The 67,662-nt window shown below is 48.4% G+C and overlaps 1 protein-coding gene across 1 annotated transcript; it reads left to right on the plus strand.

Moving 5' to 3' along the window:
* Positions 1-20,115: 20,115 nt before the first annotated feature.
* LOC132394718 (zinc-binding protein A33-like) lies at positions 20,116-51,204 on the plus strand. Its single transcript, XM_059971102.1, has 6 exons — positions 20,116-20,552; positions 20,639-20,734; positions 21,532-21,765; positions 23,338-23,360; positions 23,457-23,572; positions 50,568-51,204. Exons 1-6 carry the CDS (start codon positions 20,142-20,144, stop codon positions 51,098-51,100), a joined length of 1,413 nt encoding a protein of 470 aa, XP_059827085.1. The 5' UTR covers positions 20,116-20,141; the 3' UTR covers positions 51,101-51,204.
* The last annotated feature ends 16,458 nt before the right edge of the window (positions 51,205-67,662 follow it).

The raw sequence follows: 67,662 nt of genomic DNA on the forward strand, positions 1-67,662 counted from the left end.
TTTAACTTCCCCAATATTGATTGGCACTTGATTAGTTCCAAGGGGTTAGATAGGGCAGAGTTTGTTAAGTGTGTCCAGGATGGATTCCTGTCACATTATGTTGACAGGCCGACAAGGGGGAATGCCATAATAGATCTAGTATTAGGTAACGAACCGGGTCAGGTCACAGATCTGTCAGTGGGTGAGCATCTGGGGGACAGTGATCACTGCTCCCTGGCCTTTAGCATTATCATGGAAAAGGATAGAATCAGAGAGGACAGGAAAATTTTTAATTGGGGAAGGGCAAAGAACTTTATGTCTTCGTTGTCCACGGGAATGGTACCACAGGATTGGAGAGAGGCGAATGTTGTCCTAGTGTTCAAAAAAGGTAGTAGGGATAGTCCGGGTAATTATAGACCAGTGAGCCTTACGTCTGTGGTGGGAAAGCTGTTGGAAAAGATTCTTACAGATAGGATCTATGGGCATTTAGACAATCATGGTCTATCAGGGACAGTCAGCATGGCTTTGTGAAGGGCAGATCATGTCTAATAAGCCTGATAGAGTTCTTTGAGGAGGTGACCAGGCATTTCGATGAGGGTAGTGCAGTGGATGTGATCTACATGGATTTTAGTAAGGCATTTGACAAGGTTCTACACAGTAGGCTTATTCAGAAAGTCAAAAGGCATGGGATCCAGGGAAGTTTGGCCAAGTGGATTCAGAATTGGCTTGCCTGCAGAAGGCAGAGGGTCGTGGTGGAGGGAGTACATTTGGATTGGAGGGTTGTGACTAGTAGTGTCCTGCAAGTATCTATTCTGGGACCTCTACTTCTCGTGATTTTTATTAATGATCTAGATGTGGGGGTAGTAGGGTAGATTGGCAAGTTTGCAGATGACACAAAGGTTAGTGGTGTTGTAGATAGTTAAGAGGATTGTCGAAGATTGTAGAGACATTGATAGGATGCAGAAGTGGGCTGAGAAGTGGCAGATGGAGTTCATGAAGTGTGAGGTGGTACACTTTGGAAGGACAAACTCCAAGGCAGAGTACAAAGTAAATGGCAGGATACTTGGTAGTATGGAGGAGCAGAGGGATCTGGGGGTACATGTCCACAAGTAGATAGGGTAGTTAAGAAAGCTTACGGGGTGTTAGTTTTCACAAGTCGAGGAATAGAGATTAAGAATGATGGGGTAATGATGCAGCTCTATAAAACTCTGGTTAGGCCACACTTGGTGTACTGTGTCCAGTTTTGGTCACCTCACTATAGGAAAGATGTGGAAGCATTGGAAAGGGTACAGAGGAGATTTACCAGGATGCTGCCTGGTTTAGAGAGTATGGATTATGATCAGAGATTAAGGGAGCTAAGGCTTTACTCTTCGGAGAGAAGGAGGATGAGAGGAGACATGATAGAGGTGTACAAGATATTAAGAGGAATAGACAGAGTGGACAGCCAGCAGCTCTTCCCCAGGGCACCACTGCTCAGTACAAGAGGACATGGCTTTAAGGTAAGGGGAGAAAAGTTCAAGGGGGATATTAGAGAAAGGTTTTTCACTCAGAGAATGGTTGGTATGTGGAAAGCACTGCCTGAGTCAGTGGAAGAGGCAGATACACTAGTGAAGTTTAACAGACTACTAGACAGGTATATGGAGGAATTTAAAGTGGGGGGTTATATGGGAGGCAGGGTTTGAGGGTCAGCACAACATTGTGTGCCGAAATGCCTGTACTGCACTATACTATTCTATGTTCTATGTTCTAAACTTGCAGATGAAACCAACATTGGTTGTGTGGTGGACAGTGAAGGTGTTTAATTATCATTCGAACATATCATATGACCTTAAGATATAGGAGCTAAATTAGGCTATTTGGCCCATTGAGTCTGCTCTGCTATTTCATCATTACTGATCCAATTTTCCTCTCAACCCCAATCTCCTGCTTCTCCATGTATCCCTTCCTGCCTTGACCAATCAATAATCCACCAACCACTGCCTTAAATATACATAAAGACTTGGCTTCCACGGCTGCTTGTGGCAAAGAATTCCACAGATTCACCACTTTCTGGCTAAAGAAATTCCTCCTCATCTCCATTCTCAAAGCACGGCCCTGTTGGAGTGGAAGGCAAGAGGTAAGGAAGAGCTATTGTTTGCATCAGGGTTGGCAGGACCCAGAGTGTAAGCGTTAGGACACATCACCAAGGGCCAGCACAACCACAACTGGCTGAGTGTCCTATGACTGGTCGTCTCATCCACACGAGAGCAAGAATAACCTTGTGGTCTTGGGGGGAGGGGATGTGGGTTCACAGTCCAGCGGTGTCCTGTCACTCTTGTCAGAACCATGTGTTTTTCTCAGAGCCATTTGCCCTATCATGTCTCCTCTGATATTCGACACAGGCTGATTTATTACCCCTCTCAACCCTATTCTCTTGCCTGTAACTTTTGATGCAATGATTAGTCAACACCCAATCAACCTCCACTTTAAATACCTCCAATGACCTGGCCTCCACAGCTACCCATGTGAAGTTCTCTGGGGTCATTTTGGTAGCAGCTTACATTCCACCTCAGGCCAATGTCAAGCCAGCTTTAGATGATCTGAGCAATGGGATCAACTTGTACCAAGCAGCACACCCCAACGCCTTCACCATCGTTTTGGGAAGTTTTAACCAGGCCAGTCTGAAAAAAAATCACTAAGCAACGACCATCAATAGATCCCTTGCAATACCAGAGGAAACAACACACTGGACCATTGCTACTCTACCATCAAGAATACCTACCCTGCTATTCCACGCCTTCACTTCGGGAAGTCTGATCACCTAGCAGCAATTCTACTCCCTGAGTACAGGCAGAGACTGAAGACTGCAGCACCAACAGTGAGGACCAAGAAGATATGGACAAGGGAAGCAGAGAAGTGCCAACAGGACTGTTCTGAATCGGTGGACAGGACAGAATTCAGGGATTCATCTTCAAACCCGGATGAGTATGCTGCATTCATTAAAGTCTGTGTGGATGAGTTTGTGCCCACAAAGATTAGCTGTACATTCCGCAAGCCCAAAGTCATGGATGAACCAGGAGGTACGTCGTCTGCTGAAGGCTCGATCTGTGGCATTCAAGTCTGGCGACCCGGGCCTATACCAGAAAACCAGGTATAACTTGCGGTGGGCTATTTCAAGGGCAAAGAGACAATTTCAAATGAGGTTGGAGGTGACATCGAATGCATAGCAACTCTGGCAGCATCTGCAAGACATTACTTCCTACAAAGCGAAACCAATAGTATGAATAGCAGCGATGCTTCACTACCAGATGAACTCAATGACTTCTGTGCGTGCTTTGAGAGGGAGAACACAACTACAGCTGTGAAGATCCCTGCTGCACCTGATGACCCTGTGATCCCTGTCTCAGAGGCCAATGTTAGGCTGTCTTTAAAGAGAGTGAACACTCGTAAGGTGGAAGCTCCCGATGGAGTACCTGGTAAGGCTCTGAAAACCTGTGCCAATCGATTAGCGGGAGTATTCAAGGACATTTTCAACCTCTCACTGCTATAGGCAGAAGTCCCCAATTGCTTCATAAAGACAACAGTTATAGCAGTGCCTAAGAAGAATAATATAGGCCGCCTTAATGACTATCGCCTGGTAGCACTCACATCGCCAGTGATGAATTGCTTTGAGAGGGTGGTCATGAGAAGACTAAACTCTTGCATCAGCAAGAACCTGGGCTCACTATAATTTACCTATTGCCTCAAAAAGTCAATGGCATACGCATTGTCAGTAGATCTTCGCATGGACTTAGACCTCTTGGACAATCCAAAACTTATGGCAGAATGCTTTTCATCAACTATGGCTCAGCATTTAATACCACCATTCCCACAATTCTGATTGTGAAGTTACAGAACCTGGGCCTCTGTACCTCCTTCTGCAATTAGATCCTTGACTTTCTAACCGGATGACCACAATCTGTGCAGATGGGTCACACTTGACCTCCTCTCAGGAAATGAGTCTGGGCAAGTGTTTGATGTGTCAGTGGGGGAGGGTGGGGGCACATTGGGACCGGTGACTCTCATTCTGTTAGACATAAAATAGATATGGAAATGCTTGTGGACTCGCCCTGAATTGGATCAAGGTGGATGTTGATGGCATCAGACAGGAAGGTGAAGGTTGATTGGTCGAGGCTGTTCACAGGTCCAGGCACACAAAGCTGCAGAAAGTTGTAAACTCAGCCAGCTCCATCATACTTTACTGAAATCCATACACACTACATCCACAGCTCTACCATCATCAATGTGTTTTGTTACATCTTCAAAGAACTCAATCAGACTCGCAAAGCAAGACCTGCCCTTGACAAAGCCATGGACATCCCTAATCAGATTAATTCTCTCCAAATGCTATCAAATCCTGCCTCATCTGCATTTACTGTGGAGAAAGACATGGAGGGTGGGGAATTCAGGGAAGAGAATAATAATGTCCTGAAACATGCTTACATTATAAAGGAGGCTGGCCAACTTTAACACATAAAGCTGAATAAACCTGAACACTGAACATGGAACAGTACAGCACAGGAAGAGGCCATTCAGCCCAACGTGTACTGTTCTTCTAATTTTGAGACTGGCCTGTCAGTGTCATCTCTCTGAGGGCACCACATGAAGGGTAAAGTTTCAAAGTGGAATCGGGATGTTGAAGGAATGTTTCCTGACACAATGAGTGGTTAGTTCCTGGAATGGCGGCTGGGTTAGAGAGTAGTGGAAACAGACACAATCGTGATGTTTAAGAGGTTCAAAGGTTCATTTTATTGTCAAAGTTTACAACTCTGAAATTCTTCAGTTCAAACAGGCATTTAAACAGAAAATGAACAGACAGGGAATGGACGGTATGGAGTAATAGAGATACCCAGGGGAACAAATACATATTTCCTGAGAGTAGAGACACAGGTAGACAGTGTAGTGAAGAAGGGGTCTGGTATGCTGGCCTTCATCGATCGGGGATTAAGTAGATGAGATCGTTTGTCATGTCACAGCTGTACAAGACATTGGGGAGACCACACTCAGAGTGCTGGGTGCAGTTCTGGTCACCGAGCTGTAGAAAGGATGACATCCAGCTGGAATGTGTGCAGACAAGATTCACAGGAATGTTACCGGTGCTCAAGGGCTTCAGGAGAATCTGGATCGACCTGGACTGTTTTCCTGAAGCAAAGGAGACAGAGGGTTGACATTATTGTGATTGATGAATTCCTGTAGGGCAGTGATGAGGTCGATGGTCACAGTCTTTCCCCAGGGGAGGGGAGTCTAAACTGGAGGATACAGATTTAAGCTCAGAGGGTAAAGATTAGCAGGGGACCTGAGTGGCAAATTTTCCACACAGATGGTGGTTGGTAAATGGAATGAGCTGCCAGAGAAAATGGTAGAGGCAGATAGAACTGAAACACTTTTAAGAATTTTTAGACAAGTTCTTGATTGAAAAAGTTTAGAGGAATGCTGGCCAATTGCTGTCAAATGGGACATGCTGAGGAAGCCACCTTGGTTGTCAGGGACATGTTACGTCGAAGGGCCGGTGTGTGTGCTGTCACCTCCATTAGTCTAATTAGGAAGAGTGGGACCTCACATCAGAGGAGGGCTGTACAGGGGGGAAGTCAGGAAGTTCTCCTGCATCCGTGTTTGAGTAATCCTGGTGTATCCGACACCTCACAATCTTCTGCTGCATCAAGATCCCCCATTTCAGTGTCAAAGATATCTGCCAGACATTGATAAATAAATAATTGATATTTAATCGCCTTTTCACCCTCCTGCTTTACACCTCTATTTATTCCCCAGATCCTTCTATCCTCCCTCTGGTCAGACTGTACACTGCTCTGAAGAACATCAGAAACAGAAGCAAGGAGGCCATTCAGCCCCTCACACCTGCTCTCCCATTAGACATGATCAATCCCACTTCCCTGTGCTCATGCTGTTTCTACTGATTCACTTTGTATCCAAAACTCTATCCACGTCTCTCCTCAACCTAGAGCAAGTCTCAGACTCTCTCTCTGTCTCCCTCCCAAACACAAATACACACAGGGGGCTTCACCATTTACATTTCTCCATTGCGTCAATGACCAACACAGTCTGCCCGAGGATTGTGCTGGGATCAGCCGGCTTGTGTTGCCACACTTCCGGCTCCACGTCTCTCTCACCTTCACCGTACCTCTCCGGGTAGTTCCAATCTGAGCATCAGTTTCTCTAATGGTCCACTCCCCTCTCCTATCACATTCCTCCTTCTTTATCCCCCTTCCGGATGAAATTACACTGCACTCCCATTTTTTCTTTAATCAGATGCTGAAAGAACTAAATCAAAACAGAAATTAATTGAAACCCACTACAGAGCAGGCAGTGTTTGAATCAATTCCGGGAGAGGTCACCGACGTGGAACGTGAAGCCTCCTCCTCTCTCCACAGACCGGGACCAACCTGCTGTGTTTTTCCAGCATTTCCTGTGTGTAAATTTTTGTGTGCCATACTCTGTCAGAGCCTTGGTGACCATTTGTTCAAGTTGTTGTCTTGGAGGAAAGATTCTATAAGTGGTCCCCCACGTCCTTCTCAGAGCACAGAGCTTTTTCTCGAGGCCAAGTTGCAAGCTTGACACTCAACCCAGCATGGATGGAAAGCATGTTCAGGAGCAGCCCAACTGGGTTCAAACTCGGGAGCCTTTGCTCCGGAGTCCAGCACTGATGTCACTGCGCCACCAGCCAGACCCAGAGTGTGTATGGGGTCCGTTTTGGATGATGCTGTTGAGGGGGGGGGGACCCTGACAGAGGATGACCACAGTGATCGGGTCTCTGGCACTGAGCCTGGTTCTGTGGTGTAGAAGGGAAAGAGGAAGATGAGGAATGCAGTAGTCAGAGGGGATTCCATTGGTGAGGGGAACAGACAGGAGGTTCTGTCAGCCTGATAGAGATACCCACATGGTGTGTTGCCTCCCAGGTGCCGGGGTACGGGATGTCTCGGATCGGGTGCAGAGTATTCTGAAGGGAGAGGGTGACCAGCCAGAAGTCTTGGTACACGTTCATACCAATGACACTGGTAGAAAAAGGGAGGAGGCCCAGAAGAGAGAATTCAGGGAGTTGGGTAGGGAGCTGAAAAGCAGGACCTCCGGGGTAGTAATCTCAGGATTGCTGCCTGTGACAAGTGGTAATGAGCACAACAATAGCATGAACAGGCATATTAATGTGTGGCTGAGAGACTGGTGTAGCAGACAGGGTTTCGGGTTCCTGGATCACTGGGGGAGGAACGACCTGTACAAAAAGCATGGGTTACACGTGAAAAGTCTGCCTGCCTGCCCGCCTCTCCTGTTTTGACAGTGTATCATGGTTGCCCTGCTTGTCACCCTGGACCTGCCCTGTCCATCACCCACACACTCCTCCCCACTCTCTCCAACTGCGCATCACCCACACACTCCTCCCCATCCTCTCCATCTGTCGATCACCCACACACTCCTCCCCATCCTCTCCATCTGCCCATCCCCCACACACTCCTCCCCATCCTCTCCATCTGCCCATCACCCACACACTCCTCCCTACCCTCTCCATCTGTCCATCCCCCACACACTCCTCCCCTACCCTCTCCATCTGCCCATCACCCACACACTCCTCCCCACCCTCTCCATCTGCCCATCACCCACACACTCCTCCCCACCCTCTCCATCTGCCCATCACCCACACACTCCTCCCTACCCTCTCCATCTGCCCATCACCCACACACTCCTCCCCACCCTCTCCATCTGTCCATCACTCACACACTCCTCCCCATCCTCTCCATCTGCCCATCACCCACACACTCCTCCCCATCCTCTCCATCTGCCCATCACCCACACACTCCTCCCTACCCTCTCCATCTGTCCATCACCCACACACTCCTCCCCTACCCTCTCCATCTGCCCATCACCCACACACTCCTCCCCACCCTCTCCATCTGCCCATCACCCACACACTCCTCCCTACCCTCTCCATCTGCCCATCACCCACACACTCCTCCCCACCCTCTCCATCTGTCCATCACTCACACACTCCTCCCCATCCTCTCCATCTGCCCATCACCCACGTTCCTCCCCACCCTCTCCATCTGTCCATTACCCACACACTCCTACCCCACACTCTCCATCTGCCCATCACCCACACACTCCTCCCCCACCCTCTCCATCTGCCCATCACACACACACCTCCCCACCCTCTCCATCTATCCATCACCTACACACTCCTCCCCACCCTCTCCATCTGTCCATCACCCACACTCCTCCCCACACTCTCCATCTGTCCATTACCCACACTCCTCCCCACCCTCTCCATCTGTCCATCACCCACACACTCCTCCCCACCCTCTCCATCTGCCCATCACAAACACTCTCCTCCCCACCCTCTCCATCTGTCCATCACCCACACACTCCTCCCCACCCTCTCCATCTGCCCATCACAAACACTCTCCTCCCCACCCTCTCCATCTGTCCATCACCCACACACTCCTCCCCACTCTCTCCAACTGCGCATCACCCACACAATCCTCCCCATCCTCTCCATCTGTCGATCACCCACACTCCTCCCCATCCTCTCCATCTGCCCATCCCCCACACACTCCTCCCCATCCTCTCCATCTGCCCATCCCCCACACACTCCTCCCCATCCTCTCCATCTGCCCATCACCCACACACTCCTCCCCATCCTCTCCATCTGCCCATCACCCACACACTCCTCCCTACCCTCTCCATCTGTCCATCACCCACACACTCCTCCCCTACCCTCTCCATCTGCCCATCACCCACACACTCCTCCCCACCCTCTCCATCTGCCCATCACGCACACACTCCTCCCTACCCTCTCCATCTGCCCATCACCCACACACTCCTCCCTACCCTCTCCATCTGCCCATCACCCACACACTCCTCCCCACCCTCTCCATCTGTCCATCACTCACACACTCCTCCCCATCCTCTCCATCTGCCCATCACCCACACACTCCTCCCCATCCTCTCCATCTGCCCATCACCCACACACTCCTCCCTACCCTCTCCATCTGTCCATCACCCACACACTCCTCCCCTACCCTCTCCATCTGCCCATCACCCACACACTCCTCCCCACCCTCTCCATCTGCCCATCACCCACACACTCCTCCCTACCCTCTCCATCTGCCCATCACCCACACACTCCTCCCCACCCTCTCCATCTGTCCATCACTCACACACTCCTCCCCATCCTCTCCATCTGCCCATCACCCACGTTCCTCCCCACCCTCTCCATCTGTCCATTACCCACACACTCCTACCCCACACTCTCAATCTGCCCATCACCCACACACTCCTCCCCCACCCTCTCCATCTGCCCATCACACACACACCTCCCCACCCTCTCCATCTATCCATCACCTACACACTCCTCCCCACCCTCTCCATCTGTCCATCACCCACACTCCTCCCCACACTCTCCATCTGTCCATTACCCACACTCCTCCCCACCCTCTCCATCTGTCCATCACCCACACACTCCTCCCCACCCTCTCCATCTGCCCATCACAAACACTCTCCTCCCCACCCTCTCCATCTGTCCATCACCCACACACTCCTCCCCACCCTCTCCATCTGCCCATCACAAACACTCTCCTCCCCACCCTCTCCATCTGTCCATCACCCACACACTCCTCCCCACTCTCTCCAACTGCGCATCACCCACACACTCCTCCCCATCCTCTCCATCTGTCGATCACCCACACACTCCTCCCCATCCTCTCCATCTGCCCATCCCCCACACACTCCTCCCCATCCTCTCCATCTGCCCATCACCCACACACTCCTCCCCATCCTCTCCATCTGCCCATCACCCACACACTCCTCCCTACCCTCTCCATCTGTCCATCACCCACACACTCCTCCCCACCCTCTCCATCTGCCCATCACCCACACACTCCTCCCTACCCTCTCCATCTGCCCATCACCCACACACTCCTCCCTACCCTCTCCATCTGCCCATCACCCACACACTCCTCCCCACCCTCTCCATCTGTCCATCACTCACACACTCCTCCCCATCCTCTCCATCTGCCCATCACCCACACACTCCTCCCCATCCTCTCCATCTGCCCATCACCCACACACTCCTCCCTACCCTCTCCATCTGTCCATCACCCACACACTCCTCCCCTACCCTCTCCATCTGCCCATCACCCACACACTCCTCCCCACCCTCTCCATCTGCCCATCACCCACACACTCCTCCCTACCCTCTCCATCTGCCCATCACCCACACACTCCTCCCCACCCTCTCCATCTGTCCATCACTCACACACTCCTCCCCATCCTCTCCATCTGCCCATCACCCACGTTCCTCCCCACCCTCTCCATCTGTCCATTACCCACACACTCCTACCCCACACTCTCCATCTGCCCATCACCCACACACTCCTCCCCCACCCTCTCCATCTGCCCATCACACACACACCTCCCCACCCTCTCCATCTATCCATCACCTACACACTCCTCCCCACCCTCTCCATCTGTCCATCACCCACACTCCTCCCCACACTCTCCATCTGTCCATTACCCACACTCCTCCCCACCCTCTCCATCTGTCCATCACCCACACACTCCTCCCCACCCTCTCCATCTGCCCATCACAAACACTCTCCTCCCCACCCTCTCCATCTGCCCATCACAAACACTCTCCTCCCCACCCTCTCCATCTGTCCATCATCCACACACTCCTCCCCACCCTCTCCATCTGCCCATCACACACACTCCTCCCCACCCTCTCCATCTGTCCATCACCCACACACTCCTCCCCACCCTCTCCATCTGCCCATCACAAACACTCTCCTCCCCACCCTCTCCATCTGTCCATCACCCACACACTCCTCCCCACCCTCTCCATCTGCCCATCACAAACACTCTCCTCCCCACCCTCTCCATCTGTCCATCACCCACACACTCCTCCCCACTCTCTCCAACTGCGCATCACCCACACAATCCTCCCCATCCTCTCCATCTGTCGATCACCCACACTCCTCCCCATCCTCTCCATCTGCCCATCCCCCACACACTCCTCCCCATCCTCTCCATCTGCCCATCCCCCACACACTCCTCCCCATCCTCTCCATCTGCCCATCACCCACACATTCCTCCCCATCCTCTCCATCTGCCCATCACCCACACACTCCTCCCTACCCTCTCCATCTGTCCATCACCCACACACTCCTCCCCTACCCTCTCCATCTGCCCATCACCCACACACTCCTCCCCACCCTCTCCATCTGCCCATCACGCACACACTCCTCCCTACCCTCTCCATCTGCCCATCACCCACACACTCCTCCCTACCCTCTCCATCTGCCCATCACCCACACACTCCTCCCCACCCTCTCCATCTGTCCATCACTCACACACTCCTCCCCATCCTCTCCATCTGCCCATCACCCACACACTCCTCCCCATCCTCTCCATCTGCCCATCACCCACACACTCCTCCCTACCCTCTCCATCTGTCCATCACCCACACACTCCTCCCCTACCCTCTCCATCTGCCCATCACCCACACACTCCTCCCCACCCTCTCCATCTGCCCATCACCCACACACTCCTCCCTACCCTCTCCATCTGCCCATCACCCACACACTCCTCCCCACCCTCTCCATCTGTCCATCACTCACACACTCCTCCCCATCCTCTCCATCTGCCCATCACCCACGTTCCTCCCCACCCTCTCCATCTGTCCATTACCCACACACTCCTACCCCACACTCTCAATCTGCCCATCACCCACACACTCCTCCCCCACCCTCTCCATCTGCCCATCACACACACACCTCCCCACCCTCTCCATCTATCCATCACCTACACACTCCTCCCCACCCTCTCCATCTGTCCATCACCCACACTCCTCCCCACACTCTCCATCTGTCCATTACCCACACTCCTCCCCACCCTCTCCATCTGTCCATCACCCACACACTCCTCCCCACCCTCTCCATCTGCCCATCACAAACACTCTCCTCCCCACCCTCTCCATCTGTCCATCACCCACACACTCCTCCCCACCCTCTCCATCTGCCCATCACAAACACTCTCCTCCCCACCCTCTCCATCTGTCCATCACCCACACACTCCTCCCCACTCTCTCCAACTGCGCATCACCCACACACTCCTCCCCATCCTCTCCATCTGTCGATCACCCACACACTCCTCCCCATCCTCTCCATCTGCCCATCCCCCACACACTCCTCCCCATCCTCTCCATCTGCCCATCACCCACACACTCCTCCCCATCCTCTCCATCTGCCCATCACCCACACACTCCTCCCTACCCTCTCCATCTGTCCATCACCCACACACTCCTCCCCACCCTCTCCATCTGCCCATCACCCACACACTCCTCCCTACCCTCTCCATCTGCCCATCACCCACACACTCCTCCCTACCCTCTCCATCTGCCCATCACCCACACACTCCTCCCCACCCTCTCCATCTGTCCATCACTCACACACTCCTCCCCATCCTCTCCATCTGCCCATCACCCACACACTCCTCCCCATCCTCTCCATCTGCCCATCACCCACACACTCCTCCCTACCCTCTCCATCTGTCCATCACCCACACACTCCTCCCCTACCCTCTCCATCTGCCCATCACCCACACACTCCTCCCCACCCTCTCCATCTGCCCATCACCCACACACTCCTCCCTACCCTCTCCATCTGCCCATCACCCACACACTCCTCCCCACCCTCTCCATCTGTCCATCACTCACACACTCCTCCCCATCCTCTCCATCTGCCCATCACCCACGTTCCTCCCCACCCTCTCCATCTGTCCATTACCCACACACTCCTACCCCACACTCTCCATCTGCCCATCACCCACACACTCCTCCCCCACCCTCTCCATCTGCCCATCACACACACACCTCCCCACCCTCTCCATCTATCCATCACCTACACACTCCTCCCCACCCTCTCCATCTGTCCATCACCCACACTCCTCCCCACACTCTCCATCTGTCCATTACCCACACTCCTCCCCACCCTCTCCATCTGTCCATCACCCACACACTCCTCCCCACCCTCTCCATCTGCCCATCACAAACACTCTCCTCCCCACCCTCTCCATCTGTCCATCATCCACACACTCCTCCCCACCCTCTCCATCTGCCCATCACACACACTCCTCCCCACCCTCTCCATCTGTCCATCACCCACACACTCCTCCCCACCCTCTCCATCTGCCCATCACACACACTCCTCCCCACCCTCTCCATCTGTCCATCACCCACACACTCCTCTCCATCCTCTCCATCTGCCCATCACACACACTCCTCCCCACCCTCTCCATCTGTCCATCACCCACACACTCCTCCCCAACCTCTCCATCTGTCCATCACCCACACACCCCTCCCCACCCTCTCCATCTGTCCATCGCCCACACTCCCCCCCATCTCTCCATCTGTCCATTACCCACATTCCTCCCCACCCTCTCCATCTGCCCATCACCCACACACTCCTCCCCACCCTCTCCATCTGCCCATCACCCACACACTCCTCCCTACCCTCTCCATCTGCCCATCACCCACACACTCCTCCCCACCCTCTCCATCTGTCCATCACCCACACACTCCTCCCCACCCTCTCCATCTGTCCATCAGTCACACACTCCTCCCCTACCCTCTCCATCTGCCCATCACCCACACACCTCCCCACCTCTCCATCTGCCCCCCACACACTCCTCTCCACCCTCTCCATCTGCCCATCACCCACACACTCCTCCCCACTCTCTCCATCTGCCCATCACCCACACACTCCTCCCTACCATCTCCATCAGCCCATCACCCACACACTCTTCCCCACCCTCTCCATCTGCCCATCACCCACACACTCCTCCCCACCCTCTCCATCTGCCCATCACCCACACACTCCTCCCCACCCTCTCCATCTGCCCATCACCCACACACTCTTCCCCACCCTCTCCATCTGCCCATCACCCACACACTCCTCCCCACCCTCTCCATCTGCCCATCACCCACACACTCCTCCCCACCCTCTCCATCTGCCCATCACCCACACACTCCTCCCCACCCTCTCCATCTGCCCATCACCCATACACTCCTCCTCCCACTCTCCATCTTCCCATCCCCCACACTCCTCCCCACCCTCTCCATCTGCCCATCCCACACACTCCTCCCCACCCTCTCCATCTGCCCATCACCCATACACTCCTCCTCCCACTCTCCATCTTCCCATCCCCCACACACTCCTCCCCACCCTCTCCATCTGCCCATCACTCACACACTCCTCCCCACCCTCTCCATCTGCCCATCACCCTCACACACCTCCCCACCCTCTCCATCTGCCCATCACCCTCACACTCCTCCCCATCCTCTCCATCTGCCCATCACCCACACACTCCTCCCCAACCCTCTCCATCTGCCCATCACTCACACACTCCTCCCCACCCTCTCCATCTGTCCATCACCCACACACTGCTCCCCATCCTCTCCATCTGCCCATCTCCCACACACTCCTCACCACCCTCTCCATCTGCCCATCACCCACACACTCCTCCCCACCCTCTCCATCTGCCCATCTCCCACACACTGCTCCCCACTCTCTCCATCTGACCATCACCCACACACTCCTCCCCATCCTCTCCACCTGCCCATCACCCACACACTCCTCCCCACTCTCTCCATCTGCCCATCACCCACACACTCCTCCCCACCCTCTCCATCTGCCCATCACCCACACACTCCTCCCCACCATCTCCATCTGCCCATCACCCACACACTCCTCCCACCCTCTCCATCTGCCCATCACCCACACACTCCTCCCCACCCTCTCCATCTGCCCATCACCCACACACTCCACCCCACCCTCTCCATCTGTCCATCACCCACTCACTCCTCCCCACCCTCTCCATCTGCCCATCACCCTCACACTCCTCCCCACTCTCTCCATCTGCCCATCACCCACACACTCCTCCCCACCCTCTCCATCTGCCCATCACCCACACACTCCACCCCACCCTCTCCATCTGTCCATCACCCACTCACTCCTCCCCACCCTCTCCATATGCCCATCACCCACACACTCCTCCCCACCCTCTCCATCTGCCCATCACCCACACACTCCTCCCCACCCTCTCCATCTGCCCATCACCCATACACTCCTCCTCCCACTCTCCATCTGCCCATCCCCCACACACTCCTCCCCACCCTCTCCATCTGCCCATCACCCACACACTCCTCCCCACCCTCTCCATCTGCCCATCACCCATACACTCCTCCTCCCACTCTCCATCTTCCCATCCTCCACACTCCTCCCCACCCTCTCCATCTGCCCATACCCCACACTCCTCCCCACCCTCTCCATCTGCCCATCCCCCACACACTCCTCCCCACCCTCTCCATCTGCCCATCCCCCACACACTCCTCCCCAACCCTCTCCGTGCCCATCACTCACACACTCCTCCCCACTCTCTCCATCTGCCCATCACCCACACACTCCTCCCCACCCTCTCCATCTGCCCATCACCCACTCACTCCTCCCCACCCTCTCCATCTGTCCATCACTCACACACTCCTCCCCATCCTCTCCATCTGCCCATCACCCACACACTCCTCCCCACCATCTCCATCAGCCCATCACCCACACACTCCTCCCCACCCTCTCCATCTGCCCATCACCCACACACTCCTCCCCACCCTCTCCATCTGTCCATCACCCACACACTCCTCCCTACCCTCTCCATCTGTCCATCACCCACACACTCCTCCCCACCATCTCCATCAGCCCATCACCCACACACTCCTCCCCACCCTCTCCATCTCCCCATCCCCCACACAGTCCTCTCCATCTGCCCATCACCCTCACACACCTCCCCACCCTCTCCATCTGCCCATCACCCTCACACTCCTCCCCATCCTCTCCATCTGCCCATCACCCACACACTCCTCCCCATCCTCTCCATCTGCCCATCACCCTCACACACTCCTCCCCATCCTCTCCATCTGTCCATCACCCACACACTCCTCCCCACCCTCTCCATCTGTCCATCACCCACACACTCCTCCCCACCCTCTCCTTCTGTCCATCACCCACACACTCCTCCCCACCCTCTCCATCTGTCCATCCCCCACACACTCCTCCCCACCCTCTCCATCTGTCCATCACCCACACACTCCTCCCCACCCTCTCCATCTGTCCATCACCCACACACTCCTCCCCACCCTCTCCATCTGCCCATCACCCACACACTCCTCCCCACCCTCTCCATCTGTCCATCACCCACACACTCCTCCCCACCCTCTCCATCTGCCCATCACCCACACACTCCTCCCCACCCTCCATCTGTCCATCACCCACACACTCCTCCCCACTCTCTCCATCTGCCCATCACCCACACACACCTCCCCACCTCCCTCCCTTTACTCCGGGCTCCACTTTCTCTTTCTGCCAGATTCCAAAATCTTCAGCCGTTTGTCACTGACACCTCTCACCTCCCAGTTTCTGTTTCATTTCCATGCTCCACCCCTCCCTCATCTACCTGCCAGCTCTGTCTCCATCCTTCTCTCCACCATCCTGAACAGTTCATCTTCACTCTGACTTTCAGTCCAGATGAAGGGCCCTGAGCCAAATTGTCACCTTCCATTTCCCTCCATAGATTTTATCTGACACACTGGGAGTCTCCAGCACTATGTGTTACCACCACTACATGTCCCATTTTCCCAAATTTCACCTTTACTTCCCTCTCCCAGTCAGTACCACCCTCACGTGTCCCAGTTACCCTGTCAGTCCCAGTGGACTTTAGCACCCGGAGGAGCCGGGGGGCTCAGGACCCGCCGTCCGCGGCTGCTGCTGAATCCGCAGTGTTTCTGTTCCGTTGACGGATGCGGAGAATGGGTTAAAATTAATGGATCGATAATTCTCACATCGTGTTTATTTCACTCTCCGCACATTTATATTTACACTGACTTAGTCCTGACTGCGGTCCCGGGACCCGACCTGTTTACAGACCCAGAGCAGAACCGGAGCAGATTCTCAGCCACTGGTTTTCATTCCAAATCCAGAAATGAGGATAAAGTTTTCCTGTGAATTTATTCCCAGTGAAGGTGTGGAGATGGGACTTGGTCTTCGCGTTGTAAAATGAAGCTGTCCTGGACTCATAACTGAGATAAACTCCCACCCTCCCGGGGATGGGACCGGCAGGGAGACGGGACGCAGGGGAGGTGAGAAACCACATCTCGTCATCAAACCGCGGGATAGTCCAGAATCCGGTCTCTGGACTCAGTGTGGCCAATCCCTTCCTCTCCACAGACTCTCAAGCGACTCCCAGACTCCAGCGCCGATTCCTCGACACCTCCACCTCCCAGTAATGTCTCCCCGATGTGAAATTTCCAATCCCAGCACACATTCCCAGTCTGTGAACCTCTTCCCGATGTCAGGCAGATTCCTCCGGGTCCCGGTCAGTCTCACACTCTTCTGATCCTCAGACACCTCAAACCACAGACTCGCCGTTTCCACATCCAGGGTGACAGAGTCTGGGGGGAGAAGCAGAGAATTAGAGAGTCCCCGGGACCGGGGGAGACTGGGTTATGTAGTGGATAACACAATACTGATACATCTCAGGGTGTTCTGGAGTTCAGAGTTCAATTGTGACGCCATCTGTAAGGAATTTGTACGGTCTCCCCCTTTTGCATTTCCTCTGGGTGCTCTCGATTCATCCCTCAGATTGGGAGAAGCGGAAAAAATGGGCTGAAAAGTGTCAGCTGGAATTTAATGCAGACAAGTGTGAGCTGTTGCTCTTCGGTAGGACCCCAGTGTCGGTCTTTCACAGTGAATGGTCGGGCACTGAGGACTCTGTTCTCCAGCAGATCTGGGAACACAGGTCCAGAATACACCGAAAGTGGTGTTACAGGTAGACAACGTCCTGAAGAAAGCTTTTCTCTAGCCTTCATAAATCAAAGTATTGAGTACAGGAGATGGATGTCATGTTGAAGTTGTATGAGATGTTGGTGAGGCCTAATTTGGAATATTTTGTGCAGGTTCGGTCACCTACCTACAGGAAGGATGTAAACAAGTTTGAAAGAGCACGGAGAAGATTTCCAGGGATGTTGCTGGGACTGGAGGACCTGAGTCATGAGGAAAGATTGAATAGTTTAGGACTTTATTCCTGTAACATAGAAGACTGAGGGGAGATTTGATAGAGGTATACAAAATTATGAGGGGTATAGATAGGGTAAATGCAAGCAGGCTTTTTCCACAGAGGCTGGGTGGGATTACAACCAGAGGTCATGGGTTAATGGTGAAAGATGAAAAGTTTAAGGGGAACATGAGGCGAAACTGCTTCATTCTCAGGGTTGTGACAGTGTGGATCGAGCTGCCAGTGCAAGTGGTACATGCAAGCTCGATTTAAATAATTATAATAATAATTGTAGGAAAGATGTTAACAAAATAGAGAGAGAACAGAGGAGATTTACTAGAATGTTACCTGGGCTTCAGCACCTAAGTTACAGAGAAAGGTTGAACAAGTTAGGTCTTTATTCTTTGGAGCATAGAAGGTTGATAGAGGTATCTGTATTTAAAATTAGGAAGGGGATAGATAGAGTTGACGTGGATAGTGCTTTTCCATTGAGAGTAGGTGAGATGCAAAGAAGAGGACATGAGTTGAGTTAAGGGGCAAAAGTTTACGGGTAATACGAGGGGGAACTTCTTTACTCAGAGAGTGGTAGCTGTGTGGAATGAGTTTCCAGTCGAAGTGGTAGAGGCAGGTTTGATTTTGTCATTAAAAAAAAAATTTGGATAGGTATATGGACAGGAAAGGAATGGAGGGTTATGGGCTGAGAGGTAGGTGGGACTAGGTGAGAGTAAGCGTTTGGCACGGACTGGAAGGGCCGAGATGGCCTGTTTCCGTGCTGTAATTCTGATATGGTTACATGGTTAAACATTTAACGGAAGTTTGGACGGTACATGGACGGTCGGAGTTGGAGGACCATGGTCCCGGTGCAGGTCGATGGGAGCAGGTAGTTTAAATGCTTCAGTACAGACCAGGTGGGCTGAAGGGCCTGTGCTGTTAGATTCTATCACTCTGTGACACTCGTACAAAGACATAACGGTTTGTAGTTTAAATGGTCATTGTACATTGCCCCGTGATTAGGCTAGTTTTAAATAGCTGGAGTGCTGGGTGAAGCGGGTCATTGGTCTGGACAGCCTGTTTCACACTGTCTCTAAATAAATAAATACAGTTGAAGTCATAAGTTTGCAGACACTTAGGTTGAAGTCATTGAAACTCATTGTTTAACCACTCCACAGATTTCACATTAGCAAACTATAGTTTTGGCAAGACATTGAGGCCATTTACTTTGTACATGACCCGAGTAATTCAAGTGCAGGGTGGAAGTTAAAGTTGATGAAATTGATAAACTTGGCATGGGTGCATGAAGCAGCACCAATGCAGTCATTAATGTTTCTGAGGAAGATTTGGGAGCATTACTGGGGAAGGCCTGGAACATGGGCTGTTCTACGTCAACAACGAAGAGACAGGCATTACTGGGGCTCATGCAGATGCCCATGGATAGCCCTCGAGTCTGGAGAAGGTGGAGGAGTGGAAGGAAAATTGTTGAGTATGAGCACCAGTCCTTCCAGCTGGAGGGGAACTGGTTTGTTCTTTTATTGAGAAAGAAACAGAGAGCTGTAAGGCCTTCTTGATGGGGGATAGAAGTTATAACTGGACATCCATGGTGAAGATGAGGCGGTCAGTGCCAGGGAATTGAAAATTGCTGAGGAGGTTGAGGGCATGAGAAGTGTCGCGGATGTAGGGGGGAAGGGACTGACTCGAGTGGGATAGAGTGGAGTCGATGTATGAGGACACGAGTTCAGTGGGGCAGGAGCAGGGTCGGACAATAGGCCAACAGTCTGTCTCGCTTTTCAGGAATTGTCCCTTTCAGTTGTACTTCACACTGAACCAGGCTCCGCGCTCCGGGTTCATTTATATTCAGACCTCTCTAATGTGTTTCTGATCCCACCCTGACGTGGAAATTGCCGCGATTCCTGCCCAGAGAACACTTGGAGCAACGTTGTTCATTCCCGAGTCTGCAGCGCCCCTAGTGGATATTCCCGGTACTGCCGGGTTCAGCAGCTCCCGAAAGTGAAAGGATCCTGAACCCGGAAGTACCGGGAGATAACATGGCTTCGAAAGGACAGGTCGAGAGTTGGACCGAGGAGGCAATTTGTCCCATCTGCCTGGATTTCTTCACCGATCCGGTGTCACTGGAGTGTGGTCACTACTTCTGCCGCTGCTGTATCACACGGTGTTGGGAAAGGGAGGAGAGAAACTCCTGCCCGGAATGTAGAGAAGTGTTTGCGGACCGCAGCCTCAGGGCCAGTCGGGCCTTAGCAAATCTGTCTGAGAAAGCTCGAAAACTAAACCTGAATCCGAAAGGGAAGGAAAGTAAACGTTACTGCGAGGAACACGAGGAAGAACTGAAGCTGTTTTGTGAGACGGACAAGACACTGATCTGCCAGATCTGTAGAGATGCGCGGGAACACAAGTCTCACAGCTTCATGCCGATTAAAGAAGCCATTGAAGTTTTCAAGGTAAAAATAACCCGCTTTCGATCGTCTTTTTGTCTAATCCAAAAGTGTCATCCTTTTGTCTAATCCATTAACTCTTTAATTCCCAGGATCGGGTTAAATCTTCCCTGGACTCTCTCACAAAAAAGAAATCGGACTTTCAGGAAATGGAGCAACAACAGAAAGAGAAGATTTCTGGAGTTCGGGTGAGGCTCCTGGGCAGAATTTCGAATATCGTTGTGTAGTTTTGTTCCCCTTAATGCAGAATAGCAGAGTGACGCAGCTCCAGTAACCTGGGTTCGATCCTAACCTCTGGTGCTCTCTGTGTGGAGTTTGCACGCTCGCTCCGTAACCAGTACCTTCCTTTAGCCAACATTCCATGGTCGAACGGTAAATTGGCTACTGTAATTAACCCCGTGAAGGGGTATTGTATGTGAATCAGGTGGGTCAGTGAGGAAGACTGGGTTTCAGGGAAATATGATTGAATATCTGGGAACCACTCACTCACTGCCTGTTATGCCACTGGAGTTTGGGACAGCAATGAAGGTCGTCCATCTCCGGCAGTGTTCATGTCTTCATTCAACATGTCAGTAGCTACTTCTCAGTTTTCACTACTGTCAGTCAGGCAGGTCCTGAGTGGAGACTCGGGAATAACATGGCACTCAGATGTAGAAAGACTCTTCATTGTTTCTGTAACAGTTTTGTTTTACCAGTCAGTATTGTTAGCCCTGAGCTGAACCCATGAACCTGGAGGACCAGTGGACCACTCTTACTCTGGCCTCTAACCTTTGACCTTTTTGGCATGGGTGACCCCACCAAGAGTCAAAGCATAAAGCCCACATTCCAGCCAACAGTTCTTTGGGTCATTGAGGCACACAAGCCTCCAAACCCAACGGCAAGGTTATGGTCCTCTTGGATGATAGTGGGCTGGACAGACCCTTCCATATCATAAGGAAATACATCAGGGCCAGATAATAAACCAGCCTCTCCTTTCATTCGACAGGAACAGTCACAAAGCTTTCAGTCCCAGATCACATCCCAGTTTGATGAACTGCGACAGATTATCACCGAGAAAGAGCAGCGTGCACTCCGAGATCTCAGGGAAGAGGAGGAGAGGATTCTGAATCCAATGGAGAAAAATCTTCGAGAGATTCAAGAGAATTTAAATTCTATTCAGGAGGAAATCTCTGAGTTACAGACACGGATGGGTCAACAAGAAAATATCACATTCCTCATGGTGAGAAATTTCAGTTTGGTTCTTTAAAAGTGCACAGTCACAAAATGATACATTTTAAATCAGTGTGTTATTTACAAATACTGTAATTCTAAACTGATTTAAACCTAGCAGATATTGTGACTGTTCAGGACTGTTGTTATTGTCCCAAACGAGCCTCCCACAACATCTGTACATCACAGGACAGTCTGCAACCTTCTCGGGAATGATTTTCTCTGATCAGAGCACTGAGCTGGGGGTCATTTCGGTGATTCCTAATATAATATCCCCTGATACTCAGAGTAACAACCTATTACAGTCAGAGGCTGTGAGGGTGTCTGGTGTGGTGGGTGTGAGGGTCTGTCTGCCGATCAGTGGGAACTGAGGTTGACTACCAGAGTGTGATCCACACATCAGATTTACCATCAATATCTGGTTTGTTTCAGGTTCATTGTTTTGGAGAATTTTGTACCATCTGTTTTGTTTTTCAGATATATTTTTTTTGGATTATATCCCATTTTCCATCAAAGACAGGTCTTTCAGCCCTTCTTCTCCTATCAATTTCCCTACTTCACAAGCAACCTCCCACACATTCACCACACAGAGCCACAGTGCCTCGAACTCCATGGTCCCTCATGTGTTTATGCAGCTTCCCCATTAAATTCAATTATTATTAAAGGATTGGACACGCTAGCGGCAGGAAACATGTTCCCAATGTTGGGGGGAGTCCAGAACCATAGGCCACAGTTTAAGAATAAGGGGTAGGCTATTTAGAACGGAGTTGAGGAAAAACCTTTTCACCCAGAGAGTTGTGGATCTGTGGAATGCTCTGCCTCAGAAGGCAGTGGAGACCAATTCTCTGGATGCTTACCAGGAAGAGTTGGATAGAGCTATTAAAGATAGCAGAGTCCAGGGATATGGGGAGAAGGCCGGTACGGGGTACTGATTGTGGAAGAGTGGCCATGATCACAGAGAATGGTGGTGCTGGCTTGAAGGGCTGAATGGCCTACTGCTGCATTTATTGTCTATTGTCAATCTCTGCTGTTCCACTTCAGCCACTCCTGTGGCAGTGAGTTCCACGTTCTCTTCACTAGTTTCTTGTGGCATTTATTAATGGCCAACTGATGTTTCATCTTTGACTTTTGGTCTCTGCCCGAGCAGAAATATCTTTCCCAGGGCTGAAATGGCTGCTTGTGGCACAGGTTTAAGGTGCTTGGGAGTAGGTACAGAGGAGATGTCAGGGGTAAGTTTTTTACGCAGAGCGTGGTGAGTGCGTGGAATGGGCTGCCGGCAACGGTGGTGGAGGCGGATACGATAGGGTCTTTTAAGAGACTTTTAGATAGATACATGGAGCTTAGAAAAATAGAGAGCTATGGGTAACCCTAGTAATTTCTAAGGTAGGGACATGTTCAGTAGAATTTTGTGGGCTGAAGGGCCTGTATTTTGCTGTAGGTTTTCTATGTTTCCTTCACCATGTGTGTTAGTGGGAGTAAGTGGGGATTTTCAACAGTTTGTAATAACTTGTCTCAGATTCCTGCTGTTCAGATGCCGACAGTCAGTCTCAGTCAGTTGAGATCTGTGTTTTATTTATTTCAGGAGGAAGCTCATCGGAAGAGGAGGTAGGACATGGTCTTTACTGAAACTCTGGATGGATTTGTAAAATAGTTCACATATCACTGATGCTCAGTTTATAACCAGCTGTATGATATTTACAGGATTAGTGAGGAAGACCAGACATTGTCTGTGACAGATGGTGCCCTACTGGCTGAAAAATTCTATCACCCCTATTTGCGGATAGTGTCGGAAAAAATGTTTGACGGCATTAAACAAGGTAAAACATACAGTTTCATTTGTCCTTGTTTATGAGACACAATTTCAATGGTTCAAATTTTTTGTCAGAGAAATGTATACAGTACACATTCTGATCTGCTTTTTCTTCGCAAACATCTACAAAAACAGAGGAGTGCCCAAAGAATGAATGACAGTTAAATGTTAGAACCCCTAAATTCCCTCCTGCACGTAAGCACCAGCGAGCAACAATCCCACTCCCCCCACCGGCAAAAATAAAGCGCACCCGCTACCAGCACTCAAGTGTGAGCTAGCGATAGCAAAGACACAGACTTGCAGTTACCCCAAAGACTACATTGTTCACCCGATAGTTCGACACACTGCAGGCTCTCTCTCTCCTAATAAGGGAGAAAGAGGTGACTCCATTTTTCCAGCCATAAGAAGAGATAACAAACAAATTGCTAGATTACGATATTAAAAGTCTGTTATGTCGCCTTTTCTGAGCTCTGTGCCTGGAGATCACAAAGATCCCTGTTCCCAGAAACCCAGCAGATGTTTCAACTCCCCCAACGACACACGGGTCTCCTGTGATGACATCGACCCTAGATTCACCCGTCTCCAGTCGCTTGGGATCCTAGGCTTATGAAAACATGCCGAGATTGTGGGCTGAGACTTCAGTATGCCAAATAGCAGCCGATTGTGGAACCCTGAGAGCGGGCCCCATCTCGCAAAGAACCGTAGTCAGCGCGTAACTCCAGGTCAGGGTCTTCAAAAGAACCCTGAAAGGGAAAAATAGAGATACTAAAAATGGAAATAGACCTGTTTCCAAAGATGCAAGCAAAGGAGTTGCGGTTAGGAGTCATAATAACTTCACTCTGCCTCCTTGATATAATTAGACACAAAATATGGCTGTATTAATAGAGCTGAAGGGGAACTAGAGACAATAAGACATAGGAACAGAATTAGTCTATTTGGCCCATCTTAGAACCTCCTTTGAACCGTGTCCAATGCCATCACATCTTTTCTCAGATCAGGAGCCCAAAACTGTTCATAGTACTCAAGGTGAAGCCTCACCAGAGCCTTATAAAGCCTCAGCAACACATCCCTGCTCTTGTATTCTAGACCTCGTGAATCAAATGCTAACATTGCATTTTCCTTCCTCACCACTGACTCAACCTGCAAGTTAACCTTTAGGTTGTTCTGCACAAGGACTGCCAAGTCCCCTTGCATCTCAGATTTTTGAATTTTCTCTCCACCTGGAATACAGTTTGCAGATTTATTTCTACCACCAAAGTGCATGACCATGCTTTTTCCAATATTGTATCTCATTTGCTCCTTTCTTGCCCATTCTCGTCATCTGTCTAAATCAATCTGCAGCCTACCTATTTCCTCAACACTGCCTTTCCTTCCTCTAATCTTATATATTTTATTTAATTTTTTAAAGAAGGAATACAATGACTCATTTAATACAACAATTAATACATATTGAAAAATTAGTTCAAATGTATTAATAAGTCCAAGGGAAAAAAAGAACCCCTATCCCAACACCATCTCCCTGCATCTGAGAAAAGGAGGGAGAAAAAGAACATAAAAGACAGAGGAAAGAAAGGAGAGAAGAAGAAAGAAAGAAGAGAAAATAAAGAAAAAGAAGAGTCAGCATCCAGCTGTCAGTCAGTTCAAAATACAATTAAAGAAACTAGCTTATAATAAGGGATATATTAATTAAAAAAAAATTAAAATAAATAGATTAAATAATCTGGGCATTTAAGTAATCCAAATATGGTTGCCAAATCTCAATGAACATAGTGTATCCTTAGGAATCTTAGGGTATAAGGGTATACAAGGGTATACCCTTATATCTAAGGGTATAAGTAATCTTCTCAAGGGGTGTATACAACTTTGCATTTCTTAACGATCAATATGTACAAGGGAATTGGATTTCCATGTTACCGCTATGCATTTCCTGGCCACTGACAGAGCAATTTTAATAAATTTGGATTTTTTCCTGGGGAGGTTAACTTACAAAACTGCTAAGTTCCCCAGAAGAATGAATTCTGGGTCTAGAGAGAAATCCATCCCCAGAATCTTTCCCAGTGCCTCCCCCAGATCTGTCCAAAAAGACTTCAGTTTCGTACACAGCCAGGTGGAATGCACAAAGGTACCAACATCTATGCCACACCTGAAACACTGCCCAGATGCCCAAATTACAATGTCCAAATCCGACTCCCATCTCCCTCGATCTGTATATACTAAGCTTTGGGCATTGATCCTGGATTAAAGAATGCATATCAGAAATAAATTTAGTTGTATTTCCCTTTCGAATTAGAATCTCCATGTCTGAGCACCTTGGTAGGGCCAGTGATGGACCCAAACAGACCCTCAAAAAAGATCGTAATTGGAGATAGCAGCAGAATGTGTTATTAGTAAATTACATTTATGTTTAAATCCCTCAAGAGACATAAATTGCTTCTGCTGATTATAACAACCTCCAATGTGCCTGATACCATGTTGATAACAGGTGACTAGAAATTTACTACCCAGAGTCATGGGTGTTAATCTGTTCTGAGATAGAGGCGTCTTTGAGGATATTCCTTTTTTTAGACCCATAAATTGTTTAATTTTTCCCAGATATAAATTACATGTCTCAGTAGGGGATTGTTTGTTTTCTTTTTAATTAATTTGGAGTCCCATTTATATATACTGCCATTTCTTCTCCTACCATATGTAAGCCAATTGTAACCCAAGAAGGAATAGCTGTCTCACCAAAAAAAAAGCAATAAATCGTGCTTGTGCAGCTAAATAATATTTTTTAAAATCTGTTAAATTTTAACCCTCCCAATTTATAGTCCCAGGTCATTTTTTCCATGGAGACTTTAGATGTTTTACCCGACCATAAAAATAGACAAATATGTCCATTGAGAATCTTAAAGAAATTTTGGGTAATGGGATAGGTAAAGACTGAAAAAAATACTGAAGTCTTGGCATTAGCCTCATTTTTATACAGTTTACCCTGCCCATCAGTGTGACGGGAAGGTTTATCCACCTACGTAAGTCCTCCTTGACATTCTGCAGCAAGGGGAGATAATTAAGTTTATAAAAGTCATCCAAATTACGATTAAACTTAATCCCCAGATATTTCATGTTGAATTTAACCCATCTAAACTGAGTGCCATGTTGATATTGGGCATAGTCTCCTCTACCTAAAGGTAAAATTTCCCTTTTATTCCAATTTATTTTATATCCCGGGACTATACCATAATTATGTAGCATGGCCCTAAGTCTTACCGGGTCAGCCAAATATACTAAAATGTCATCAACAAATAAATTAATTTTATATTCTTCCTGGGCCACTTTAAACCCCTTTATGTCTGGATCCTGTCTAACAGCCTCAGCCAATGGCTGTATTGCCAGAACAACCAGAGCTGGAGATAGTGGGCAACCTTGTCTACTAGATCTATGTGGAGAGAAAACTGGTAAAATCTGACCAGTTTGTAATTATTTTGGCCTTAGACTGATGGTAAAGTGCTCTTATCCAATTTATGAATATTTGACCTTGACCAAATTTTTCCATTGTTTTAAATAAAAAATCCCATTCAAGACTATCAAAGGCCTTTTCAACATATAAAGCCACTGCTACAGTTGGGCCCACCTTTGTCTTAGCTAAATGTAATATAGTCAATTGTCTGCCAATATTATCAGATAATTGTCCATTTTTAATAAATCCTGTTTGATCGGATTTAATCAATTTTGGCAGATATCGAGCTAATCTATTAGCCAATGCCTTTGCTATAATTTTATAGTCCGCATTTAAGTGAGATAGGCCTTTAAGATGCTGGTTTTAGCGGATCCTTATCCTTCTTAAGAATTGACGTAAAAGGATTCTGGTAGAGTATGGGTCTCCTCAGCCTGATCAGGACCGTCATCAAAAAGGGCATTAATTGATCCTTAAATTCTCTATAAAATTCGGGGGAAAACCATCATCTCCCGGTGATTTATTAGCCTGTAATAAGCCTAGGGCTCTTCTAATTTCAAGCCTAGAAAAGATCAATTCTTCCTGATCTTGTTGACTCAATTTGGAAAGTTGTAAATTAGACAAGAAATCATCAATTTTCAGGGAGTCACCCATTGATTCTGATTTATAGAGTTCCAAATAGAACTGCTTAAAAGTATCATTTATTTCTTTTGGCTTATATGAAATTTTACCTTCCCCTGTTTGAATCGCATTTATTGTTCTGGATGTTTCTTCCACCCTCAATTCCCAAGATAGTACTTTATGGGTTCTCTAATTCATAATATTGTTGTTTTGATTTTAGTATCATTTTTTCTATTCTATAGGTTTGTTTTGTGTTATACTCATTTTAATTTATTATTTTTTTAATAATTTTCCTTAGTTGTTGAATTCTGACAATCTTTTTCTAATTGTGTTATTTCTTTCTCCAATTCATTTAATTCTGGTACATATGTATGTTTTATACCTGTAACATATCCAATTATCTGCCCTCTTAAGTATGCTTTTAATGTGTCCCATAATAAGAAATTATTGGCGGTAGAGGGTGAGTTCGTCTCACAGAACAATTCTATTTGGGCTCTCATAAAACTGCAAAACTCTGGTCTTTTCAACAGCAAAGGATTAAAATAATATAATTATATAATGTTTTTTGTTTATCAGGCATTTCAATTGCTAAAATTAAAGGTGGATGATCCGAGAGTAGTCTAGCGGCATATTCTGTTTGAATGATTCTACTTTCTAATTTAGCTGATCTTAGAAATAAGTCAGTTCTGGAGTAGGAATCATATTGTTTTGAATAGAAAGAGTAATCTCTTTCCCTTGGATGCTGCCATCTCCAACCATCTACTATATTCAAGTCCTTCGTGAAGGCCAGGGTGGTTTTTGCTACCTTGATCTTCACAACTTTTTTAACTGATCTATCTAAAATTGGATCCAGACAAAAACTGAATCCCCCCAATTAAAATATTTTCATATCCTTGAGCCACTTTCAAAAAAATATTTTGGATAAATTTCTCATCGTCATAATTGGGGACATATAAATTCAAAAGTGTCCAGGACTCTGAATGTATTTGACAATTGACCATAACAAATCTCCCAGCTGGATCTATGATAGTACCCTCCACCTTCACTGGTAAATTCCTCCCTATCAATACTGCCACTCCTCTGGCTTTGGAATTAAAGGAGGATGCTATTACTTGACCACCCCACCCTCTCTTTACTTTGGTATGTTCTGTCACTGTAAGATGAGTTTCTTGAAGAAAGGTAACATCAATATGATTTTTTTAAGGTATCCCAGGACCTTTTTCCTTTTTATTGGTCCATTTATCCCATTAACATTAAGACAAAAATTTAATTGCTCTATTAATAATTATCAGATTTTATTCGTTGAAAAATCCTGCCCACAAAAAAGGTATAAATTAATCCCACTTCTTTGAGTGACTCTGAGATATTTGGTGCCATTCTCAACAGAGTATAGAAAATAGAAAGGAAACCAAAGAGGAAAGAAAATAAAAAAAAAGAAAGAAAAAGGAAAGGAGAAAAACCCTCCCAACTGGCGCTCCAAGTCCACGGTGCCTTAACCCCTCTTACTGTGGGGTCCGATAAACATCACACTAGAGATGGATATTCTTTAACATATAGCATAGTTTAAAATTTTTTTTAAAAAAGAGAATGATAAAAATTATCCACTCCCCCAATAACTCCTTAATTAAACATCTGTAAAAATAAATTATATTCTACACCCATTATTAGTAAATATCTAACATAATCTATAATATTGAAAATATCATTAATATAGCAATATATCCAAATAAAGAAGAGAATTCAAAAAAACTTATTAAATATAACCCTAAATATTGTAACTTAATACATATCCAGCATACCAAAAATTCAACATATCATAAGATGATATCTATCTAATCAAAGCTATTCATACTAGTTATAACAAAATTAGATGAACTATATAGTTCCTAAGTAGTATAATTCAAAAACACCATCCATAATCAATATTTTAAATCATAATAGTCTTTATCCATAATCATATAGATTCAAAGTTCAAGATTATAATGTTGTTAAAATTAATCTATATTAACAAAGAAAATCAAATAATTTTCTTCATATATTTTGTCCAAGATACATCTTTCTAGGCTTGTTCCGGAAGAATATTCTGAATCATGATGTCTCAGATATTTTTTGAATAAAGTGTATCGCCTCCTGGGGTTTAGTAAAAAATTTCCTCCCTTCATCCGACAGAGCAATTCTCAGCTTTGGTGGATATAATAAAGAATATTGAAGACCTTTATTCTTTAATAACCTCCTTGTTAAGTCGAAGTCTTTCCTTTTTCTTAACAAGGCCACACTAATATCTGGAAAGTAAAATATCTTTCCCCCTCAAACTCTAATAGGCCATTTCTCTCTCTGGCCTCTATTGCAGCTTATAATACTTTTTGTTTATCTTGATACTTGTATAAGTGCATGGCCTTTGCTCTGGAAATGGTCAGGGGATTAAAGTCCTGTGGGCTCTTTCTATATTGAATTCTTTGTCAAAATGCTTTTTCCCCAGAACTTTAGGGATCCATTCTTGAAAGAAAGTTACTGCATCTCTTCCTTCCAGTCCCTCTTTTAAACCTAGTATTTTGATATTATTTCTTCTGCTATAGTTTATCTATTATTTTTACTTTCTCAGTCCTAGAGGAATCTTTTTCTTTTTCCAGGCTTTACAATCTATTCACAAAATCCTTCGTATTATTTTCTAAGTCCTGGGTTCGTAAATATAAAGATTCCAAAGTCTGCTTCATTTCCTTAGATCCTTGAATGATAAGGTCTAAAAGACTCTGGAATTTGTCCATCCTACCAGTTAAAGTTCAGACTGCACCGTCCAACTCATGAATCGGGGCCGCGAGGTCGCCGCGTCACACTGCCGCCGTCCTCAGGCTCAGAGGAACGATCTGACGAGCAGGCCTCATCACCCTTGTCCCCGCGACTCTCAGCTCCAGGCGCTCCTGGGAGTGGAAGGCTAGCAGCGATAGCGCCAGTAGGATTTCCACGAGTTTTCCTTTTAACTATTCCTTTTATTAAGGTTATATGAGAGCCTTATAAACAGGTTGTAAAGAGCTTTTTGTAGGAGTTATTCAGGGAAGCGCCCGATCAATGGCACGACATCACGTGAACCCCCACCAATCTTCGTATCATCTGCAAACTTGGCAACAAAACCACCTAAATCATTGATACTCAGCATAAAAAGAAGTGGTCCCAACACCGACCCCTGTGGAACACCACTAGTCACTGGCAGCCAAACAGAAAAGATCCTTCTATTCCCATTCGCTGCCTCCTACCAATCAGCCAACTCCCTAAACATGTCAGTAACTTTCCTGTAATACCCTGGGCTCTTAACTTGGTAGCAGCCTCGTGTGGCACCTTGTCAAAGGCCTTCTGAAAGTCCATTTATACAACATTCCCTTCCTCCATCCTATGTGTAATCTCATCAAGGAATTCCAACGGGTTTGTCATGCAAAATTTTCTCTGAAGGAAACCATGCTGACTTTGTCCTATCTTGTCCTGTGTCACCAAGTACTCCATAAGCTCAGTCTTAACAATTGACTCCAACATCTTCCCAACCACTGAGGTCAGGCTAACTGGTCATAATTGTCATTCTACTGCCATCCTCTTTTAAAGAATGGACTGACATTTGTAATTTTCCAGTCGTCTGGCACCATGCCGGATTCCAACGATTTTTGAAAGATCATTTCTAATGCCTCCACAATCTGTACCACTGTCTCTTTCAGACCCTGAGTCTGCAGTTCATCTGGTCTGGGTGACTTATGTATCTTTAGGGCTTTCAGCTTTTTGAGCACCTTCTCCCTTGTAAAATTAACTGCACTCACTTAGTTCATCTGCCACCTACCTGGCCTCCGTTATTATTTCTCTGGCCTCAATTTCTAGCGATCCTACATCCACACTAATCTCTCTTTCATTTTTACATACTTGAAAAAGTTTTTACTATCCACTTTGATAAAGTTTTCTAGCTTGAAATTCTCTATTTCATCTTTTTTCTCCTGATGATTCTTTTAGTTGTGCGCTGTAGTTTTTAAAAGCTTCTTAATCCTTTCTTCCCACTAGATTTTGCTTTGTTTTACAGTATGCCCTTTCCTTTGCTTTTACATTAACTTTGACTTCCCTTGTACTACTTTTCCATTTAATTATTTCTTTGCTTTTGGAATACATCCATCCTGCACCTTCTCATTTTCCCAGAAACTCACTCCATTGCTGCTCTGCTGTCATCCCTGCCAGCATCTCCTTCCAAAGTATTCTGGCAACTCATTTCATATCACTGTAAATTCCCTTATTCTACTGTATTACTGCTATGTCAGACTTTACTTTCTCCCAATCAAATTTCAAGTTGAAGTCAATCATTTTGTGATCACTGCCTCCTAAGGGTTCTTTTACCTTAAACACCCTAATCGTCCCCAGTTCATTCCAAAACACCCAATCCAATATTGCTGATCCCCTCGTAGGCTCAATGACAAACTCTTCTAAAAAGCCATCTCACAGGCATTTAGCAAACTCACTTACTTGAGACCCATTTCCAACCTGATTTTCCCAATTGTCCTGCATGTTGAAATCTCCCATAACTGTCATAACATTACCCTTTTGACACTCTTTTCCAGATTCTGTTGTAATCCATGGTCCACATCCCAGCTACTATTGGGAGGCCTGTATATACCCTTCCAGCTTCTTGACTCAAATCACAAGGATTCAACATCTTCCAATCCTATGTTACATCTTTCTACTGATTTAGAAACATAGAAACATAGAAAATCTACAGCACAATACAGGCCCTTCAGCCCACAAAGCTGTGCCGATCATGCCCTTACCTTGGAAATTATGTCATTCTTTACCAGCAGAGCCACGCCACCACCCCTGCCTACCTTCCTGTCCCTCCGATACAACATGTAACCTTGGACGTGCATCTCCCAACTACAACCATCCTTCAGCCACAATTTAGTGATGTCCATGACATCATTCCCAACAATCTGTAATAGTGCAACTAGATCATCCACCTCTTATCCTCTGTGCATTGAGATATAACACTTTGAGTACTGTATTTGCTACCCTTTTTGATTCTGTGTTCCTGAAGTACTGATACTCACCCTGTTGACTGAGACCATGTCCCATCACCTGCCCGCCCTTCCTGACAGTCTGACTATAAGCTATCTTTGGTTTGTTACCATACTTCCTATCCTGTCCCTTCACTTTGGTTCCCACCTCCTGCCAAATTAGTTTCAACCCTTCCCAACAGCTCTAACAAACCTGCCCACGAGAATATTCGTCCCCCTCGAGGATTTTGGTCTGAAATCCTTCGGCAGGACTGGAGGAAAAAAGCTGAGGAGTAGATTTGGAAGGTGGGGGAAAGGAGAGAGAGAAACACCAGGAGATACGTGGCACCCTCAGGCTCGCTCAGCTCGCTTCTGTCTAGGGGGAGCAGCCTTTGGCTCCACCAAACTGGGTAATCAGCTGGTGTGGATGCTGTGTGATGTCCCCGCCTCGCCAAATAACAGACAGTACACCATATGCGATTAAGTGATTACACTTTATAGATCTTACTAGAGCTGTGATTAATAACAATACAGTATTTATGAAGGAAAAGAAAATAAAGAAATGGCGCCAAAACTTATCAAAGTCCAAACCACTTCGTGCACAACCACTGGAGCTCAATTAACGAAGTCTTCTGGCCACCATTCGATCCCCTCAGACCTCCTCGACTCACAGCTCAGGACCACCTGAATTGATCAACCAAGCACCCCCATCACATCCGTCTTCGTCTCCTCTCTTCGCCGAAAATCCTGGCCTCGGACCCCCCCACCACCGCTTGGGGTCCGTTCCGTCACCCAGCTTACAGCATCACCCCCTCACCTCCTCGCGCCAACTCCCCAAATGCCTGCCAACAGTAGTTTACAGACTCAGAAGAGAGAGAATAATATTAATCCCAATTGGTTAACAAATGAATACAATTCTCGTTATCAGTAATTTTAACCCAAACAAACAGCGAGAGAAAGCACTTATCATAACAAAGAAGCATTCCTACCTTAGCAAAACAAAGAAGCCACTTTGATTAACATCCACAGTTACAAAAGAGCCCCCTTACACAGGGATGAAGCAAAGTGCTAGGAAGTTGATTGGTGAAAGAGACAGAAAGCCTTGGAAGAAAGAAAAAAGTGGAGGGGAGAGCACCAGAGGGAGGAGATGGGTGGGCGAGGAGATAACATGGGAGAGGGAAAGGGGATGGGAAATGCTGAAGGGGGGGAGGTGGAGACATTACTGGAAGTTTGAGAGATCGATGTTCATGCCATCAGGTTGGAGGCTAAGGTGTTGTTCCTCCAGTCTAAGTGTGATCTGATCATGATGGTGGAGGAGGCCCTGAATGGACATTTGGGACTGGGAAGTGGAATTTAAATGGGTGGCCACTGGGAGATCCTGCATTTTCCAGCAGACGGAGCATAGATGCTTGACGAAGCAGTCTCCCAATCTATGCTGGGTATTACTGACACACAAGAGGCCACACTGGGAGCACCAGACACAGCATATGACCCTAACAGACTCAGAGGTGAATTGTCCCCTCACCTGGAAGGACTGTTTGGGGCCCTGAATGGTAGTGAGGGAGGAGGTATAGGGGAAGCTGAATCACCTTTCTGCTTGCTAGAATTAGTGCCAGGAGGGAGATCAGTGGGTAGGGACAGATGGACAAGGGAGTCGTGTAGGGAGTGATCCCTGTGGAAAGCAGAAAGTGGTGGGGGGAGGGAAAGATGTGTTTGGTGGTGGGATCCCGTTGGAAGTGGCGGAAGTTTCAGAGAATTATGTGCTGGATGTGGATGCTGGTGGGGTGGTAGGTGAGGACCATAGGAACCCTATCCCTGGTGGGGTGGTAGGTGAGGACCAGAGGAACCCTATCCCTGGTGGGGTGGTAGGTGAGGACCAGAGGAACCCTATCCCTGGTGGGGTGGCAGGTGAGGACAAGAGGAACCCTATCCCTGGTGTGGTGGCAGGTGAGGACAAGAGGAACCCTATCCCTGGTGGGGTGGTAGGTGAGGACCAGAGGAACCCTGTCCCTGGTGGGGTGACAGGTGAGGACAAGAGGAACCCTGTCCCTGGTGGGGTGGCAGGTGAGGAAAGAGGAACCCTATCCCTGGTGGGGTGGCAGGTGAGGACCAGAGGAACCCTATCCCTGGTGGGGTGGCAGGTGAGGACAAGAGGACCCCTATCCCTGGTGGGGTGGCAGGTGAGGACAAGAGGAACCCTGTCCCTGGTTGGGTGACAGGTGAGGACCAGAGGAACCCTGTCCCTGGTGGGGTGGCAGGTGAGGACAAGAGGAACCCTATCCCTGGTGGGGTGGCAGGTGAGGACAAGAGGAACCCTGTCCCTGGTGGGGTGGCAGGTGAGGACAAGAGGAACCCTATCCCTGGTGGGGTGGCAGGTGAGGACAAGAGGAACCCTATCCCTGGTGGGGTGGCAGGTGAGGACAAGAGGAACCCTATCCCTGGTGGGGTGGCAGGTGAGGACAAGAGGAACCCTATCCCTGGTGGGGTGGCAGGTGAGGACAAGAGGGACCCTGTCCCTGGTGGGGTGGCAGGTGAGGACAAGAGGAACCCTATCCCTGGTGGGGTGGCAGGTGAGGACAAGAGGAACCCTATCCCTGGTGGGGTGGCAGGTGAGGACAAGAGGAACCCTATCCCTGGTGGGGTGGCAGGTGAGGACCAGAGGAACCCTATCCCTGGTAGCGTGGCAGGAGGATGGGGTAAGAGCAGATGTGATCCCTAACATCCTCAAGGACTTGGGAATCCTTGTGCAGAACACCGTCAAAGTTAACTTGCAGTTTGATTCTCTGGTGAGGAAGGCAAATGCCATGTTAGCATTCATTTCAAAAGTTCTAGAATACAAGAGCAGGGATGTGATGCTGAGGAATATTAAGGCACTGGTGAGGCCTCACCTTGAGTATTGTGAACAGTTTTGGGTTCCCCATCTTAGGAAAGATGTGCTGCCATTGGAGAGGATCCAGAGGAGGTTCACATGAATGATTCCGGGAATGAAAGGGTTATCACATGAGTAACGTTTGATCGCTCTGGGTCTGTACTCGCTGGAATTCAGAAGGCTGAGGGTGGACCTCATTGAAGCTTCTCGAATGTTGAAAGGCCTAGATAGAGTAGAGACTCTAAGACAAGAGGGCACAGCCTCAGGAAAGAGGGGCGCCCTTTCAAAACAGAAATGCGGAGAAATTTCTTTCGCCCAAGGATGGTGAATTTGTGGAATTTGTTGCCACATGCAACTGTGGAGGCCAGGTCGTTGGGTGTATTTCATGGACATGGCATCAAAGGTTACAGGGAGAAGGCTGGGAACTGGGGTTGAGGAGGAGAAACAAAACAATCATTCATCATTGAAAGGCGGATGGTGTTCACACAGATGGTGTTCACTGGGTGACTCTGGGTCTCCCAGGACTCCAACATCCGGCATGAAGAACACACAACAGACATTTACTACATGAGGTACAGTAAGAGGAAAAAAGGAAACTTTAGCAGAAGCTTACCCAGAGCCAACGCCTCTTTGGAGCTGAAGGTTCCTTTGAGCCAAAGCCTGATTGTCAGAAAAATGCACCAGTCCTTCGTGCCACACTCCCAGTGTCTAACCTGTCCGTGACTGCAGTCTGATTGACTCGGCTCTGCCCCCTGCTGGACTCGCGAGTCTCACTGTTGTTATCAAACCCCCACATTGAAGCATCGTCAGACTGAACCGGACACCATCGAGTTAAGTCAGGACGACTCAAGTCGCTTGTATTGTCATTGCAGCTATAAACTGCTGGTACAGTCACAGCAAAAACGAAACGTTTCTCCAGGACTCTGGTGCTACATGAAACAAAACAAAGCCACACTAGACTATGGGAGACAGCACAAGGATACATGAGACTACGTAAAACCAACATAAAAATATAAAAACTGCACTAGACTACAGGACTACATAAAGTGCGCAAAACAGTGCAGGGCAGTACAATAATTAATAAACAAGGCAATAGGCACAGTAGAGAATGAATTACAATATCATAATAAATGATGTAGATGTCAGTCTAGACTTGGTGAACAATGGGAGAAGATCATGTCACCAGCCTGGCAAATCTCCCTCACACACATGCACAAGGACGATTGATAGACTGTAGTCAGAGCCTCAGCATGGCATATTGTTAGTTCCACACACACACACACACACACACACACACAATAAATACCCAGACGCACCAGCAGACTGAGACACATCATCAGACACACCAACACAAATTTACATTTAAGAATGAAATCTGCCACCTTTATCCAATCTGCCTGTTTTTGTGGCACTGAACTGACATCACACCAACAGTGCACAGACAGACTCTAGGGTGAGATTCCTCAGGAGGATGATTGGTAGATGAAGGGGTTTGGTAGATGTTGAACCCATGGCCCAACTCATCCATCCGTGCTAAGATGTCTTCTTGAGTAAGTCCCATTTCCGTGTGTTTGTCCCATATCCCTCTAAACATTTCCTATCTGTGTACCTGTCTAAATGTATTTGAAAATATTTTAGTTATACTGCTGACCATAAGAGTAAGATATAGGTGCAGGATTAGGCCATTTGGCCCATTGAGTCTGCCCCACCATTTCATTGTAGCTGATCCAATTTTCCTTTCAGCCCAAATCTCCTGCCATCTCCCCATATCCCTTCATGCCCTGACCAATCAAGAATCTATCAACCTGCCTTAAATATACATAAAGACTTGGCCTCCACATCAGCTTGTGGCAAAGAATTCCACAGGTTCACCACTCTCTGGCTAAAGAAATTCCTCCACATCTCCTTCCGAAAAGGTTGCTTCCCCATTTGGAGATTGTGTCCTCTGGTCTTAGACTCTCCCACCAGAGAAAACATCCTCTCCATATCCACTCTATCAAAGCTTTTCACCATTCAATAGGTTTCAATGAGATCACCCCTCATCTTTCTGAATTCCAGTGAATACAGGCCCAGAGCCATCAAACACTCTTCATATGACAAGCCATTCAACCCTGGAATCATTTTCATGAACCTCGTTTGAACTCTGTCCAGTTCCAGCTCATCCTTTCTAAGATAAAAGGCCCAAGCCTGCTGACAATACTCCAAATGAGGCCTGACCAGTGCTTTATAAAGTTCAACATTACATTCTTGCTTTTATGTTCTAGTCTTCTGGAAATGAATCCTAAAATCACATTTACCTTCCTCACCACAGACTCAATCTGCAAATTAACATTTAGGGACTCCTGCACAAGGACTCCAAAGTCCTTTTACACCTCAGTTTTTTTTAATATATTTTCTCTTCACTTAGAAAATAGTCAAGTCTTACATTTCTTCTGCCAAAGTGCATGACCATACACTTCCCAACACTGTATTCCATCTGTCATTTCTTTGCCCATTCTCCAAAACTATCTTAAGTCCTGTAGCTTCGCTACTTTCTCAAAAGTACCTGCCCTTCCACCTATCTTCATATAATCTGCAAACTTTTCAACAAAGCCATCAAATCTATCATCCAAATCATTGACATACAATGTAAAAAGAATCAGTCCCAACACAGACCCCTGTGGAACACCACTGGCCACTGGCAGCCACCAGAAAAGGCTCCCTGTATTCCCACTCTATGCCTCCTGCCAATCAGCCACGGCTTTGTCTATGCTAGGATCTTTCCTGTAATACCGTGGGCTCGTTGTTTGTTAAGCAGCCTCATGTGGCACCTTGTCAAAGGTCTTCTGAAAATCCAAGTACACAACATCAACTGATTCTCCTTTGTTTATCTGGCTTGTTATTTCTTCAAAGAATTCCAACCAATTTGTCAGGCAAGATTTTCCCTTGAGGAAACCATGCTGACTGCAGCCTATTTAATCATGTGCTTCCAAGTACCCTGACAACTCCTCCTTAATAATCAACTACAGCATCTTCCCAACCACTGAGGTCAGTAACTGGCCCAGAGTTTCTTTATTCTGCCTCTCTCTTGAACAGAAGACAATTTTCTAGTCTTCCAGAACCAATCAAAAATCTAGTGATTCTTGAAAGATCATTGCTAATGCCTCCACGATCTCTTCAGCCACCTATTTATAGCCACCTATCCACCTAGTATTGGAGCAGGGATGTGATGTTGAGGCTCTATAAGGTAAAACCTCACTTGGAATGCTGTGTACAGTTTTGGGCTCCTTATTTAAGAAAGGATGTGCTGACATTGGAGAGGGTACAGAGAAGATTCACTGGAATGATTCTGGGAATGAGAGGGTTAACATATGAGGAATGTTTGACCGCTCTTGGATTGTACTCCTTGGAGTTTAGAAGAATAAGGGGGGACCTCATAGAAACATTTCGAATGTTGAAAGGCATGGACAGAGTGGATGTGGCAAAGTTGTTTCCCATGGTAGGGGAGTCTAGTACGAGAGGACATGACTTGAGGATTGCAGGGCGCCTATTCAGAAGAGATGTGAAAAAATGTTTTTAGCCAGAGTGTGGTGAATCTATAGAATTTGTTGCCACGGGCGGCAGTGGAGGCCAAGTCATTGGGTGTATTTAAGGCAGAGATTGATAGCTATCTAGTAGTCAGGGCATCAAGGGTTATGGTGAGAAGGCGGGGGAATGGGACTAAAGGGGAGATTGGATCAGCTCATGATGAAATGGCAGAGCAGACTCGATGGGCCAAATGGCTGACTTCTGCTCCTTTGTCTTATGGTCTGTTTCAGATCTCTGGCATGTTCACCATCTAGTTCAGGTGACTTAGCTATTTTAAGATCTTTAAGTCTCTCAAGACTTTTCCATCTATAATGGCAACTTCACACACATCATGTCATGCCCCCTGACATCTGGAACTTCCACCTTACTGCTAGTCTCTCCTACAGTGAAGACTGTTGCAAAATATTTCTTCAGTTTCTCCACCCTTTCATTGTCCCCCATTACTACCTCTCCAGCTTTGTTTTCCAGCAGTCCGATGTCCACTCTTGCCTCTCTCTAATCCAGAATTTAGGACCTGCCGGGTAGTAATTTCTGGATGGCTGCCTGTGCGACGCACCAGTGAGGGTAGAAACAGGAGGATTTGGCAGATAAATGTGTGGCTGAGAAGCTGGTGCAGGGGGGCAGGCTTCAGGTTCTTGGATCATTGGGATCTCTTCTGGGGGAGGTATGACCTGATCAGAAGTGATGGGTTGCACCTGAACCCGAGGGGTTCAATATTCCTGCGGGCAAGTTTGTTAGAGCTATTGGGGAGGTTTAAACTAATTTGGCGGGGGGGGGGGGGGGGTCGGGGGTGGGAACTGGAGTGAAGGAACTCGGGATAGGACGGATGGTAAACGTAATGATAGCATGCAGTCAGACTGTCAGGAATGGCAGGCAGGTGATGGGACCCAGTTGCAGCCAACAAGGCTGAGTATCAAAACATTAGGGATGCAGAATCAGAAAGGATAACAAATACAGTACTCAAGGTGTTGTATCTGAATGCATGTAGTGTAAGAAGTAAAGTGGATGATCTTGTTGCACGATTACAAATTGCCAGTATGATGTTGTAGCTATCATTGAATTGTGGCTGAAGGATGGTTGTCAATGGGAGCTGAATGTCCAAGGTTACACATTATATCGGAGTGATAGGAAGGTAGACAGAGGGGGTGGTGTGGCTCTATTGGTGAAGAATGGCATCCAATCAGTAGAAGGATGTGACATAGGATCGGAAGACATTGAGTCCTTGTGGGTTGAGTTAAGAAACTGCAAGGGTAAAAGGAGGTTGATGGCAGTTATATACAGGCCTCCCAACAGTGGCTGGGAGGTGGACCACAGATTACAACAGGAAATAGAAAAGGAGAATCAAAAGGGCGATGTTATGGTAGTCGTGGGAGATTTCAACATGCAGGTCAATGGGGAAGATCAGGTTGGTAATGGATCTCAAGAGAGTGAGTTTGTTGAATGCCTAAGAGGTGGCTTTTTAGAGCAGTTTGTTGTTGAGCCTACTAGGGACCAGCTGTACTGGATTGGCTGTTATGTAACAAACCGGAGGCGATTAGGGAGCTTAAGGTAAAAGAACCCTTAGGAACCAGTGATCACAGAATGATTCAGTTCAACTTGAAATTTGATTGGGAGAAAGTAAAGTCTGATGTAGCAGTATTTCAGTGGAGTAAGAGAAATTACAGTGGTACGAGAGAGGAGTTGGTCAAAGTAAATTGGAAAGAGCTGCTGGCAGGGATGTCAGCAGAGCAGCAATGCTGTGCGTTTCTGGGGCAAACAAATGAGGAAGGTGCAGGACATGAGGATTTCCAACAATGAAGAAATACTCAAATAGTAAAATAGTACAACCATGACTGACTAGGGAAGTCAAAGCTGTTGTAAAAGCAAAAGAAAGGACATACAACAAAGCAAAAATTAGTGAGATGATAGCGGATTGGGAAGTTTTTAAAAATGTACAGAGAGCAACTAAAAAATCATTGGAAGGGAAAAGATGAAATGTGAAAGTAAGCTTGCTAATAATATCACAGTGGATGGTAAAGGTTTTTTCAATTATGTTAAAAATAAAAGTGAAATAGGTCCTTGAGTGGATATAGGACTGCTAGCAAATGTGGCAGGAGAAATTATAACAGGGGACAAGGAGGCGGCTGGTGAAGTAAATGACTATTTTGCATCAGTCTGCACTGTGGAAGACACTAGCAGTGTTCCCGATGTTGTAGTGTGTGAAGGAAGAGAAGTGAGTGCAGTTACTACAGTGGCATGCAAAAGTTTGGGCTCCCCTTTTCAAAATTTCTGTTGCTGTGAATAAATGAGTAAAAGATGACTGGATTTCCAAAAGGCATAAAGTTAAAGATGACACATTTCTTTAATATTTTAAGCAAGATTACTTTTTTTAATTCCATCTTTTACAGTTTCAAAATAACAACAAAGTAAAAGGGCCCAAACCAGAAGTTTGGGCACCCTGCATGGTCAGTGCTTAGTAACACTCCCTTTGGCAAGTATCACAGCTTGTAAACTCTTTCTGTAGCCAGCTATGAGTCTTTCCATTCTTGTTTGGGGGATTTTCCCCCATTCAAACTTTTAGTTCTGTGAGATTCGTGGGCCGTCTTGCATGCACTGCTCTTTTGAGATCTCTCCACAGACTTTTGATGAGGTTTAGGATCGTTACCTTGTTGTAGAAGCCATCCTCTTTTCATCTTCAGCTTTTTTACAGATGGTGTGTTGTTTGCTTCCAGAATTTGCTGGCATTTAATTGAATTCATTCTTCCCTCCACCAGTGAAATGTTCCCCGTACCACTGGCTGCAACACAGGCCCAAAGCAGTTAACAGTTTGAGAGGTGTTCTTTTCATGAAATTCTACACCCTTTTTTCTCCAAACATACCTTCGCTCATTGCGGCCAAAAAGTTCTATTTTAACTTCATCATTCCACAAGACTTGCTTCCAAAATGCATCAGGCTTGTTTAGATGTTCCTTTGCAAACTTCTGACACTGAATTTTATGGTGAGGATACAGGGAAGGTTTTTTTCTGATGACTCTTCCATGAAGGTCATATTTGTGCAGTTGTTGCTGCACAGTAGAACAGTGCACCATCACTCCAGAGTCTGCTAAGTCTTCCTGAAGGGTCTTTTGCTGTCAAACGGGTGTTTTGATTTGCTTTTCTAGCAATCCTATGAGCTGTTCTCTCAGAAAGTTTTCTTGGTCTTCCAGACCTCCACCATTCCCGTTAACTGCCATTTCTTAATTACATTTCGAACAGAGGAAACAGCTACCTGAAAATGCTTTGCTATCTTCTTATAACCTCCTCCTGCTTTGTGGGCATCATTTATTTTAATTTTCAGAGTGCTAGGCAGCTACTTAGAGGAGCCCATGGCTGTGGATTGTTGGGACAAGGTTTGAGGAGTCTGGGTATTTATAAAACTTTGAAATTTGCATCACCTGGCTTTTCCTAAAAATGACAGTGAACAAGCCAAAGCCCTAACAAACTAATTAAGGTCTGAAACCTTAGTAAAAGTTATCTGAGAGCTCAAGTCTCTTGGGGTGCCAAACTTTTGCATTTTTTTCACTCTAAAATTGTACAAAACAGAAATAATACACTAAACTTACTTAAAATGTTGAAAAGAATGTTTCATCTTTAATTTCATGAATTTTGGAGATCAGTTCATCTTCTACTCACTAAACTATTCACAGTAACAGGAATTTTGACTTCTGCATGGCGCTGTATTATAAGAGAGAAGATGCTCAAAAAGCTGAAAGACCTGAAGGTACAGAAGTCACCCGGACCAGATGAACTGCACCCTAGGGTTCTGAAAGAGGTGGTGTTACAGATTGTGGTGGCAGTAGAAATGACCTTTGGAAAATGATTGGAATCTGGCATGGTGCCAGATGACTGGAAAATTGCACATGTCACTCCACTGTTTAAAAAAGGAGGAAGGCAGCAGAAAGGAAATTATAGACCAGTTAGTCTGACCTCAGTGATTGAGAAGATATTTGAGTCAATTGTTAAGCACGGGGGGGGGGGGGGTGATGGAGTACGTGGTGACACAGGAGAAGATAGTATAAAGTCAGCATGGTTTCCTTCAGGGAAAATCCTGCCTGATGAATCTGCTGGAATTTTCTGAGGAGATTACAAGTAGATAGTAAAGGGGCCAAATATACAAGGTGCCACACATGAGGCTGCTTCCCAAGTTAAGAGCCCATGGTACTACAGACAAGTTACTAACATGGTTAGAGAATTGGCTGATTAGTAGGAGGCAGTGAATGGGAATAAAAGGATCCTTTCCTGGTTGGCTGCCAATGACAAGTGGTGTTCTGCAGGGATCGGTGTTGAGACAACTTCTTTTTACGCTGTATGTAAACGTTTAGATGATGGAATAGATGGCTTTGCTGACAAGTTTGTAGATGATATGAAGATTGGTGGAGGGGCAGGTAGTGTTGAGGAAACAGGTAGGATGCAGAAGAACTTGGAGAGATTAGGAGAATGGGCAAGAAAGTGGCAAATGAAATACAATGCTGGAAAATGCATGATCATTCACATTGCATATTGGTAGAAGAAATTGGTAAAAGTAAATGTGCAGACAATTTTCTAAACGGGGAAAAAATCCAAAAATCTGAGATGCACAAGGACTTGGGAGTCATTGTGCAGAACACTGTAAAGGTTAACTTGCAGGTTGAGTCGGTGGTGAGGAAGGCAAATGCAATGTTAGCATTAATTTCAAGAGGTCTAGAATACAAGAGCAGGGATGTGATGCTGAGGCTTTATAAGGCACTGGTGAGGCCTCACATTGAGTATTGTGAATAGTTTTGGACTCCTCAAATGTACTGGCATTAGAGAGGGTCCAGAGGAGGTTCACAAGGATGATTCCAGGAATGAAAGGGTTATCATACAAGCAACGTTTGATGGCTCTGCGCCTGAATTTCAGAAGAATGAGGGGGCATGTGGAGAAATTTCTTCAGTTGAATCTGTTACCACATGCAGCTGTGGAGGCCAGGTTGTTGGGTGTATTTAAGGCAGAGATTGCTAGGCTCTTGAATGGACATGGTTTCAAAGGTTATGGGGAGAAGGCTGAGAACTGGGGTTGAGGAGGAGATTAAAAAAAAGGATCAGCCATGATTGAGTGGTGGAGCAGAGTGGATGGGCAGATGGCCTAATTCTGCTCCTATGTCTTGTGGTCTTTCACCCTTGATGTATCTGAAGAAACTTCTGTTAACCTGTTTAATATTATTGGCTAACTTAATTTTGTATTCCATCTTTACCTTCTTTATGACTGTTTAGTTGCCTTCTGTTGGTTTTAAAAGTTTCCCAATCCTCTAACTTCTCACTACTTTTTGCTCTATTGTATTCTGTCTCTTTGGCTTTTATGTTGGCTTTGACTTCTCTTGTCAGCCACAGTTATATCAGCTTGCCTTTAAAATACTTCCTTTGGGATGTAGAAACATAGAAACATAAAAAGCCTACAGCACAATGCAAGCCCTTCAGCCCACAAAACTGGTGAACATGTCCTTACCTGAGAATTTAACTAAGGTTACCCTTAGCCCTCTATTCTTCTGAGATCCATGTACTTATCCAGGACAACCCTATTGTATCCGCCTCCACCACCATCGCCGGCAGCCCATTCTATGCACTCACCACTCTCTGTATAAAAAACTTACCCCTGACATCTCCTCTGTACCTGCTTCCGAGCACCTTAAAACTGTGCCCTCTCATGTTAGCCATTTCAGCCCTGGGAAAAAGATCCACAAGATCAATACCTCTCATCATCTTATACACCTCTATCAGGTCACCTCTCATCCTCCATCATTCAACCAATCCAGGCAACATCCTTGTAAGTCTCCTCTGCACCCTTTCTATGGTTTCCACATCCTTCCTGTAGTGAAGCAACCAGAACTGAGCACAGTACTCCAAGTGGGGTCTGCCCAGGGTCCTATATAGCTGCAACATTACCTCTCGGATCCTAAATTCAATCCCTTGATTGACGAAGGCTAATGTACCGTATGCCTTCTTAACCGCAGAGTCGACCTGCGTGCAGCTTTGAGCGTCCTGTGGATTCGGACCCCGAGATCCCTCTGATCCCCCACACTGCCAAGGGTCTTAACGTTAATACTATATTCTGCCATCATATTTGACCTACCAAAATGAACCACCTCACAGTTATCTGTGTTGAACTACATCTGCAGCTTCTCAGCCTAGTTTTGCATCCTATTCATGTCCCACTGTAATCTCTGACAGCCCTCCACACTATCCACAACACCCCCAACCTTTGTGTCATCAGCAAATTTGCTAACCCCCACCCTTCACTTCCTCATCTAGGTCATCTATAAAAATTACGAAGAATAGGGGTCCCAGAACACATCCCTGAGGCACACCACTGGTCACCAACTCTATGCAGAATATGACCTGTTTACAACCACTCTTTGCCTTCTGTGGGCAAGCCAATTCTGGATCCACAAAGCAATGTCGCCTTGGATCCCATGCCTCCTTACTTTCTCATTAAGCCTTGCTTGGGGTACCTTATTAAATGCCTTGCTGAAATCCATATACACTACATCTTCTGCTCTACCTTCACCAATGTGTTTAGTCACATCCTCAAAAAATTCAATCAGACTCGTAAGGCACAACCTGCCTTTGACAAAGCCATGCTGACTATTCGTAATCATATTATGCCTCTCCAAATGTTCATCAATCCTGCCTCTCAGGATCTTTTCCATCAACTTACCAACCACTGAAGTAAGACTCACTGGTCTATAATTTTATGGGCTATCTCTACTCCCTTTCTTAAATAAGGGAACAACATCCACAACCCTCCAATCCTCCCGAACCTCTCCCATCCTCATTGATGATGCAAAGATCTTCATCAGAGGCCCAGCAATCTTCTCCCTTGCTTCCCACAGTAGCCTGGGGTACATCTTGTCCGGTCTCGGTGACTTATCCAACTTGATGCTTTCCAAAGCTAGAGCACATCCTGTTTCTTAATATCTACATGCTCAAGCATTTCAGTATGCTGTAAGTCATCCCCACAATTGCTAAGATCCTTCTCTGTAGTAAATTCAGAAGCGAAGTATTCATTATGTGCCTCTGCTATCTCCTCCGGTTCCATACATACTTTTCCGCTGTCACACTTGATTGGTCCTATTCTGTCACATCTTATCCTCTTGCTCTTCACATATTTGAACACTAACTTGTGGTTTTCCTTAATCCTTAAGGCACCAAGGCCTTCTCATGGCCCTTCTGGCTCTCCCAATTTCCTTCTTAAGCTCCTTCCTGCTAGTTTTATAGTCTTCTAGATCTCTATCATTACCTAGTTTTTTTGAACCTTTTGTAAGCTTTCCTTCTTGACTAGATTTACAACAGACTTTGTACACCACGGCTCGAGCACTCTACCATCCTTTCCCTGTCTCATTGGAATGTACCTATGCAGAATTACACTCAAATATCCCCTGGACATTTGCTGCATTTCTGCCATACAGTTCCCTGAGAACATCTGTTCCCAATTTATGCTTTCAAGTTCCTGCCTGATAGCCTCATATTTCCCCTTACTCAATTAAACACTTTCCTAACTTGCCTGTTCCTATCCCTCTCCAATGCTATGGTAAAGGAGATAGAACTGTGAACACAAGGAGATATAATTGTCTATATCCTGTGCCTTCTGAATTGCTTCCCGAAGCCATTCCTGCTCTGCCGATGTCCCTGCCAGTGTTCTTTTCCAATCAATTCTAGCCAACTCCTCTCTCATGCCTCTGTAATTCCCTTCACTACACTGTCATCCTGACTTTAGCTTCCCTGCAAATTCCAGGGTGAATTTGATCATATTATGATCATTTGTCCCTGAGTCTTGCATCTTAAAATATCAATTAATTCTAATCAACACCCAATCCAGAGTATCTGATCCTCTTGTGGGCTTAACCATGAGCTGCTCTAAAAAGCCATCTCATAGGCACTCTCGGAGTTCTCCCTCCTGTAATCCCACATCAGCCTGATTTTAACAATCTACTTGCATACCCATGACCATGGTAACATTGCCCTTTTGCCATGTATTTTCTATCTCCCATTGTAATTTGAAGGCCAAGTCCTTACTGCTGTTTAGGGGTCCCGGGGAGAAAGTACAAACTCCTTACAGATGGTGTCGCAATTGAACTCTGAACTCTGGAACACCTCAAGATGGAATAGCACTGCCTTATCCAATACATAACCCGTTGTTCATGCTTTGTCCAAGATTACAACGAGATCCTGATTAATTGGGTCTCTGAGCCATTGGATGGAAATTGATTTTAATTCAGAGAGATGAGGGTGTTGCATTTTGGAAGGTAAACCAGGACAGGATTTACACATCAATCGGGGGCCCTGGAGAGTGTTGTGGAACAGAGAGACCAGGAGGTGATTGTCTTCATCAGTCGGAATACTGAGTGCAGGAGCTGGGACGTCAGGTTATGAGTGTACAAGACATTGGGAAGGCCACATTTGGAGCAGAGTAACACACAGACTGTTGGAGGAGCTCAGCAGGTCAGACAGAAGCTCTGGATATGAATAAATAGTTGATGATTTGGGCCAAGGGTTTGTGTGTGTTGCTTTAGATTTCCAGCATCTGCAGATTTTCTTGTCTTTATGATTTGGATCACTCTGTCCAGTGTTGGTGATCTTTCTACAGGAAGGATGTCATTAAACTTAAAGGGTATAAAACAGATTTACAAGGATGTTACTGGGACTGGAGGGTTTGTGTTATAAGGAGAGGCTGGATATTCTTGGTCTTTTTCCTGGAGCTCAGGAGGGTGCTAAAGGAAACCGTAAAGGTGGATAGTTACAATGATTTAAGAGACACCTGGATGGGTACGTGGGTAGGAAAGGTTTAAAGGAATAATGGGCAAATACAGGTAAATGGAACTAGTTCATTAAAGTGGGTTGGTCGGCACGGATGAATTCTGCCTTACCTCCTCTTTAAATGCCTCCAGTGTTTACTCACCCCATCCTCATCTGGATCCAGTTGTTGCTCCACCCCTTCCTCACACCCATTTCCACTGCTATCTCCCGTCTTTCTTTCCATTCGTGAGTTAAGGTCTTGCCTTGACACATCGACTGTACATCTCCCTTATCACACGCCGCTTGACCCGCTGAGATCCTCCAGAATTTTGTGTTTGTTGATCGGGAAAAATCCGCTCTCCATGTCGAGGAAAAATCTTGGGAAAGTACTAATTGTCCATCCGCTGTGTTTGGGTAATACCCCGGGAAATGGTCCTGTCGGCATCTCCCCCGATTCCCGGGGCCGCGCTGCCCGAGTCTCCCCCCTCCCCCCGATTCCCGGGGACGCGCTGCCCGAGTCTCCCCCCCCCCCGATTCCCGGGGACGCGCTGCCCGAGTCTCCCCTGATCCCGGTGCCGCGCTGCCCGAGTCTCCCCTGGTCCCGGGGCCGCGCTGCCCGAGTCACCCCTGGTCCCGGGGCCGCGCTGCCCGAGTCTCCCCTGGTCCCGGGGCCGCGCTGCCCGAGTCTCCCCCCCCGGTCCCGGGGCCGCACTGCCCGAGTCTCCCCCCGATCCCGGGGCCACGCTGCCCGTCTCCCCCCCCCCCCCGATCCCCGGGGCCGCGCTGCCCGAGTCTCCCCCGATTCCCGGGGACGCGCTGCCCGAGTCTCCCCTGGCCGCGGGGCTGCGCTGCCCGAGTCTCCCCTGGTCCCGGGGCCGCGCTGCCCGAGTCTCCCCCCCCGATCCCCGGGGCCGCGCTGCCCGAGTCTCCCCCCGATCCCCGGGGCCGCGCTGCCCGAGTCTCCCCCCGATCCCGGGGCCGCGCTGCCCGAGTCTCCCCCCGATCCCCGGGGGCCGCGCTGCCCGAGTCTCCCCCCGATCCCCGGGGCCGCGCTGTCCGAGTCTCCCCCCGATCCCGGGGCCGCGCTGTCCGAGTCTCCCCCCGATCCCGGGGGCCGCCCTGCCCGAGTCTCCCCTGATCCCGGTGCCGCGCTGCCCGAGTCTCCCCTGGTCCCGGGGCCGCGCTGCCCGAGTCTCCCCCCGATCCCCGGGGCCGCGCTGCCCGAGTCTCCCCCCGATCCCGGGGGCCGCGCTGTCCGAGTCTCCCCTGATCCCGGTGCCGCGCTGCCCGAGTCTCCCCTGGTCCCGGGGCCGCGCTGCCCGAGTCTCCCCCCGATCCCCGGTGCCGCGCTGCCCGAGTCTCCCCCCGATCCCCGGGGCCGCGCTGCCCGAGTCTCCCCCCCGATCCCGGGGCCGCGCTGCCCGAGTCTCCCCCCGATCCCCGGGGGCCGCGCTGCCCGAGTCTCCCCCCGATCCCCGGGGTCGCGCTGCCCGAGTCTCCCCCCGATCCCCGGGGCCGCGCTGTCCGAGTCTTCCCCCCGATCCCGGGGCCGCGCTGTCCGAGTCTCCCCCCGGTCCCGGGGCCGCGCTGTCAGAGTCTCCCCCCGATCCCGGGGCCGCGCTGTCCGAGTCTCCCCCCGATCCCGGGGCCGCGCTGTCCGAGTCTCCCCCCGATCCCGGGGCCGCGCTGTCCGAGTCTCCCCCCGATCCCGGGGGCCGCGCTGCCCGAGTCTCCCCCCCCCCCCCGATTCCCGGGGACGCGCTGCCCGAGTCTCCCCTGATCCCGGTGCCGCGCTGCCCGAGTCTCCCCTGGTCCCGGGGCCGCGCTGCCCGAGTCTCCCCCCGATCCCGGGGCCACGCTGCCCGTCTCCCCCCCCGGTCCCGGGGCCGCACTGCCCGAGTCTCCCCCCGATCCAGGGGCCACGCTGCCCGTCTCCCCCCCCCCCGATCCCCGGGGCCGCGCTGCCCGAGTCTCCCCCGATTCCCGGGGACGCGCTGCCCGAGTCTCCCCCCGATCCCGGGGCCGCGCTGTCCGAGTCTCCCCCCGATCCCGGGGCCGCGCTGTCCGAGTCTCCCCCCGATCCCGGGGGCCGCGCTGCCCGAGTCTCCCCCCGATCCCCGGGGCCGCGCTGCCCGAGTCTCCCCCCGATCCCGGGGCCGCGCTGCCCGAGTCTCCCCCCGATCCCCGGGGGCCGCGCTGCCCGAGTCTCCCCCCGATCCCCGGGGTCGCGCTGCCCGAGTCTCCCCCCGATCCCCGGGGTCGCGCTGCCCGAGTCTCCCCCCGATCCCCGGGGCCGCGCTGTCCGAGTCTCCCCCCGATCCCGGGGCCGCGCTGTCCGAGTCTCCCCCCGGTCCCGGGGCCGCGCTGTCCGAGTCTCCCCCCGATCCCGGGGCCGCGCTGTCCGAGTCTCCCCCCGATCCCGGGGCCGCGCTGTCCGAGTCTCCCCCCGATCCCGGGGCCGCGCTGTCCGAGTCTCCCCCCGATCCCGGGGGCCGCGCTGTCCGAGTCTCCCCCCCCCCCCCCCGATCCCGGGGGCCGCGCTGCCCGAGTCTCCCCCCGATCCCGGGGCCGCGCTGCCCGAGTCTCCCCCCGATCCCGGGGCCGCGCTGCCCGAGTCTCCCCCCGGTCCCGGGGCCGCGCTACCCGAGTCTCCCCCCGATCCCGGGGGCCGCCCTGCCCGAGTCTCCCCCGATCCCGGGGACTCTCTAATTCTCTGCTTCTCCCCCCAGTCTCTGTCACCCTGGATGTGGAAACGGCGAATCCGTGGCTCGAGGTGTCTGAGGATCGGAAGAGTGTGAGACGGACCGGGACCCAGAGGAGGCTCCCTGACACCGGGAAGAGGTTCACAGACTGGGAATGTGTGCTGGGATCGGAGGGATTCACATCGGGGAGACATTACTGGGAGGTGGAGGTGATGGGGAATCGGTGGTGGAGTCTGGGAGTCGCCGCAGAGTCTGTGGAGAGGAAGAGAAGGGTCACACTGAGTCCGGAGAACGGATTCTGGACCATCGCGCGGGTTGATGACGTGATGTGGGTTTTCACCTCCCCTGTGTCCCGTCTCCCGGCCGGTCCCATCCCCGGGACGGTGGGAGTTTATCTCAGTTACGAGTCCGGAACAGTTTCATTTTACAACGCGGAGACCAAGTCCCATCTCCACACCTTCACTGGGAATAAATTCACGGAGAAACTTTATCCTTACTTCGGGACTGCAAATAAAAACGAGTGGCTAAGACTCTGCTCCGGTTCGGCTCCAGGTCTGTAAACGGGTCGGGTCCGGGACCGGCGTTAGGAGTAAGTCAATGTAAATATAAATGTGCGGAGAGTGAAATAAACACGATGTGAGAATTATCGATCCATTAGTTTTAACTCGTTCACCGCATCCGTCAACGGAACAGAAACACTGCGGATTCAGCAGCAGCCGCGGACGGCGGGTCCTGAGCTCCCCGGGTCCCCCGGGTGCTAAAGTCCACCCGGACTAACAGGGTAACTGGGCCAAGTGGGGATGATGCTGCCTGGGAGAGGGAGGTCAAGGTGAATCTTGGGGAGACGGGTCACGTGACGGTAACAGGCTGGAGAATCTCAGCGTGCCAGGCAGCATCTATAGAGGGAGATGAATAATCAGCATTTTGGTTCCCGCCCCCTTCAATTGGGCTGAGAAAAAAGGAGAGAGGACCGGTGTGGAATGATAAAGAGAAGGGTGGGGTAAAAGCTGGCCGGTGGTGGGTGGATCCAGGTGAGGGAGTGATAGATGAGGGAAGGGTAGAGGGTGGAAATGTGTCAAAAGCTGGGAGGTGAGAGGTGGCAGTGACCAAGATGATGGAATCTGTTAGGAGAGGAAAGTAGAGCCAGAATAAAGGGAACGAGGTGGGGGAGTGGTTGGGGGATGGGCAGATGGGGAGGAGGGGGAAGAGAGAAGGTGATGGGGTGTGTCGATCAGGAGGACAGAGAGAAAAAGGAAAAGTGACAGAGTGGAGTAAATATGGGAAGTTTGAAAATTTGTTGTTCATGTCACTAGGTTGCAGGCTGCCCAGACAGAACAAGACAAGTAGAACTGGGATTCCAGCAGTAATCAGTTAGTTGGTTTTGAACCCATTTTTGTTTGAGGAAATGCAGATAACATGCATCAGTCTGAATCCGTGGAGTTCGTATTCCATGCCAATTCTCTCTCCTGGAGTCTCCACCTATCACCTGCCACCTTGTACATCTTCCTCACATTCTTCACCTTCTAACTCTGAGTTGTCCCCTTCCTTTCCAATCCTGCTGAAGGGTTTCAGCCCGAGACGCTGACTGTATTCCTTTCCATAGATGCTGCATGGCCTGCTGACTTCCCCACACAAAATGCTGGCGGAACTAAGCAGCCCAGGCAGCATCTATGGAAAAAAGCACAGTCGCGGTTTCAGGCCGAAACCCTTCAGCAGGGCTAGAGAAATGAAAGCTGAGGAGCAGATTTAAAAGTCTGGGGGAGAGGAGAGAGAAACACCAGGTGATCAGTGAAACCTGCAGGGATGAAGTAAAGAGCTGGGAAGAGATTGGTGAAAGAGACAGAAGTCCATGGAAGAAAGAAAAAGGGGGGGGGGAGGAGCACCAGAGGGAGGCGATGGGTGGGCAAGGAGATCAGCTGGGGGAGGGAAAATGGTGAAGGAGGAAGCGTGGGGGCATTACTGGAAGTTGGAGAAATCGACATTCATGCCATCAGTTTGGAGGCTACCCAGACAATATAAGATGTTGTTCCTCCAACCCAAGTGTGGCCTCATTGTGACAGTAGACCAGGCCATTGGTGCACATACCTGAATGGGAATGGGAAGTGGAATTAAAATGAGTGGCCACTGGGAGATACCACTTGTTCTAGGGGACGGATGTAGGTGCTCGGTGAAGTGGTCTCCCAATCTACGTCGGGTCTCACAGATTTACAGGAGGCCACACTGGGAGCACAGAACACAGTAAATGACCCCAACAGAAGTGTCACCCATTTCAATTCCACTTCCAATTCCCATTCCATTACATCATCTCCCAGTGGCCACACATTTGAATTGAGAGAGATATATTAATTATCCAATAACTTCACCTGTTAATAGAATGGTAACCTTAATAAAGATAGTTTAAATTATTGTTAAGGAATTGATGTACAAACGTATATGGATGACACCAAACAGAGTGTAGTAGCTTAAGTCGCTCATTTTTCAAGGATATTCGGTGACAGTAAATGTTGGTCCTGCTGTTGAAGCGCACGTTCCGTACACAATAAATTCTTGCCCCTGTTGTTCCTGCCCACGAGAGTTGCCTCATTTTCATTCCGCTCCTCCTGCAGTACCAGTCACTACCAGAGGGTGGCGGTGCTGCACCATGAAACTGCGCCGATCTCTGGACCGCTCGCCACCGCCCCCTGTGGTTAAAGGCGGCACTGAAATGAACTCAACTTCCAAGCATCCATCATTCGATATTGAAAACTGTGTGCAGTGTTGTCTTTTCCAGTACACAAGTGTAAACGAGAACGAAATTATTGTTCGCTCCGGATCCGATGCAGCTGAGAAAACGCACAAAACATAAAGAACGATTGAGCAACGGCCAATCGGAAATCCGAAGCTTGAGATGTTCAGTGACGTGAGGCTTCAGTCAGAGAAAGTGAAAAGCTGGACGCAGATTTCTTTCCCTTCACAGTTTATTGATTGTTTTTCCTTTATATTTGTTCAGTTAGGATTGCTGGACAGGATAGTACAATGCTCCTCTTGGTATTTTGGGGGAAGGCAGGCAGAACTTTAGTGTCCCTGACAACTTCACCTGCGAGAAGTGCATCCAGCTGCAGCTTCTAGCAATCCACGATAAGCAGTTGAACCTGGAACTGGATGAACACCGGATCACTCAGGAGGTTGAGTCAGTGACAGATAGGACATACAGACAGGTAGCTACACCCAGGGTGTAGAATACAGGAAACTGGGTGACAGTCAGGAAGAGGGAAGGCGTTGAACAGCCAGTGCAAAGGACACCTGTGGCCATCTGCCTCAAGCGTATCATCGTGACCATCTCCCTCAAGAGTATTACCGTGACCATCTCCCTCAAGAGTATTACCGTGACCATCTCCCTCAAGAGTAACACTGCGACCATCTCCCTCAAGAGTATTACCGTGACCATCTCCCTCAAGAGTATTACCGTGACCATCTCCCTCAAGAGTATTACCGTGACCATCTCCCTCAAGCGTATCATCGTGACCATCTCCCTCAAGAGTATTACCGTGACCATCTCCCTCAAGAGTATCACTGTGGCCATCTCCCTCAAGAGTAACACTGCGACCATCTCCCTCAAGAGTATCACTGTGACCATCTCCCTCAAGAGTATCACTGTGGCCATCTCCTTCAAGAGTATTACCGTGACCATCTCCCTCAAGAGTATCACTGTGACCATCTCCCTCAAGAGTATCACTGTGGACATCTCCCTCAAGAGTATCACTGCGACCATCTCCCTCAAGAGTATCACTGTGGCCACCTCCCTCAAGAGTATCACTGTGGCCACCTCCCTCAAGAGTATTACCGTGACCATCTCCCTCAAGAGTATCACTGTGGCCATCTCCCTCAAGAGTATCACTGTGGCCACCTCCCTCAAGAGTATCACTGTGGCCACCTCCCTCAAGAGTATTACCGTGACCATCTCCCTCAAGAGTATTACCGTGACCATCTCCCTCAAGAGTATCACTGTGACCATCTCCCTCAAGAGTATTACCGTGACCATCTCCCTCAAGAGTATCACCGTGACCATCTCCCTCAAGAGTAACTCTGTGACCATCTCCCTCAAGAGTATCACCGTGACCAACTCCCTCAAGAGTATCATTATGACCATCTCCCTCGAGTAACTCTGTGACCATCTCCCTCAACAGTATCACCGTGACCATCTCCCTCGAGTATCACCGTGATCATATCCCACAAGAGCAACACTGTGACCATCTCCCTCAAGATTATCACTGTGACCATCTCCCTCAACAGTATCACCGTGACCATCTCCCTCGAGTATCACCGTGATCATATCCCACAAGAGCAACACTGTGACCATTTCCCTCAAGAGTAACACTGTGACCATCTCCCTCAACAGTTTTACCGTACTGGGTCCGTTGTTTGTCACCTACGTCAGTGATCAGGATGACAATGTGGTTAAAAGGATTGGCTAATTTGCGGATGACACCAAGATTGTGTGTGTAATGGCCAATGAAGGCTACCATGGCTTGCAGCGGGATCTGGACTGGCTGGGAAACTGGACTGCAAAATGGAAAGTGGGATCTATTACAGACAAGTGCTGCACTTTGGTACGACCATCCAGGGTAGATCTTACACAGTGAACAGTCGGGCACTGAGGAGTGGGCAGCAAAGGGATCTGGGAATACAGGTCCCTAACTCATTGAAATGACCTCACAGGTCAATGGGATCATAACAAAAGCGTTTAGCACATTGGCCTTCCTAAATCAAAGTACTGGGTACAGAAAACGGGATGTAATATTGAAGCTGTATAAGATGTTGTTGGGGCCTAATTTGTAATATTGTGTACAGCTTAGGCCACCTAGAGTCCGAAAATATGTAAATAAGTTTGAAAGACTAGAGAAAATTTACAAGGATGTTAAAACACAAAAATACAACTGCAAATGCTGTGGATCAAAGAATAGGTACACAACGCTGGAAGAACTGCCCCCAATCCTCTACGTTCCAAGGAATAAAGTCCTAACCTTTTTAATCTTACTTTATAACTCAAATCTTCCAGTCCTGGCAACATCCTTGTAAGAATAGGTACACAACGCTGGAAGAACTCAGCAGGTCAGGCAGCATCCGTGAGAAAAGAGTAGCCAACGTTTCGGGCCGAGACCCTTCATCAGGATCCAGGGTCCTATTCTTACAAGGATGTTGCCAGGACTGGAGGATTTGAGTTATAAAGAAAGATTGAATAGGTTAGGACTTTATTCCTTGGAACGTAGAGGATTGGGGGCAGTTTTGATAGAGGTACATAAAATTCTGAGGGGTACAGATAGGGTAAATAGAATCAGGCTGTTTCCTCTGAGGTTGTGTGTGATTACCAGTTGACGTCATGGGTTAAGGGTGAAAGGTGAAAGGTTTCGGGGAACTGAGGGGAAACATCTTCACTCAAAGGATGGTGAGAGCATTGAAGGTGCTGCCAACACAAATGGCGCTTGCAAACTCAATGTCAATGTTTAAAAGGTTTGGATGGGTACATGGATGGCTGGAGTATGGAAGGCTATGGACCGGGTGCCGGTCGATGGGTGAAGGCAGTTTAAATGGTTTGGTACAGTCTAGATGGGTCAAAGGGCCTGTTTCTGTGCTGTACTTTACTATGACTTTAATAATAATCATACTAAAACAGGACACAATAAATATAGAGATTGTTGGTATGTCCATAAAGTGACTCAGACAGACAGACAGACAGACAGACAGACATACTTTATTGATCCCAAAGGAAATTGGGTTTCATTACAGCTGCAGCACCAAGAATAGTGAAGAAATATAGCAATATGAAACAATAAATAATTAAATAATAATAAGTTAATCATGCAAAGTGGAAAAAATAAGTCCAGGACCAGCCTATTGGCTCAGGGTGTCTGACACTCTGAGGGAGGAGTTGTAAAGTTTGATGGCCACAGATAGGAATGACCTCCTATGACGCTCAGTGTTGCATCTCAGTGGAATGAGTCTCTGGCTGAATGTACTCCTGTGCCTAACCAGTACATTATGGAGTGGATGGGAGTCATTGTCCAAGATGGCATGCAACTTGGACAGCATCCTCTTTTCAGACACCACCGTCAGAGAGTTCAGTTCCACCCCCCCCCCCCCCCCAACATCACTGGCCTTATGAATGAGTCTGTTGATTCTGTTGGTGTCTGCTACCCTCAGCCTGCTGCCCAGCACACGACAGCAAACATGATAGCACTGGCCACTCGTAGAACATCTTCAGCATTGTCTGGCAGACATTAAAGGACCTCAGTCTCCTCAGGAAGTAGAGACAGCTCTGACATTTCTTGTAGACAGCCTCAGTGTTCTTTGACCTGTCCAGTTTATTGTCCATTCGTATCCCCAGGTATTTGTAATCCTCCACCATGTCCACACTGACCCCTTGGATGGAAACAGGGGTCACCGGTGCCTTAGCCCTCCTCAGGTCCACCACCAGCTCCTTAGTCTTTTTCACATTAAGCTGCAGATGATTCTGCTCACACCATGTGACAAAGTTTCCCACCGTAACCCTGTACTCAGCCTCATCTCCCTTGCTGATGCATCCAACTATGGCAAAGTCATCAGAAAACTTCTGAAGATGGCAAGACTCTGTGCAGTAGTTGAAGTCCGAGGTGTAGATGGTGAAGAGAAAGGGAGACAGGACAGTCCCGAGTGGAGCCCCAGTGCTGCTGACCACTCTGTCTGACACACAGTGTTGCAAGTGCATGTACTGTGGTCTGCCAGTCAGGTAATCAATAATCCATGACACCAGGGAAGCATCCACCTGCATCACTGTCAGCTTCTCACCCAGCAGAGCAGGGCGGATGGTGTTGAACGCACTGGAGAAGCAGAAAAACATGACCCTCACAGTGCTCGCCGGCTTGTCCAGGTGGGCATAGACACGGTTCAGCAGGTAGACGATGGCATCCTCAACTCCTAGTCGGGGCTGATAATGGCCTTCTCCTGCACCTATTTTATATGTTTCTATGTTCAGCTGTGAAGCCCACCCTGGTGGTTTCAGGTGGGGGAGGGGTGTAGTCATGAGTGCAGGGTGGGGGGCTGTGAGGAGGGGAGAGTGGAGTATGACAACAGATGAGTCATGTGGGGGATGGGCAGGGGCCACAGTGTCAGATCTCTTGAAGAACAGGTGAAGTTCGTTGGCCCTGTCCACACTGCCTTCAGCTCCACTGTTGCTCCTCCCTGTAACTTCAAAATGGCTGTAATTCCAGAATGGAAGTACAATCAATACCTGGAATCCACACTCGTTTTCTCTGCTATCAAACCATTCAGGATTCCTTGCTGAATTTTCAGTCTGAGGATCAATTTCAACTCAAGCACAGCTGTGATAACGATTCGCTGGCACATTGTCTGAGGCGAGGGAACTGGTCCAGGAGCCCGATGGCCACAGGGTGAGTTATGGGAGGGGAAAGAAAGTCTGGCTGAGTGGAGTCACAACAACACCTGTCATTCAATGTCAGTAAGAGGAAGGAGCTGATTATTGACCAGGAGGAGAGGGTCAGCAACCTTGCATTCCTCAATGTTATCATTTCAGAGGATCTGCCCTGGGGCTGGCATGTCTTTGAAAATATGAAGAAAGCACGGCAGTGCCTTGACTTTTTTTTATTAAGTGCCATCGTGAACAACAGCCAGATCAGAAATGTTGATCAAGTCAACTAGTTCCCAAAGAGAACTCTGATAGACCAATTAGATGTTTCACTGCTGCTCAGCGATTGAACATAAAAAATCATATGTACAATTGAGAAACATTAAAAAATAGTAGAAATACTGGAGGCATGATGAAGTCTGCTGGAGAGACATTTAAACACATGCTGTCCTCCATAATTCAAAGAGATTGAAGGATAACGTTGCAGAGTGACAAGACATGGCTGGAGCACTTGGAACTATTGGGAGAAAACAGCACCTGATCTTTCCGCACTATTCTCCAGCAGTTTAAGGACTAAGTCCAGCCGGAACGTAACTCACAAGTGCTCTTCAAAGTCAGGTATTAACCCTACCTACCAACAACCAACAACTTAAAAGTTTGCAGAGATTCAGCATGACATCTGAAGCGATGACAAACTTCTGCTCGTATGGCGAGAGTATGTTCAGTGGTTCCATTATGGGCCGGTATGGAAAGGCCAAAGCCCACGAATAGAAAATCCTACAGAAGTCATGGATGCGGCCCAGTCCATCACAGGTAAATCCTTCAGGCAACATCTACAGAGGGAAATGGAAAAATGGACAATTTGGGCTCGATGCCCTTTGTGACGGGATCCTGAATTATCCCTTATGGACTGTGCCTTTAGAAAGAGAGAGAGCGTGCAGCTGTACAGCACAAACAGCTTGTTACAGAGAGAGAGAGGGGCGAGGACTGGTCACGGTTTGTTTGGGATTTCTACAAGGACACTAACTGCTGCTGTCAGCTTCTGGGTCGTCACGGTGACCCAGGCCGGCGTTATACGATGGACAGCTGATGTTCAGCATGCAGAGATGAATACAAAGTCAGCTGGTTGTTGGGCACACACATGGTTTTGGATATTGGATGAGCTTTGTTGTGCCCGCAGAAAATTGTTGCTGTTTTTTTTTTGGAGGATTAATCAGGAGAATTGATCAGAGGCTCTCACAGTGTGAAAAAGGGGTGACCGGCAGAAGGTAATAGTGTGTCCAACCCTCGTCTGGGTTGATAACTCACCCACAGTAGACGGTCTCCTTGTTGTGGTCACATTCAGTAAATTCCAAAGGATTTCGGAGGAAAATGGTGGATCGACGGCATCTGCTTACCTGAAGAAATAAACACCTCACTCTCTCCAACACTACTCAACTCAGTCATCCGAACTGAACTCTACCTATCGTCGTAGGACTGTATCCAATTACCTCCTAAGCTCGAAGAAGCTTATTTTCACAATTAGAAATAATCATTATTAACCTGGCTGAGATACCTGAATTTATATTACCGTATCGCGTAGTTACTAATAAACGAACTTTAGTGAATAGCAATACCAGACTCCGTGTTTTACATTTATAAACGAGCAGAGTTGAAGTGGGTGCCTCTCATTCCCATTCGGATATGTCCATACATGGCCTCCTCTACTGCCATGATGAGGCCAAACTCAGGAGCAACACCTCATCTACCGTCTGGGTAGCCTCCAGCCTGGCGGTATGAACATTGATTTCTCCAATTTCCAGTAATTCCCTTGCTCCCCCCTATCCCAGGTCCCTCTCTGCCTCTCTCCCCTTTCAACTTTCTGCTCCTTTATCTCTACAGTTCTTTCATGCCTATCCCCTCCCCCCTTTATCTTTCCTCTGATTGGTTTTCCACCTGGCGCCTCTAGGCCTTCCCCCTCCCCTATCTCTATTACTGGGCTTCGGCCCTCTCTTCCCCCCCATTCCTGATGAAGGGTCTCAGCCCGATACGTTGGCTTCTCTTTTCTCACGGATGCTGCCTGACCTGCTGAGTTCTTCCAGCGTTGTGTACGTATTCTTTGATCCACAGCATCTGCAGTTGTATTTTCGTGTTTTGAGAGTTATTTGTTTCTGCTCCTCCTGCAGTACTGGTTGTCAGCAGCAGGTGGGGCACTGCACCGTGAAACTATATTTCTCTTTGCGATCGAGACGCTCTGAACCGATTGACTGAACCGTTGCGCTCTCAAATACATTAAATATTTACACAAATAGAGAACATCAGAATTCCATACAGATCTTATTCTGTAGTTTACATAGGGATCGCTCTCTACGTAACTCGCTTGTGCACTTGTCCCCCACCACTGCTCTCCCTCCTGGCACTTAACCCTGCAAGCGGGACGATTGCGACACCTGCCCCGCCCCTCTTCCCTCACCGCCATTCAGGACCAAGCAGTCACACTTCACCTGTGAGTGACACCTGTCAGAGGCTTTGCTGCCAGAGGTCACCCATATCAATTCCACCTCCCATTCCTATTCTGTCATCGTTGATGGTTTCAGCTACTGCCACGATGAGGCCACGCTTTGGTCAGAGCAGCAATACCTCACAGTCTCCAACCCGATGGCATGAGCATTAATTTCCTTTTCCGCCTCCCTTCTCTCTTTCCATTCACCATTCTGGTTACCTTCTCAAACGTTCTCTTCTCCTCAACGCACATCTCCTTCCCTTCATCCAAGGTGGGGTCGTGTGTCAGGGGAAAGCAGCTGGGATCAGGGGAATCTCTGGAGTAGTGGAAAGGGTGTAGGAGAAGAGTGAAGAGGGAAAATCAGGACATAAAGGGGACACGAGATAGCTTTAGCTGGTAAGATGATGGAGATTCCAAAAGGACTCTATTAGCTTGTGGAAAACAGAAGCGTAACTGGTGAGGGAATATGCCCCTTGAAGGATCAGTGTGGTCATCTGTGTGTGGAGACACAGCAGATGGGTGAGGTCTGAAATGAATACTTCTCAACTGTATTGACTGTGGAGAAGGTGATTCAGGGTGATTTGGAAATTCAGAGAGGAGAATTGTAATGTTTTGAAACAGACCGACATCACAAAGGAGCCTGACCAGCTATTTCTGATGTTCTTTAGAGCAGTGAACAGACTGAACCCAGGGGGCATGGAAGCGGTCAAAGAGTACATAGAGGTGTAGAACCAGAGGATGGTCCCAAGTAAACAGACGTTTGGCAAGTGAGTGGCTTTAAAACTGAATTTATTTTAGTTTTTATTTCGCTTTCAATTTGAATTTTCTCCCTTTTTCCTAAGTTGGGTATCAAGGGTTTGAGAGATCAATTATATTAGTTCTGTTTATAGCTTCTTTCATATGTTAATTGCCAACAATGTAATCCCACTCCCTTTATACTACTATGAACATTGTGTTTTTACTTCTGAAAAACTTAATTAAAAGATTGAAAAAGAAAGAAAAGAAAGAAAACTGAGTTTGTAAAGGTTCAGGATCAGCGTGTCCTTGTTAGAGTGAATGGTGAGACTGGAGGGATGAGGGAACCCTGGCTGACGAGGGTTATTGAGGCTCTGGTTCAGATGGAGTCGTAATTCAGGTGAAACCAGCTGGGTCCTTGAGGAGTTGAAGAGGTGTAGGAAAACACTGAAGCAAAAGGGACATGAGATAGCTTTAGCAGGCCAGATAAAGGTGATTGCAAAAAGATTCTGTGAGTCTGTGGTAAACAAAAGGGTAACTGGTGAGGGAATGTGTGCCTGAATGATCAGTTAGTCATCTGTGTGTGGAGACACAGCAGATGGGTGATGTCTGAAATAAATACTTCTCATCTGTATCGACTGTGGAGAAGGTGATGGAAGCTGTGGAATTCAGAGAGGAGAACACAAAAGTCCTGTAACATCAGAAAGGAGACTGCTTAGCTTAAACACATAAAGTTGAATGAATCCCATGGTCTGACCCAGTGCATCCTCTGTCATGGTGGGAATCTAGGGAACAAATTGCTGGGTCCCTTGCTGTGATATTTCAAATGCTGAACTCAGAAAACAGTACAGCACAGGAACAGGCCATTCTGCCCACACTGTCTATGCTGACCATGATGTAATCACAGTTGCCTGAAAATGATCCATACCCTCCGTTCCCTGTCTGTTCATTTCCCTGTTTAAGTGCCTGTTGAACATCATGGAAGTGTCTGCTTTCACCCCTCCCCATGCCAGCCGCACTTTCCAGGAAGATTCCACTCATTGTGTCCAAAAACATTCCTTGAACATCCTGGTTCAACTTTGACCCTCTTACTTTAAAGTTTTACCTTTCATGGGAGATTACACTGGCTGAGTGTCTCATAATTAGAAGAATAAGAGGTGTTCCCTCTGGCACAGACACAGTCTCACTGGGTATTGACAGGGGAGAGGCAGGAATGATGTTTCCCCTGGATGGGGTGTGGAACCAGGGGTCACAGACTCACAATCAGAGGTTGCTTCAGCAGGACTGAGAAGGGACCAATATCTGGAAGGGGAGGTTTGCTAATGCTGTTGGGGAGGGTTTAAACTGGATTTACAGGGGGTGGGAACTGAAGTGAAGAGGCAGAGGATGGCGAGGTTGGAGCACACGTAGAGACAGCCTGTAGGGAGCTTGTGAAGAGAGGCTGTACCTGATCTGGATTGGGAAGAGAGCCTGGTCAGATGTCCGATCTCTTGGTGGGAGAGCATTTTGGAGGTGGTGACCACAACTCTATCTCCTTCACCATACCGCTGGAGAGGGACAGGAGCCGACATTTTGGGCAAACATTTAATTGGGGTCGGGGAAAATATGATGCTATTAGGCAGAACTTGGGAGCATAAACTGGGAGTAGATATTCTCAGGGAAATGAATGGCAGAGATGTGGTAAGTGTTGAAGGAACATTTGCATGGCGTTCTGCATAGGTATGTCCCCATGAGGCAGGGTAAGGATGGTAGAGTTAAAGAAACATGGTGCACGAAGGATACAGAAAATCTAGTTAGGAAGGAAAGAAAAGCTTACGAAAGGTTCAAGAAACTATGTACTGTTAGAGCCCTAGAAAATTACAAATTTGCTAGGAAGGAGTTTAAGAATGGAATTAGGAGAGCCAGGAGGGGCCACGAGAAGGCCTTGGCAAGCAGGATTAAGGGAACCCCCGAGGCATTCTGCAAGTATGTGAAGAGCAAGAGGATGAGCAATGTGAGAATAGGACCAATCAGATGTAATAGTGGAATGGAGTTGGAGAAGTTAGCAGAGGGAGTAATGAATACTTTGCTTCTGTATTCACCAGGGAAAAAGACCTTGACAATTGTAGGGATGACTTACAGTGGACTGAAATGCTTGAGCATATAGACATTAAGGAAGAAGATGAGAGGATGTGCTGGAGCTTTTGAAAAACATTAAGTTGGATAAGTCACCAGGACCGGATGAGATATACCCCAGGCTACTGTGGGAAGCGAGAAAAGAGATTGCTGAGCCTCTTGCAATGATGTTTGTGTCATCAATTAGGATGGGAGAAGTACCGGAGGATTGGAGGGCTGTAAATGTTGTTCCCTTGTTCAAGAATGGGTGTAGAGATCACCCAGGAAATTATAGACCAGTGAGTCTGACTTCAGTGCTGGGACAGTTGTTGAAGAAGATCCTGAGAGGCAGGGCTTATGAGCATTTGGAGAGACATAACCTGATTAGAGATAGTCAGCATGGTTTTGTCAAGGGCAGATCATGTCTTACGAGCCTGATTGAATTATTCGAGGAAGTGACTAAGCACATTGATAAAGGTACAGCAGTGGATGTAGTGTATGTGGATTTCAGCAAGGCGTTTGATAAGGTACCCATGCAAGGCTTATTGAGAAAGTAGGGAGGCATGGGATCCAAGGGGACATTGTTTTGTGGATCCACGACTGGCTTGCCCATAGAAGGCAAAGAGTGGTTGGAGATGGTTCGCATTCTGCAGGCAGGTCAGTGACCGGTGGTGTTCCGCAGGGATCTGTTCGGGGGCCCCTCCTCTTTGTGAGTTTTATAAATGACCTGGATGAAGAAGTGGAGGGATGGGTTAGTAAGTTTGCTGATGACACAAAGGTTGGGGATGTTGTGGATAGTGTGGAGGGCTGTCAGAGGTTACAGCGGGACATTGACAGGATGCAGGACTGGACTGAGAAGTGGCAGATGGCTTCAGCCCAGATAAGAGTGAAGTGGTTCATTTTGGTAGGGCATATTTGAAGACAAAATATAATATTAATGGTAAGACCCTTGGCAGTGTGGTGGATCTGTGAGATCTTGGAGTCCATGTCCACAGGACACTCAGAGCTGCTGAGCAGGGTTACAGTACTGTTAAGAAGGTGTATGCTGTGTTGGCATTCATTAACCGAGGGATTAAGTTCAAGAGCCATGAGGTAATGTTACAGCTACATAGGACCTTGGTCAGACCCCACTTAGAGTACTGTGTTCATTTGTGTACAGGAAGGATGTGGATATGACAGAGATAGTGCAGAGGAGATTTACAAGGATGTTGCCTGAATTGGAGGGCATCTACTGTGAATAGATTGAGTGAACGTGGCCTTTTCTCCTTGGAGTGATGGAGGATGAGAGGTGACATGATAGAGGTGTATACGATGATGAGGGGCATTGATCATGTGGGTAGTCAGAGGTTTTTATCCTAAGGCTTTAATGGCTAACACGAGGGAGCATAGTTTTAAGGTGCTTGGAAATAAGTGGCAAGGGGATGTGTAATGTAATGTGTAGTGTAATGTGCTGCAGATTTCTATGTTCTGTGCCAAATTTCTTTGGCCTGCAAAGGAGGAACAGGGACTGGCCGATTTCCTTGTACCGCAAATAGCTTCCACTGATCTAACCCAGTTACTATTGTCCTCTCAACCTTCCTGTTCTGTTTTCCATCTCTGGAGACAGTAATCTGGTGTATTTGACGCTCCGAATTACTGTCAGTCACCACAAGGGGGCGATGAGAGATCGTCTGCCCATTGCTGTTACGTGGGATTCAGCTCGACAACTGTGCGACCAGGCGGAGTCACTATTGACGAGTCTGACTGTGTTTGGGGATGGTGGGGTGCATGGGGGGGGGGGGGGTGGTTACACTGCAGGAAGTCGGCAACAGAGAAGCGCCTTCGGTAAGTCAAGTCTCTCAGTAAGAATGTACTGAGATGCGTTTCCGAAACTGAGATAAAGGGACACTGACAATGGCGGACAGGACACACAGGACAATTACAAACTCTGACAACTCGAAATTTCTCAGGGTTAATATTTTGCATGTCCTTTTCCAGGCCCAGCACGTAAATAAAATTACAAAGAAATCACAGCAGGGCCTCTACATTCTGAGGAATTTGCAGAGATCCAGCAGGATACATAAAACTTTAACAAAGTTCTGTGAACGTGTGGTGGAGAGTATATTGACTGGTTGCATCACAGCCTGGTATGGAAATGAAAATGCCATTTGTCATTTGCACACTGGATAAACGGCCAGGTTCGTGCGGTGTCTCACTGATTCTGTTATCATTCTGTTGATTTATTGAGTAAGAAAGTGAACACCGGGGTTGTATATGGTGAGGTGCATGTACTTTGATAATAAGTTTGCTTTGAACTTTGAACTGCCAGTACCTCCCTCTGGTCCTCTCCCTCCTTCCCTTTTTACTATAGTCCTCTGTCCGCTCCTTCTTCAGTCCCCTAACTCCTCCAACTATCACCCCGGCTTCATAATTCACTCCCTCCCCTCTCCCGCACACACACCCACCCTTCCTCTCACTTTGCCTCACCTATCATCTGCAGCTTGTACTCCCCCCCCCACCTTATTCTGGCTTCTCCCTCCTTTCCAGTCGATGGAGTCTCGCCCCGAAACGTCGACTGGTTATTCCCCTCCACTGGTGCTGCCCGACCCGCCATCGTCCAGTTGCACTTACATCCGCTGTGAAGAAACGCTTAGAGAGGTTGAACTACCTCAACTCCTGCCCGAGCAGCGGCTACTGACCAGTTTGCCCACTGCCGTAACAAATCCACAGCAGACGCCATTTCATTGACTCTTCACTCGGCCGTGGAACATCTGGAGAGTGAGGATGCAGACATCAGGATTCTCTCCGCTCAACATTAACAACCTCCCAAAACTAATCAATAAGCTCCAAGACCTCGGCCTTGATTCCTCCTTGTACACCTGGACCCTCGATTCCCTCGCTCTCAGACCTCAGTCAGCTGGGATTGGCAAGAACATCTCCTCCACAAGCACAGCGACTCGGGGCTTCGTGCCGATCTCACTGCTCTGCCCGCTTTAGGACTCCGATCTCACTGCTCTGCCCGCTTTAGGACTCCGAGGCTCCAACGTCGTATTGGAGTTTGCTGACTATTGTTGGCGGAATCCAAGGTGGAGACGAATCGGCAAAGAGTAGGGGGGTTGAAAATCAGGCTGTTTGGTGCCACAACAATAACCTCTCACTCAATGTCAGCAGAACCAGGCCGACTGTCATCTGGAGGAGGGAATAACCGGAGGTTTGTGAGGTAGACCTCATCAGGGAATCGGAGGTGGAAGGGGTGAACACCATTAAATTCCTTGGGGTTCTGGTTTCAGGGGATTTGTTCTGGGTCCAGCACGGAAGTGCCATTACAAAGAAGACACGGCATTGCCTCTGCTGAATAGTACGGAGTTTGCGCAGATTCGACATGCCGTCTAAAACCTTGACAAACTTCTACAGATACACAGTGGGGATTATCCTGACTGTTGCCTTCACGGCCTGGTATGGAAACACAAATGCCCGGAGTGGAGACAGCCCAGACTGTCGCAGGAAAAGCCTTCCTCACCGCTGAGAGAATCTGACAAGGAGCGCTACCACAAGAAAGCAACATCCGTAACGATGGCCGTGCTCTCTTCCCGCTGCTGCCATTGGGAGCCGAACGTCCCACAACAGTAGCAGGAACAGTTGTGGAGAGAAGATTATCTCAGTAACGAGTCCGGGACAGTTTCATACAACGCGGAGACCACGTTGCATCTCCACATCTTCACTGGAAATAAATTCACCGGGAAACTTTATCAGTTCTTCTGGACATAAAAAACCAGCGGCTGAGTGGCTCTAGTTCTGCAAACGGGTCGGTCCCGCGACCGGGGTCAGGAGTAACATTGTCAATATAAGTATGTAGAGAGGGAGAAATAAACACAAATTATAGGTGCATTAATTTTAATGTGTTCACTGCCTCCACCAACGGAACAGAAATACCGTGTATTCGGTTGCAGCCACGGGCTACTGAGCTCCCCGGGTCCTGTTACAGTGTGACAGGTTAAGTTGGACCAGTGGTGGTGGTGCTGACTGGGACAGGTCGAGGTGAATGTGAGGGAATGGGCAGGCAACGCTGGAAACACACAAAAGCGCCGCAGATTCTCAGCGAGACAGACAGGACGGGAAAGTGAAATGAACAGTTGCCATTTCGGCTCGACACCCTTCATCTCGGCTGAAAGAAAGAGGGGAGATGGTCAGTACAGAGAGGTGGGGTGAGAGCTGGCAACTGATCCAGGTGGGGGGGGGGGTGGACTTTGTAAATGCGTCAGAAGCCGGGAGGTGAGAGGTGGCTCTGATAAAGATGATGGAATCTGGTCGGAGAGGAAGGTGGAGCCTGGAGTAAAGGGAGGGAGGTGGGAGGAGCGTGTGGGGGTGGGCGAGGATGATGGGGGCTGATGGATCACGAAGAGAGAAAACCAAAAGGAAAAGTGACAGAGCGGGAGCAACTACCGGAAGTC

This window comes from Hypanus sabinus, chromosome 5, assembly GCF_030144855.1.
Source record: "Hypanus sabinus isolate sHypSab1 chromosome 5, sHypSab1.hap1, whole genome shotgun sequence".
Taxonomy (NCBI): Eukaryota; Metazoa; Chordata; class Chondrichthyes; order Myliobatiformes; family Dasyatidae; genus Hypanus; species Hypanus sabinus.

What these genes read in the sequence shown, in the direction of transcription:
- LOC132394718 (XM_059971102.1), top strand. Translation starts at nt 20,142, where the DNA reads ATGGCTTCGAAAGGACAGGTCGAGAGTTGGACCGAGGAGGCAATTTGT. An exon ending in AGAAGATTTCTGGAGTTCGG is followed by an intron (nt 20,735 to 21,531) that starts GTGAGGCTCCTG and finishes TTCATTCGACAG; the next exon opens with GAACAGTCACAAAGCTTTCA. An exon ending in AAAATATCACATTCCTCATG is followed by an intron (nt 21,766 to 23,337) that starts GTGAGAAATTTC and finishes TATTTATTTCAG; the next exon opens with GAGGAAGCTCATCGGAAGAG.